The 72089-nt window shown below is 35.3% G+C and overlaps 5 protein-coding genes and 1 long non-coding RNA gene across 7 annotated transcripts in view; 5 read left to right on the top strand and 1 right to left on the bottom strand.

Moving 5' to 3' along the window:
- The window catches only part of LOC130648568 (uncharacterized), a 1390-nt gene extending 1082 nt beyond the window's left edge, over positions 1-308 (bottom strand). The window contains exon 1 of the mRNA XM_057454620.1: positions 1-308. This exon is cut by the window's left edge and continues 207 nt beyond it. Coding sequence (XP_057310603.1) covers positions 1-308 — 308 coding nt within the window.
- Positions 309-23885: 23577 nt separating this feature from the next.
- Positions 23886-24475, top strand: LOC130648977 (uncharacterized). The gene is made up of 3 exons (XR_008982990.1): positions 23886-24026; positions 24155-24243; positions 24394-24475. It is a non-coding gene; the product is annotated as an uncharacterized LOC130648977 (long non-coding RNA).
- A 6595-nt stretch (positions 24476-31070) lies between these two features.
- Positions 31071-38375, top strand: LOC130649312 (uncharacterized). Its single transcript, XM_057455571.1, has 2 exons — positions 31071-31658; positions 36105-38375. Exon 2 carries the CDS (start codon positions 36744-36746, stop codon positions 37866-37868), a length of 1125 nt encoding a protein of 374 aa, XP_057311554.1. The 5' UTR covers positions 31071-31658; positions 36105-36743; the 3' UTR covers positions 37869-38375.
- LOC130648567 (N-lysine methyltransferase SMYD2-like) lies at positions 35340-36694 on the top strand. The gene is made up of 3 exons (XM_057454619.1): positions 35340-35344; positions 36105-36532; positions 36681-36694. Exons 1-3 carry the CDS (start codon positions 35340-35342, stop codon positions 36692-36694), a joined length of 447 nt encoding a protein of 148 aa, XP_057310602.1.
- Positions 38376-42414: 4039 nt separating the features above from the next.
- On the top strand, positions 42415-46012 carry LOC130649143 (uncharacterized). The gene is made up of 2 exons (XM_057455369.1): positions 42415-42484; positions 42840-46012. The coding sequence occupies exon 2, from the start codon at positions 44308-44310 to the stop codon at positions 44944-44946; it is 639 nt and encodes a 212-aa protein (XP_057311352.1). The 5' UTR covers positions 42415-42484; positions 42840-44307; the 3' UTR covers positions 44947-46012.
- Positions 46013-58206: 12194 nt separating this feature from the next.
- On the top strand, positions 58207-59817 carry LOC130649238 (lens fiber membrane intrinsic protein-like). 2 transcript variants are annotated; one of them, XM_057455489.1, is made up of 2 exons: positions 58207-58405; positions 58975-59817. In XM_057455489.1, exon 2 carries the CDS (start codon positions 58994-58996, stop codon positions 59459-59461), a length of 468 nt encoding a protein of 155 aa, XP_057311472.1. In that variant the 5' UTR covers positions 58207-58405; positions 58975-58993; the 3' UTR covers positions 59462-59817. The 2 variants fall into 2 exon arrangements, with proteins under 2 accessions (XP_057311472.1, XP_057311473.1); XM_057455490.1 differs by having other exon boundaries at positions 58358-58499.
- The last annotated feature ends 12272 nt before the right edge of the window (positions 59818-72089 follow it).

Here is a 72089-nt window from a genome sequence, read left to right as displayed (position 1 = left end):
GTGGAACTATTATTGCAATGAAGTGACATTGCTGAAATACCAACACTGTTTAAAAACTGCACTTGGTCTTCTATAATTGAAGATAAAGGACACACCACAATAACGATATTCCTTGTACTTTTTTGTGGTATAACGTCAGGAAGAAGTTGAAAAATTAACGGCTTTCCATAACTCGTAGGAAGGACAGCTACAACATCCCTGCCCTTTAAAAGAGCTTTAAAACATTGAACTTGTTTAGGCTTAAGGCAGTGAGAAGGAAAACCTTCGTGCAAATTAAATACAAAATCCAAACGTTTCAACACATCCATCTTTTGGCTATCTCCTATCTCCCTTGTATTAATGCGTATCTGTTAAAGCTTGAGACGAGCGTCAAATTTGCATCTCATTATCTCTGGAATTTCAAAAATGCCCAGTATATCTTGGCATTTTTGTATCACATGACCAGCCTGTTCCAGGGTCATTGTTGGCCACTCCGAAATAACGGCTCAGGGGCCACAAGACCCTGGGGACGAGGATGGACTGCCAGGAAAGACTGGTTGACACTGGGAAAGACTAGTGACTGTGGGAAAGACCACTGACGGTGGGAAAGACCATAGATCTTGAAGGCTTATAGGTTTTGGTGACTGAAGAGTGTGTGTTCTTCATTGGTCAGGATGGGCCTTGTGGCGGAATTCGAAGCAGAAAAGTTGACTAGGTTGTGAGGTGAATTACTTGTTTAAGCTCGAGACGATATGTAATGGTTTTCTGGGTTGCCGCCACTGGATTCCAAGTCTACCTTTCTAAGGGGCAGTTTCTTGGTTAGGCCAAGCATTACGACACGATTTCTTCAGTGTTCCTGTCTAAGGTCCGCAAGCTTTTCGATTTCCAGGTGTGCTGCTTTTCAGTCTTTGTGACAACCTTTCTAAGGGCTGGGTTCCAAGTCTACTTCTCATAGCCCTGGGCTCTGTGTCAATAGGTAAAAGCAACAACGATACGATTTGCAACTGTCGACTGTTCTTTTTTCGAAGTTTAACAAAAGTTATTGATTTTGGCGGACGGTGTCAATGAATGTGACTGGTGTCTTGCGGGAGGCAGGGAAGGCTTACTCAAGGACCCGCACCAGATCCTAAGCATGAGTGAATTTCACCAATCGTCATGTTTATACATTTATAGGTTTTTGTTTTAGTACAGTCGAAATCTGTTGGCTTTCCGATTATCCCTGTAAAGGGGAGAGTGGAGAAGTTCTCTAGCGGCTTCTTATTCATTGGAGAGAATTTTTTTTCAATAAACTTTCCGTCTTAAAAGACTAGTTTTATCTGCATTGCGATGTAGTTACTCCTATTCTCTGTTGGTAAAGCTTCGTTGTGTCTGTTGTAGTAAAGCATTTTGGAATGAACAGTACGACTGACAAACCAACAGGAAGAAAAATAATTTAAATACTTTGTTTACAATCGTTTATCAGAAAATTGTGTTACGATGCGTGGTCTTTTTTTATTTACATTTCTTTGTTTTTTATGAACATGAATGATACTGAAAAAGAAGGGAACCGTGACCAGAATTTTGTCTCCGCAAGGTTATCAGAGCAAATTAAATGGAGTTATTATGTGAGTTGGGCAGGTGGACGAGGTAAAAATATAGAAGAGGATCTATTACCTGAAATATGCAATAAAATTGGGAAGACGATAGTTTGGAAAATCGGAGCAATCAGGTTTTCGACAACAAACATTAACACAATGCGGAAAATTGAGTTGCCTTCCACTTACTTCACATGAAATTTTTGATAGTCATGTTGTCAAAGTACATTTAAAAATACCAAATTTTGGATTTTCTAATTTTTAAATTAACAAAGTGAATTGAAATAAAAGAACAATCTATTTTAGCTAATTTGATGTCACTGAATCTATATTTCCGTTTAAAAAACCCACTAAACAACCTCTTAAAACAAACATACCAAGTGTCTATCAACAGTATGCTGTATGTGCTTAAACTGTTATAAAATAATTAGAATAGCATTCAAATTTAAAAGAATAATTTCTCCACAAGTATTGACTGGACATAAAAAATTAGATTAATTTATTTTATTTTATTCACAATGGGAATCTTGACTGTAAAATGACAAAATCTTCATCAGCTGATGTTTTTTATCTTTATTTTTCATTGTAATAAAATATGTTTTTAACAGATGTATTTACCAATATACGAAATCAGAAATTCTTGGTGAAGCAAGAAGTTAAAGTATGTTAAATCTTGATTACTTAACTTTTGAATTGCTTTTTAGTATACTAATAACTTTTATTACTATAACTTAATATTCCAATATACAGGTAAAAAAAAGCCTGCTTATATATACTTTAAAAATAATCTAGAAAGCCTATCACAGAAGTCCTAAAAGAATGTGGAAGCTGTACTTTTTGTGGTGAAAGCCATGTGGATTTAACTCCAAAATACATGTAATCAGCTGAACAGTACAACTGTTTGTCAAAAATATGAAACTTTGCAAGGATAAGATCTTTAGCAACAAGCTTTGATATCTTCATCTTTTCCCAATTATCATCAATGGACTGCAAAGAAAAATATTGGAGTGAAAAGAGAACAGCATTTTATTAAATATGGACCCTTTCCACGTAATTGGCTATCTCTGCACAATTCCACGTCAAATGTTTGCCTATATAGCTCCTGCTCGCCTTGTCCAATGCCAATTAAGAGCTTGACGTCATTGCTTATATGCTCTAAAATAAGTGCTCATTTACTTTTACGCGATTCCAAAGATCCTCTTGTGTCTAACAGTGCACCTACTTTGAAAGTTGGCATGTGGAAAGTGGACAACGCAGTAAGAACAGCAGAGGCAGAGGTGAAAATAAAGTCAGTCGTGGGAACTCCCCAGTATGGCAAAGCAGGCCTAGGGATCAACAAATCTTTCAAAATTCCGATTTCAAAACAGTGCTATGCGTATCGTAAATTAATATCGAACACAGCTAAAGATATCGATGGGGAAGGCAACATGGGTAGAGCATTGCAGTTGCAAGTGCAGGGTCAGTGGACGAGATGGGAAAATTACACAAAAAACGATCTATCTTGGAAGTCCATTTTTGCCATGTCCCCACACTTGCTTTCCTTCTGTCTTGCTTCTACTTACGATGTTCTTCCCTCACCTAGCAATTTAAAGCGCTGGAACGTTTGTACTGAATCTGCTTGTGCCTTATGTTCCAAACAAGTATGTACAACAGCGCATGTTTTAGGCGCTTGCAAGGTTGCTCTATCACAAGGAAGGTTCACTTTCCGACACGATGCTGTGCTTCTCGGGCTCCTGTTAAGTCTAGAGCGTTTTTCATCTGAAGTTGTCCCGGAAACGAAAAAGCACCTTAAAGTGTCATTTGTAAAAGCAGGTAGCTATTTCTCCGCTAAAAGATCAAAACCAACTGGTCTATTCCACCATGCTAGTGACTGGGTGATGTTAGCAGATCTGAATGAAGGATTTGTGTTTCCTGGCCATATTGCAATCACATCCCTCAGGCCAGACATTGTAATATACTCAAATTGTTCTAAGCGCATCATCATTATTGAACTTACTTGTCCTTGTGAGGAAAACATGGGATCCTGGCATTCCACCAAGCTTTCCAAATACTTCCCTTTGGTCGAGGTAATACGTAGCAACGGGTGGTTTCCGCATCTTTTTGCAGTAGAAGTGGGTGCTAGGGGCTACTCTTCAAGGTCTCTAACTTGCTGTCTAAAAAGCCTCCGTTTCGCTAGCAAATCTGCGTTTTTAACCGCCCGCAAGCTTGGCGATATAAGCATGAAAGCATCCTTTTGCATTTGGATTGCACGAGACTCACCACATTGGTCACAAGATCTTACGCACTGCAGTCCGCCAACATTGCCACGACCAAAGGATAGTATACCTCATGAAAAATCCTCGTCTGTTACCAAATCCATTAAAAGTCCATCTTCAGCCATCTCTGACATGCCAAAACCCACGGAACACCATAACATTAGCCAGGAACTTAAACAAAAGGTGAGCATCGTTCACGCTGGTTTGATAAACAAGGGGAACACATGCTACGCAAACTCCATTTTGCAAGCATTAACGGTTCTTCCAAGACTTTGGTTGTTTTTGACGAAATTATTGGATCTTCCCCTTTGGTTGACAATCTACTGTCTGTAACTGTGACCACAACAACGTCATGCAACTCCTGTTGTTTCTCCACTTCCAGGGAACAAAAGGATTCAATTTTAATTTTACCAACGTGTAAGTCAATAGCAGACTCTTTTAACAAATTTTTACAACCTCAAGAACTTCTAGGTGACAAAAAGTGGTTCTGCCCCCAGTGTTCATCGCATCAAGAGGCCACAATTGAAACTCAGATTTCTAATTGCGGCGACTTCCTTGTTGTACAAATGTTAAGATACACATCAGTAAATGGGTCTTCTTTTAAAGACAACAAGTTAGTCAATTGCTTGCCTAAAAAACATCATGTCTTAAAGGTAGCATCTCACCCAACTGACGATGTGTCTTTCAACAACAAGTATAACTTGGTTGCTACCATTAACCACTCAGGTACATTAAAAGCAGGTCATTACTGGGCCTTCATTAAGGACCAACAAAACACCTGGTTCAAATGCAACGATCGCTGTATTTCTCAAGTAGACACATTCCACTTGAATAATTCTTCGTCATACATACTTTTCTTTTCCAGAAGTTAGCTTATTTGTATGTCACACAACAAATGGGGGAGGGAATCCATGACCCTAGCGGTTTTATTTACCCCAGCTGATTTATGTTGGTCAGTGCACCGTGAAACCGGAGTTTGCTCACTCTTCTCTTTGTATAGAGACACTGTAAGAAGCACAGCAAGGGGGCTTGATATCATATCTTGTCTTTGGGCTTAACGATCCCACTTATTACCCCAGTCCAGTAGGGAGGCAGAGTTTGCTCACTTTGCTTTCAGGATTGACAATCCTGCTGCCCTTAGTCATTTTAGAAGAAGCTTTGCAAGGGGGTTAGATTTTCTTATCTGGTCTTCGTGGTGTTACGCCCACGCATATTACCCCAGTTATGACAGGCTGGTACTGTCATTAGGCAGGTCCACAGCAACAATTATCTGTGTAAGGCTTAGTGTTGGAGCTCCATAACACATGTGGAAAGCTACAGCCAGGGTCACAAGTCCTGGCGCGCAGATAGTTGTTTGCTTCTTAAACACATTCTCTAAAGAATAATTTTAAATTTATCCGTTTAAGGATATTCACGTTATGATAAGTTTTATTTATCTCATTTGTACCTATTCAATTCATTTTGAATTGCTTTAATATTTATTGTTTAGTGTTGTGTTCTGTCGCTGTTGTATTTTTCTGCCTTTTACGGTCAATGTTTTTAGGAAATCCTTGCAAAAAGGGGGATTTTTGCTTTTTTGAAAAATCAACCTCTAACTATAGTAGAACCAGCTGTCATTAGACAAGAAATATCATTACAGCTAGCTGTTTTGTCACCTCATCATCATCAATTGCCAAGAAAGGAATCTTTTTCATACGCAATTAGACACTCGGTAATATTTTACAGTTTTTTTTTCTCATGAGTGTTATTATATACTTTTTAGGATACGAGATTGGCTGGGTTTTTGTAGAGTTAGTTGAGAGAATGGGTTGCAATTTTTTCAGCTATTGCCACAGTATGAATGTCTTATACAAAACACAAGCATGCAGGGACAAACTTATGAGTCCTTCCACTTTTTGGAAATGTATTTTTTCTTGAACTTCTCATCAGATGAAAAGTGCGGGTAAAATCCGAAAATTCTCGCTTGTAATGTAACAAAAATTGGAATTGCATTCCGTAATTGCAACGTTAACCCAATTGAACTTCCAGGGAATAGTAATATCATTATACCAACAAAGCACAAAATCAATGACCGTTCCTTCCTCCGCTATCCAAGTGCCGAAGAAAAAGTTTCTATAACAAATGCTGATTGAGAGGACAGGTGTAAAACAAAACAGTTGCATGCATTGCAAAGATGATCCACTACCAACAGATGCAAAACCCATCGTGTCATCTTATAATCCTCCAAAATTAGGAAGGGCATACTACTTTAAAAAGGATGGTTTGAAAGTAAAGGAGGAAAAAGTTCAGCGTTGCAAAGGTGGCGAGGATTCCGGTAAAGTTACCTGTTCAAAGCACTACGCAATAGTAGCAATGCCCGGATCAGCGTGTTTGTTCTTGTGGTTGTGTCCTCTGCATCGACACTGCTACGGTTTTCACATTGTAAATAAGAGTGAAGGTAGAACAGATCCGTCGCACTCCCTATATACACACTTACCCGAAGCTCCGCATGCTATATGTTACGACTTTTCGTGTGGAGTAGAAAAGGGAAGCTAGTTACTACGCCAATACACGCTTTTTCCACGACATTTACCATGGGCTCAGTTATAAATGGTTTTCTATATACAATTCGGGAAGGACAGTAAAATAAGACGGCGTAAATTCATCACTTTGCGAGCAGTTTAATTCTTTCCTAAAATCTATGAAGGTGTCTGCCCGACGTATGTCTCAGGAGAATTTTATGTGGTATGTTCAGTTTATGATAAACATTGGAACGAACGAATGAACCTTATGAAAAACGATTAAAAATTGTTGCGATATTCTTTTTTCACTTATAAAATAGTGGTTACCTTGGTGGAGACACTTACTGTACACATTTTTGTTGGAAAAAAAATAAAGCAATATACATAAATAGAACAGTACCAACGACTCTTCATTTCTACAAAACTTTTATTCTCGATTATTTTAGTAAGTATCATGTTACATGCATAGACTTTAAAAGACTTAAGCTATTATCTCTACAATATAATCTGTATTTTTGCCGGCCACACCCGTTCATTTATGTCACGCACGCCAATGAGAGTGCGCGTATGAAGTAATTTCATAGACCAAGCCCAAATTCGGAGCTTTTTCTTCGTAAATTTTATTTTTAGACCAATATTCAACGAAACAAGAGAAATAGAGTGCGCATAAGAAGTAATTTCATAGATGTATGTATGGAGGAAAAATAGCGCAATGAAATATAGTTTAAGGGTTAAATCATAGAGGCTTTGTTTCTCCAAAAGGAGGTTTCTCTCCAACGAATAAGAAGCCACTGTAGAACTTCCGTATTCTTCCTTTTACAGGGATGATCGAAAAGTTAATTGATTTCATCTGTACTGAAACAAACACCTATGGATGTGGAAATATGAATTTAGGATGCACTCATAAATCTCGTTTTCTTCTCTTGTAAGATTTCTGCCATGTTTTCAACTAAGGATAAAATACCAAATGCTTTAAAACCTCGCGTTGTTTACAAATTTGTTTGTTCTGGCTGTAATGTAAGTTATATAGGTGAAACACGTAGACTCCTATCAACAAGGATTGCGGAGCATTTGGACACTGACAAACAGTCATATATTTTCTAACATTTATGTAACAATCAAACTGTTTGCAATGCATCTAATTTTAAGCTTATTCTGCAACTTCTGCATTTAGATTGAACATATTAAGGAAGCTATACATATTGACTCGCGAAACAAACAGGTAAAACCCTTTTTCGTACCTGAAGCATGTAACTACCAGGAAATATGTAAATGTGAGAGTGGATGGACTGCTTTAAGATGTCAGCAAAAACTTTGCTGTAATGAGACATTTCATTTGTATGGTAATCCTATGAAAAAGTGCATCAACTGCAAAAATGACACGTTGGCTGGTTTAAAATAGGTAACTTGTCAAAGCCTTTTTTGTCTTTAGTTAGTAGCTTGCAATGTGGAAGGTTGTGCATTTAATCCCTGTTCGAATTATACCAGAGATTAAGGCATAAGCATCAATATTTCTGGTAGAACGGTTTTGTAATCTTTATCCGTAAACTAAAAAAATTTGTTGCCTCAATGACGTCATTCTTTATCCCAATGATGTCATTAAAATTACTTTTTTATATGAAACACATTTTTTGGTATTCATTCCACAAATTTACCAAGAATCAAGGCCATAGCAATAGTAACACTCGAAAAATTAAAATGTACTAAAAAATTAGGGAAATTACCTTTTTGGGATCTGTGACGTCATTTTTGATCCCTATGACGACATCAAATTATTTTTTTCACCTGTAATGGGTTTTTACAACTGTGCCAATATGCCAAGTTTCAACACTTAAGCACAAGTGGTTCAGGATTTATAGCCCTTGGTCACTTTGCGCCCCCCCCGTCCTCCAGGGTTGGGCCAAAAAAACCCAGGTATAATAGGCTTAAGGTTATTGTGAAACATGATCTTCAAATCTGAAGTTCGACAAACGAGTGCGTGTCCTAAAAATAACAGATTTGTTTTGGTCTCTTTTTCCTTTTTAATTGGTTCATTTCCTTCAATAACGAAAATATGCCATACACTAGCCCGATTTTAGAAATATTTTTGGCCCGTTTTTGTGACACCAATTTTTTTTCTTTGAAATTTGTTTAGTTATTGATTCTATTGTTCAAACTTAAAACACTGATCAAAAAATGTATATATAGGATCATGTGATTTTAACGAAGAGTTATGAAAATATTAAGGGTTTGAATTTTTTTTGATGACGTCACCAACCCATTGATTCTGAAACAGTTTGGGAAACTTACCCAACTGGGTCCAAGATGGTTCCTAGTTACCCATGTGGTGAAAATAACTGATGTCATTACCTTGTTTCCAAGTCAGTTGACAATAATAATAATGTTTTTGATGACAAACTAACAAGAAGAATGAAAATTAAAAAGTGCACGCACAATGATAAACTCGACCAGTTAAGTCTTAAAATTTAAATTCTAGAGGTTTTGCTCCTCTAAAGAATATGCTCATATAAAAGAAAAAAATTCTTCCTTTTTCCAAGGAGATAATTGGCACAAAAATTGAACAAACAAACAGAGAGAGTAGGACAGGACTTCTGTAAAGGGTGCAAGGGTTTCGACTCATATTCCTCAACCAAGGTACCCAAAATGTCTAGCTGATTCTAAAAAATAAAAAATAAAATAATTTAAATTTAATTTATATGGTACACAGTCCAAAGGGATAAGTAGGCTTTTCACTGCAAACTATAAAACAATACTTAAATCCTGAGAAAGATGATCAATTTCCAGAGTTGTTTCTAACTCATTCCGTAATTTATATTCTTGATTTAATGTTGAAGCTAGGGTATATACTCAGATTAGGCTTGAGACAATGACCATGCACATACAAAGGAAAAATTTATAATTGGTGCCGTCAAGTAAGTCCCCTAAAATCTACGAATAAGCTCCTATGGGTAAAATTTAATTACTTTATATAAACAGACGATAAAAATCCAAGAAATAACGCCGGTGCGGAAAACGCCTAGGGTGGGTAATAATCTGAGGACCGGTAAACAAGTGGATTTTTTCACGGGCTAACGACTAGTCCCTATTATAATGAACGTGGCTAATGTCTGTCTGTAATATGGCTGACGGAATCGCCTTTCGCTAGAAATGCATGAAATAGTTGCTACACTGATCTGCACTGCTTCTGTGCTACTCCTTGTTAAACCAGGCCGCAAAAGAAGTCTTAAATCTTTATATTTATGGTTTATGTTTTATGCTCAACCTTTATTATTATTATTATTATTATTATTATTATTATTATTATTATTATTATTATTAAACAATATTTATACAGGATTTTTACACTTCAGTAAAATGAACTACTGCTATCATTGTGTGTCCTGTCAGTAAAAATATATAAAAGAAAGAAAAATATAAGCAAAAACTATTATCTACTAAATAACCACTCATGAGTTAGCTAAGAAATTAATATAAAAGGCATGTACGTACCAAGAAAAAAGAAAAAGGAAAAAAAAAATAACTAGAATGCGCAAAAGTTAGAAACAGAAGCTACTTAAATAATTACTAAAAACATATAAAACATATTTTAAAGGTAGTGTCTGCTACAAAATAAAAACTTTTATATTAACTGATATAGATATACAAATAAAGAAATGACATACCTTTTTTTTATTAATCTCTGGAAATACATATAAACAAAACTTTTTTACTTGGCCATGTCGAAGCACAGCTAGAGACGTTCTGAATAACATGCGCGAAAAAAGGCCTGGTAAAAATAATTATTATGCGTAATTATGCATTTGACGTCAGTGGTTGGTTGATTTGAAAGACCGAACATGCGAAAACGCGACAAACGCGACAAGCCCCCCTGAAAATAAAAACTTTTCCTTTTTTTTTTCTTTCAGGCGGGAAAAGGTATAAAAATATTCTTCAAATCATTTATAGGTCTTTAAAACTAGGCGGTTTTAATTTTAAATAATGGCGCAATCTAGACTATCCAATAAACCGAACGTTATAGGGTTTCAGTATGAGCCCCAGAGAGCGCCTGGCGCAAATGAAATGCCCGAATTTAATGACTCATCTGACGAGGATAAAGAAAGTGCGAAACCTCCAAGAAGTACCTTGAATAAGGACAAGTGGTGCTTATGTAAAAACTGCGAGGTTATGCCATCGCAGCAAGAATGCATTTGTTGTCATGAAATTGACGAGATAAAGTACGCCCATCTGAACGGATGATGAAGGTACAGCGGTGTTGCTGTACCTTCATCATCCACCTGATATTTCTGTGAACGAAACATAAAATTTAACACTCTATTAACATATCTTGTAGAGAAGATTTAAGTATTTTTTTACCTGTTCCCTTCTACAATTATTATTATGGTCGAGGATTGCTAATTGTGTTCCAGCGATCATTTTTTCCATTCCGAAGAACGAACTTTTTGGAAAATATCTAATCTTCAAGGAATGAAAAACTTCGAGCATGGTCGTGTGAATTTGTTCGTTCATTTGCTCTAGATCTTTGACGAGTGTTTTTTGCGTAACAATATGGATCAATGCATTGTGCGCAGGGGATCCCATTTGAACCCATTCTTTTTGCCGCTTATCCTCGTCCGTTAACTTCTCGTGTTCGCATTCTTTATAAATTGAATTTTGTGGAAATGTGTGTTTATTTGCAGTATGATGGACGACTGACACAAATCTTTCAGCCAATTCTTTCCCGTCCCCTTTACACGTAGCGATGGACCAAAATAAGTGGTTAACCACTGCTGGAGCCCATCGTGCAAGAAGCTTAAAATCTGAAACAACAACAAAAACATTAAAATATTCCAGTTCGCAGCTTGATGTGAATATAGGCAAGTGGTGTTACGTTTGTTACCTTTCTTTTTGGATGCCTTTATCATTTTTTTCAAAATTCCTTTACCAATGTGCCAAGGGTCAAACTGGTGGATGATGATGATGAACCTTGGATCAGTTCGCATCAATTTTTTAATGGAAACATGGCGGTCTGTCGATATAACGCGGATCTTAACTTCCAGATCGCTTTGGATGGTATTTATGCAACCCAGAAACCCTTCTTTTTCCATCGCTTGGAACTTGTTACCTCCTAGACAAATATTTCTATTTTAAATTAACACCGTTGCTAACTACTAAAAATATGTATTGAAAGACAAAGTATACCATACCGTTACATGAACTATGCTATAATTTAGTACTTTGTTGGTGAACGTGTCGATTGCAGATACGGTACTATACGATGCATTATGACCTGGTGTGTCGCATTGTCCATCAACCGCAAGCTCTAAACTTCGATTGGCTTCCGTAATTTCTGTTACTTGCTGTTGTTGTTCCTTTCGCCAAGCATGGTCAATTTCCGGAAAGATGTAATTGCCTCGATGTTCAAAATACATCTGTTTCGACAGGAATTGTACTTTTAAAAGCTTTGCAAACTTATGTAATTTTGGGTAGCTAACTCCTGCCAGTTCTGCCGCTGCAGCAATTAAAAGTTTTCCAGCTCCCTTTGTTCCATTAAGCATGGGTTGCGATGACCACTTATAGCTACATCCTAAATAGATTGAAAACCTTTCTCACATTTACGAACATTCAGCCGCACAGGTGATTTATACCTACCTTTAGCACATGTTAAGTTTAACATTAGTTGACTCCCCGTGTTTTTTGTTTCTCTTGTTAATGACGAATTGATTGTCGCTCCACATTTTAAACAGTATTTTACCAGTTGCAGTTACTGTGATTCGTACACTAGAAAAACCTTTTGTTTGTGAAGAGGTTTTGTTGCTGATAATGATGGTGTGCTTTCAGAATCATCATCATCGAATTCTGATTCTGTGTTGTCATCGGGCGAATCGATAGCTGCGAAATCGGGATCTTTTTTCGCAGTTCTAAATATGCAACGTTTAAAAAATAAATTTGCATAAAAAAGACTACTTTCATTACTTCTGGTTTATAAAATAACTTTTCACCTTTCAAGAGAGTTTTTCAGCCATTCGTCATCGTTCACATCAATTTCTTTGTTTTTTTCGAGAGGGTCTGAAACTGCTGATTCTTCAGCAATCTGCGTTTTTAAGTTAAAAGACAAAGAAACTCCAAGGACCTCCAAGAATCTTTCCAACTCTTCTATGTTGTTCAACTGAAACGTACCGTGAATACTATTTATCCTTTCTGTACTTTCAATATCTTCTTCATCCTCGTCTATTTCGTCATCGCTGCTTACCACGTCCATGCTTTGATCTTGGTTCTTTTCGGCTCTAAAAGTAAATCATATTTTAACGGTTTAACTAAATACTTACACGCTTCTTAAGTAAAACTTAAGTGAAACTGTTTACAAACCCTTGAGTTCTTATTACGAAAAAGTTGATATTAATTTTACCATCATTAACACTTGAGTACTGGTTCGTAATTTGCGTTGCTCTGTTACAGCGCCTCGTGGGCAGTGTTTGGGTTTGGGCGTGAATGTCTGACCTAAAATCCATTTGATTTCCATAGTCCCGAACTTTTGGTGACGGCACCTGTGTTCCAAAATCTCTTGTTTTCCTTTTTTCTGTTTGTATCCCAATCGAGTATGTCGAGGGTAAAGGTTCGCAGGACGCGCAAGGTTCATCATGTGGCAATTCATCCCTCGTTATAGCGTTTTCGATAACCTTGAATTGGATTACAAATAAAATAAAATATTTCTACAAAATACCGCTTAAAAATGAGCCTAGGAATTATTTTAAGAACCGTATGTACCTCTTTTAAACTTTTTTTTTCAGCTCTTTTCTTGGAAGTTTGCCTTTCCTTAGGTCGCGGTTTGTGTGGGAAAATTGTTGGCAAAGATCCCGGTACCAATTTCCTTTTTGCCGTTCTCTCGGTATAAAACAATTCATTTTGAAGGCTCCAGCTTTTATCGAAACAGTTCTCCGTAAAGTGATCAGAACATAAGAGAACTTTTTTCGGCAATTCTGTTCTGTTTATAGCTTTTACCCAGGCATTTCGTACATTTGGATCTCCTGGTAGACGAAAAAAACTTTTTTCTTTGTCGCGTTTACTATTATTGCTGCAACCGAACGCTGAGCACCAAGACATGTTCGTTCTTAAACTGATAATTTTGGGACATATCTTTGCTTATGATAAACTGTCTAGCAACTTCGTATCCACGTTTTTTTTAGTGTTTTTTATGCTTAAGTGTGTGTTCATACTAGCATAATCTTCAACGTTTCGCATTGTTTAAAACCCACGGCATTCAAAAATGTTTAAGAAAAAATAAAAATAAAATTATTCTATTGCTTGTTTATGTATGACATTACATATATACTTTTACAGATAAATTTACTTATTTCCGTTAAATAAATTTAAGGATTCATGTTATTAATTTGTGATTTCTATTTTTGCAGTCTGTCAATAGCCTTTCACGATCCAAAAATACTTATCGCAGACGATACATTTTTTATTCGAAAGCGTCTGGCTCGTAGCCGGGGGTTAATTTTTAAATCTTCGGCATTACAAATTAAATTTGTTCTTCATACATTCCCCATGTTTTCGGTCCCGATTTTGAACCTGGACACTGATGTATTAAATAAGCCTCGCATTCATGCGCGGTCGTGTTTACAATATGGCGAACTAATGTAGCTACACGAGGAGGAAACTCTCAAATTTAAAAGAACAACATTACACTGGTACTTTGTATTTATTAAATTTTAACCTGAAATTCGTTAATAATAACATGTTTTCTTTATGTAAACTAACTTTAAGTTTTGTAGCAGACACTACCTTTAAAGGCGAATATTTACATAAAATGTTGATAAACTAATTTTTTGAACTGAAATAAGTTATCGCAGCAACGTATTTTTAATGGTAAGTCATTGTATAATGCTGCACCAAGATATTTGAAGGATCTTTTTCCGAACTCCAATTTTATACGTGGTAATTTCACTAACATTTTCCGTGTGTTAATTGAATGCTCGTTGATAACAAAATAAAAAATATCAAAAATAGTATAGGACCGAGTATCGATCCTTGCGGCACTCCACTTACAACATTAAAACTTGCTGATGTTCGATTGCCAACTTCAACAACTTGTGATCGGTTAAAAAGATAATCTGTAAACCACAACAATTCTACATTGTCAACACCGTATGATGAAAGTTTTCTTAAGACTACATCGTGACTGATCGTATCGAACGCTTTACTTAAATCCAGAAACAGCGCTCCAACTAACTTTCCGTTCTCGGCAGCTTGTCTTACTTCGAGTCTGGTTTATTGGGAGAAGTACTGCGTAAGCACCGTTTGAGTCTTATCATATTACTATGTAACAAAGTTCACTCACTTGGCCTTCAGGATTGACGATCCTGCTGAACCGAGTTCCTTTTAAAAGAGCCAAATGGGGTTATAATTTTTTTTCTATTCGTGCTAATTTTTCGACCTTTGTAGCATAAAACCTGAATTACGACAAGCTGGTCCTGTTGTTATGCTGTGTAGGGCTGAGTGTTCGGCCCATTAACACGTGTAAAGCCACTGCCAGAGTCACAAGTTCTGGCGCACAGATCGTTGCCTGCTTTTTCTTATCTACGAATTCCTAATGAATTCATTTGAAATTTATCTGTTAAAGGATATTCAGTTTTATAAGTTTTATTTATTTTATGCACTGAATCACTTGTTTTTATTGTCTCTAAACTGTAGCTGTTTTTATCATTGCTTTGTTTAATGTTTTCTGTTGTATTCGAAAGTTGTTCTTCTTTGTTCCTGTGTACTGTGTTACTTTAATGTTACTCAAAGTGGTCATCGTATAATTTGCCAAATCCTTGCAACAAGGAATATTTTGGATTATTTCGTAATCTTTATAGGGTATAACCTCTACATAGCCATAACCACCTGTCTGTTTTGTCACCTCATTATCATAACAACATTATTGTGTTTAAGGATGAAGTTAGCTTTTACATTAATGTATTAACCTATTCTTGTGTCTAGGTATTGTACAGTCATCCTCCGGATATCGAGGTTGATTTCGTATACCTAATTTGGTGTACTGTTTTGATGTAAGTAGAGCCTTGATTTTGTTCCTTTAAAAAGCCTCGGCCCCCTTCTCCCTCTGGTGACTAAAATAATCAATAGGCTGAGAAACTGGAAACATCGGCAACTGTCCATAGTGCAGTTGTTATTTTGATAAGGAAAATTCATCTTATATGGTTAAGGAAAAAAAGATTTTAACGCACTTTTTCTACATGTTTTCTACATAAAAATTTCTTTTACGAGTTTTTAAATGTTTTAGTGTTTGCTTATCGCCTCCTTTTATTGCCAACCCATCACATTTGATATAATTTTGACAGATTACTTGCAGTGTTAATCTTATCCTTACTCTGAATGTATAATTTAGGACTTTTTAAGTTTCAGATGAAATGGATCCTAAATTGGTATTGGGTATAAAAATTCAAGTTTTACATCTCAGCATGTTTTTCTTCTTTTGACGTCCCTAAACATTGACAATAGTTTTGTGATTGTCACACTGCTAAAATACAAACATTTTGTGCCCCGCCAAGTGGTAAAAACGCCAGACCTTATTGCTAAAGTTATATCAGTAGTTTTGTCGATTTTTGATTACAATATAATTAATATTTTACAATTAACAATTATTGGCTGACAAATACTATACAATCAAAACGATCAAAAACTTTGTATCCGCTAAGCTTCAAATTTAACAAACTCTGTTGCAGCAAAAATCCAGCACTTAGGGGGGCACCGCAAAACATCCTTAAACAATGTTCTACACACTTAATTAGTAATATGCCTTAAAAAAAACTGTGATATCTGCGTCCCTAAGACAGATAACACAGGAAAACCTGGTGGAATGGAATGCCTGGAAACTCCATGCTCTTTTCGTATACCTCTTATTAAATATTTTTTATTTAGTATTGTAATGCGCCACGCGCGTAGGCTGTGTTTGTAACAATTATAAATAACGATTGATTTGATGAGTGTTATTTGTAGCGATGTAGTGTAGTAGTGTATTGTTCAAACTAAATATAAATTATAAATATAAATACAAATTACTTGATATAAAACATGAATTGAGTGTATAAAACTCTTACCAGCTTGCCTATAAAATATGAGTGATAGATTGAAATTAACAGCCAAGAACTTGAAGTTTATTATAAAGTATTATAAAATATTGATTTGATTGATATTACCACGCTGCCGAAATCACTTTCTTAATTGACAAAACTGTGCGAAAATCGTATAAACAAGTGTATGACAATGATTGCGCCTGTATATATAAGCACAAAACCTAATGAACTATAAAACACACGTTTGATAATTAAATTTTTACACATACATGAATTCACAATACGGGAGTACGAAGGGACGTATACAAATGAAACTAAGTGATTAAATACGCAACTATGGAGACATACATTTAACATGGTTACCAATTGAAGTACAACAAAATGGTAGGACACAAACAAACATATTTTTTTATTAGTAATGCATATGTACATTGAACACTTTACACTCCCCAGCGAAGAGAACATTCTATTGATCTAACGTCGTGTTAGATTGTTGAAAATGTCTATCGGCTTTAGATGCAATCTCGCCAATTTCGTTTAGAACATTAGATTCGTCTACGTGTTGAATTACCACCCGATATCGTGCAGATCGATAACTCCTCTGTAGCTATTCTCGTTACGATTTTGATACTTGATCTTTGCTTTCGGTACTACGTTGTCCTTGCTGATTTCAATTGACCTTACCAATCCATACTGATAAGTAGGGGTTAGATTTTCGTTCTTTAGAAACAAAACAACATCTCCAACGGAAAGTGATTGGGTTTTAAGCCAATTCTGTTGAGTCATTAGCTTTGGCACGTGTAATAAAAGCCAGTTTTCAAACCATGACGTAAATATTCTGTGGTTATCTTGAAGTAACTTTCTTGGGTTTTTTGTTAAGATCATGTTACCAGCAGGACTTCTATCATTGTTTCGCCCCAACCGTAGCATGTTAGGTGTCAGTAGATCCATGTTCTCCAGATCAGAAGTAACGTTACCTAAAGCTAAAGGAAGATCATTAATATTGTTAGCAATCTCAGCTACAATGGTTTCTCATTGTAGTATAGCTAGTCTCTCGTTGTGAGCTATCTTATTAATGGATGACTTGATTTCTCGTATCTTCCGTTCAACTTTTCCGTACATATTGTGACCATTGACTGGGCACACGTCAAATGCTACTTTAACTGATACTTGATGTCATGAAAGGTCAGTTTTATATTCTCGTATGCACTTACGAGCTGACTTCCTTCGTCAAACAGTAGACTTTTAAAATAGCCAACCTCAGCTGAAAATCGTAAGAACGCTTGTATAAATGAAGTTGTCATGTAGTCATCCAAGTTTTAATTGAAACGGTTGATGTCGTTGTGCAACAGAACACAGATTATCACACTTTGATTGTTGTGCGTGTTTGATTTGGCGAGTAAGCTTTAAATGGTCCAGCGAGATCAATTTGAGATGCGTAAAATGCTGGAGCAATCGTTAGATTGTAACTTGATACAGGTCCCATTATCATCATCATCATCATCATCATCATCATCATCATCATCATCATCATCATCATCATCATCATCATCATCATCATCATCATCATCATCATCATCATCATCATCATCATCATCATCATCATCATCATCATCATCATCATCATCATCATCATCATCATCATCATCATCATCATCATCATCATCATCATCATCATCATCATCATCATCATCATCATCATCATCATCATCATCATCATCATCATCATCATCATCATCATCATCATCATCATCATCATCATCATCATCATCATCATCATCATCATCATCATCATCATCATCATCATCATCATCATCATCATCATCATCATCATCATCATCATCATCATCATCATCATCATCATCATCATCATCATCATCATCATCATCATCATCATCATCATCATCATCATCATCATCATCATCATCATCATCATCATCATCATCATCATCATCATCATCATCATCATCATCATCATCATCATCATCATCATCATCATCATCATCATCATCATCATCATCATCATCATCATCATCATCATCATCATCATCATCATCATCATCATCATCATCATCATCATCATCATCATCATCATCATCATCATCATCATCATCATCATCATCATCATCATCATCATCATCATCATCATCATCATCATCATCATCATCATCATCATCATTGATAAAATATAAGATATAAAACTGCCAGATTGTGTGTGAGATGATAGAATAAACAGCAAATGTCTGTTTATGAAACTAACAGGCTACAAATAAAATATCACAACTGAAGAAAAGTCTTCGCAGGAAAAATAAGCACGTTAAATCAAAAAGACAACTCTGTACTATCAAATGGAGTATGGGACTATCGGATATAAATCAAATCAAAGATAAATCAAATCAAAGGTTGCCACATTAAATGCCTTCTTTGCCAAATAACGGCATCTTTGACACAACTTTTTAATGAGTTTGACAATCGATCGTGCTTCAATGATGTATGCTTTTCTTAAGATGTACCGTAGCGTTGTTCCAATACCTGAGTGTTGGACCATCTTGTCGTGCCAGTGAACTTCATTGACCATGCTGAACGCAATAGGAGAGTGTTTTTTAACAACCGGAACACAGAACGTGGTTGCGGTTAAATCTTTTATTGCATCTGTGAATTCGCCAACCACTGTGATCTTTTCAGTTGGCAAAATTCTTTCTGTATACATCAACACACCATTTTTCTCTGCTGTGAAACTTGAATATGCTATCACGGGCAGGAGATGTTTGATTTCTAGAGAACACTTTCTGAAGAGATACATGTCTGCAAGATTAATATCATGATCACATAAATAAACTTTATGGTGAAGTTTCTACAGCCACATATGACGAACGATTAGAACGACAATTTCTAATTCGCTGAATCAAATTGGTACAGAATTTTGATACAAAAGCTAGTGTTCTGACAACTTTTTTTGTAACGATAACGATTGGGATCAATCAAGTCCGAAGAAAATTCATACCTTTTGCATACTTTGTATGGAACTTTGAATTTTACAATGGAATTGTAACTCCTAAAATCAGCATCGGATTGTGTTTCTTTTGCAACTTCGTCGAATTCTTGGTATTAAAATTCATTTCTCCCATAGGTTTTATTGGAAAATCTGATGAATCTAGCTTCATCCATTTCATTCCTTGTATCCAATCTGAGTCTTGATTTACGTCATTTCAAGTAGCGCCTCTTCTCGTTCCCAGACCTGCTATCATGTCTTTAGAGTGTACGTAGAACCACTGATCCGGTGAGGTAAATCTTCGTATTTCGATAACCCTCTTTCGAGCACATTGTTTTAACGGTTTGTCTTCATTAGAGATCCAATGAAATGCAATCTGGCTATCTGTTACCTCGATTGCTGATTTATGCCAATTATACCAGGATCTATGCACAATTTCCCCGGTATTAGCATTTAATAAGGCGGCGTATAATTCTGCACGCGGTTGCGACATGTCTTTTGGGATGACTCTTGACATGGGTAGCACAAGGAATAGTCACCATTGCGACGCTTAAATCTGGCGTAAATGGCTACACAAGGTAAATGGCGACTTGCATCTCCAGTATTTATCGTATTAATTCTTAAATCGATTGCGTCACCTGGAACAATTGCCCGTTTGTATCTTAGGTATCTTCTAAATTCATTTGACAACAAATTTGTACACAAACAGACCAAAAAAAATTAAGCATTTTCTTTTGAAGTTAATTCGGCTGGAGAAATTAGGATTGAACAGGACACCAGCCAATTAGATAGATAGATATTTTTTTCATAAACAAAGTAAAGTGTTACAGCAGTAAATTCTATAAATTTAATTGTTACAAGATTAAAAATGTGTAATAATGCTATCTAATTAAACACTTGTGTTAGATAGGAAACTCACAGAAGACAAATAACTAGTCTTATTATTGAGAACCTGTTGAAGTGACATATCATGATCTTGCTACGAATACGCTTATATATAAAAATATGCATGAAAAAGAAAATTACAATAACCTACGTAAAAAATGCTAAATATTATATAACAAATGCCTGCAAAAATTAATGAAGATCCAAAAGTACAAGAGTTCATTGATCAATCTGCGTAATATAAATGTTTTTACTTAGGATCGCTCTTTTTCAAGTACAAATCTATCTATTTTGTTTATGCTATTCCAAATATATGGACTGCGATTTAAAGTTGAAAACTGACTGGCCTTAGTTTTTCTGTATCGTAGATAGTACTGACCAGATGACGTGGTTAAATATTTACTTTCTCCTACTTGAAATCTGTTAGAAATTATGGGGGTATAGATTTGTTTTTCATTTTATATATAAAACATAAGTTCTGAAAAATATTTTTCTGGAATACATTTAAAGCTTTTTATAGACTGCAGTAGTGGTAGTAGTGCAGTAGTAGTACAATTTTACGCATAGCAATGCGTAAAATTGTCTTGGAAAAGAATAGTTCTTACAGCGTGTTTTTGACGTTTATATATCGATTCAAGTTTAGATTTATTAGTGCTGCCCAAAACTAAATTTGCGTAATTTATATAACTATGTACGAATGAAAAATATAAATTTATTAGACAATGTTTAGATTTCAAAAGTTTTATACTTACAGTTTCAATGTGTTTTTTTTAAATGCAATATCAAATTTATTAACATAAACCAACCTATATTTACAGCATAAAACACAAATGACCAAAGACATTCTACGTGGAAAGATAACATTCTAAACATTGAAAGGGTGACATTGCAACGCGAAACGACATGTAACTAATATTGATTTAGCAGTTCATTTACATGCAATAATAAATGGAAGCTCTATTCGCCAACGCGAAGTCATTAAGATTAATGTCCCTATCTAGCGTCGATCTTAAACCCCGAACACATCGAATTGTCGATCGTAGCAACGAGAAACATATCTTTGTTCGCATGACATTCGTTGCTAGAGATACCGGAATGGACCGTTTTTTATTAATCATATCGACTAAACGTTTAAAGAAGGCTTTGCACTCATCGCCTATCGCATCATTTGTCGCAAATATAAGAGGTGTGAAGGAACCATTTTCCACTTGAAGTACGCGCTCGTTATACTGCTACTTCTTTTCCGTTTCGTTTTTCTGGAAGGTTCTGCTTATCTCCATATCCCTATACCTTTGAGCGTAGGCATTGAATACCCTTATGTCTAAAAATACTCTTTGGTCAGGAATCCAAAAACTGCGTGCACTCACATCCATTCTTGATTCATTTCCGTCGTTTGCCATGCGTTGTTGGAACCTTTCGCCATTGATTTCAATAGTCCAGGAGCTCATAACAGAACTTTAGGTCCCATTTTCTACAAAAGGTTTGACCCTCTAAATAGGTTGGTAGTATCACGGACAATAAAAATCACATGGTCAGCTGACCCAATTTGGGGGCGTTTGGGTCCCAGGCCCCTAAAATTACCCTAATTCGAGACTCCTATTTGGTCCCATAATTCTCAAAGCTTAAAAGTTAGTAACGTGTGTCATTATATGAGAGAATCTGAAAGATGATAAAGCTTACCGAAAAATTGGGTCTTAAGACTGGGTCAGACCCCCCTCAAAGACCATATTTAGGACCTTAATTTGTCCCCATAAGCTACAAACTCCAAATTTTGCACAAACATTCTCTAACATAGTGTAATGTCAGTGGTCATAAAGCTGACCAAAAATTTGGGTCTCTTGGCCTAGTCAGACCGCGTCTCGCCCCATATCTCTATTTTTAATGCGGAGGAGAAGCAATAGAAAAACATTTGTCTTATTTCCAATGTGTTCAGGGCCTTAACTTATTTTTAGAATTTTTTTAAATAGAATAGAACGTTTTCGTCCAAATACAACAGGAAACCGACATAACAAACCAGACAGTGAAAGAAAAAAGTTAAGAGAAGCAGTTATTTTGAAGCAAGTGAAGTAAAAACGTGAACAAATTACCGGGATATTTGCATATTAGACTATCAAATATAGAAAATTAGAAACTTTAGATAAAATGTGATAGATAGAAGATATGACAGGTAAAGATATATGTAATTATATCAAGTTTTTAGTTACTGCATGTTGTAGTCAGTTTCGGATGATAAGTCAAAAAAAGTTTTAATAGTCTGTTGTTGAACTGAATTTTTTAAACATATATTTTGTCAATTTTTACTTCATTGATTGAATTTCTCATTTCGTAGAATTTTCGAACAAAGAAATATTCAATAAGATCAATGAAAGCGATGGTAAGAGGAAAACATAATTAATTAGAATACATTAATTTAAGATAACCAATAACAAGTTATTATTGTGATATTTTGCAGATGTTGTAGCTACTGTAGATGACAATTTAAATGCAAATGGAAATACTGACAGTGATGGTAAGTTGAAGATGCTTTAATGTAAATGAGACCTTCTTTGATTTACATACTTGTTAGATTATGTTGAAGCCTTGTAAATATTAATTCCTTTGTACATTTTTACGTTCTAATTATATTAACTGATTTTTTACGCTATTTACAGAAGAATTACAATATATCTTCATATTAACGTTTTGTTGTTTTGTATATTATATTTAAGTGACATGGCGTATTGTATTTATACAATATATTTAATGTTTTTGAAATCACTGCTTAATCGGAACACCTAAATTTCCGTAAAACCTTCCAATCGACTTGACATTAGAGCAAACGATAAATGCAGATGCTGCATGTCAGCGAAAAGGTATATCAGCTTTAACAAATTCTATTTCTGCTCGTCAACGATGGGCACAAAGTCATTCTATTCGAACAAGTATTGTGTCATACGTGTTTGAAAATTTGGGGATGACAAAACAGGAAGACGTGTCTCAAGATTTAAAGGCCAGCAGAATGCGACAAAATTCTAAAGATTTACATCAAGTTATAAACATGGTCAAGGAAACCATGAATCCATTTAACGATGCTATTGAAAAACAATATCTTTTTAATATAGCATCAGGAAAAGCAGCCTCACCAGACACAACAAAGTTTTTGCTCAACATCGTTAGTGTTGGAAGCAAAGCACGTGATAAATTTATTGACGAATGTTCTAAAGATCCAGCAAGATTCGAAAAACCTATACGAAGACAAACATTACACACATTTGCAACTGGGGGAACGAAGTATAATATTAAAGCTGCTGACAACAAAGTGGTTGCTGTAACGATGATGAGAGATTTGTTTGGTAGCATCTTGTACCATTCGCTACAAAGGAAAATTGATATGGCAGAGGTACTGAAGTATCCTCTAACACCTGTCCCTTTATCTCTTGGACATGTTGATGGCAAAATGCAAAAGACCCCTAAAGTCAAATTATTGAACGAGTTAGAAGCAAAAGTAAAAACTGACGATCCAAATCGCGTCGATGTTAACATAATTGATGGAATGTTTTTCCTACATCTTTTTGTTGACCTTCCGCAACATTCGAAGCTCTGGCAACATTCATTTTGAAACGCGTTTGTGCTAGCAAGGGAAACATCATACATTTTGTTCTAGACAAATCACCTTCCTGAAGACATGGGTTGGCTGCTGAAAGATGGCAGCTATATCATTAAGTGGTACGAAGGCGAAATGTCTCCAAAAGCAGTAGATGTCACCAGCAATGAAAATTATTATGGATTCTCCAGAGAAGTAGAAGGTAAAATTTTGGATATTAAGTTTTACAATCTAGTCACTTAGTTTTTTAATTATTACTCGGAAGCAATTCTTTATTTCCGCTACTGCCGCCGCTATTTTAAATATTAAAAGTATTTCATTCTCCTTAAGATTTTGAAGGGTTTGATGAACTGTCAAGTGATGACGATTCAGACAGTGATGACGAAACTAGTGACGAAGACGTGTAATGATAATTTAAGGTTAGATTTTTTTGTGGGATATGACAAAAAATTTACAGAATAGGATTCAATGTCATATATTCTAGAACTGAGTAACCTTTTTAATATTTTTTAATGTTGTATTGTAGTTTAAACTAGATCTTATGACTGAATGACATTTCTCATCTTTAGATGCTGATGCAGAACAATATCAATCATGCTGCTATAACCTATTGTACATATTTATATTTTATTAAATGCTATCAGAGCATTTCTTTTTTAATTTGATATCGCTAACTATTGTCTGACCTGATCAAGAGACCGTAATTTTTGGTTTGCTTTTTGCCAAATCACAATAGTCTTACAAAATTTTAAGTTTGTACCTTATGAGGTCTAATTTGAGTCCCTGTTCAGATCTTTGTCTGACCTGCTGATAGGACCGCATTTTTTGGTAAGCTCGACCATTTATGTATTACATAGTTAGTATAGAACACAAATATTGAGTTTGGGCTTTGTAGTCATTGGTTTTTTTTACCCTCTAAAAGTTGTTTAAAATAGGGATTTGGGGCGAGACTTGGTCTGACTAGGCCAAGAGACCCAAATTTTTGGTCAGCTTTATGACCACTGACATTACACTATGTTAGAGAATGTTTGTGCAAAATTTGGAGTTTGTAGCTTATGGGGACAAATTAAGGTCCTAAATATGGTCTTTGAGGGGGGTCTGACCCAGTCTTAAGACCCAATTTTTCGGTAAGCTTTATCATCTTTCAGATTCTCTCATATAATGACACACGTTACTAACTTTTAAGCTTTGAGAATTATGGGACCAAATAGGAGTCTCGAATTAGGGTAATTTTAGGGGCCTGGGACCCAAACGCCCCCAAATTGGGTCAGCTGACCATGTGATTTTTATTGTCCGTGATACTACCAACCTATTTAGAGGGTCAAACCTTTTGTAGAAAATGGGACCTAAAGTTCTGTTATGAGACTCAGCTCTACTCTTACATCTTTACATACTACCTTGAGAAGGTCTGCAGTTATGTCACGAATCTCGTTGTGTCGAAGTGTGATTGGTCCACCCTTTTTACATGACAATGGATGGCTTAAATCGAACCGAACACCACATATGCAGTTGGAGGGCAATCGTTTCAGTTGCCAGTTGTATCTAATCCTGGTTGCATCCCAGAACTGTTGCCTTGTCAAATCGTACCCCCATTCTATAAGTGGAAGTATTGTCAACCAATTCGTTCGCATATTAGATTCATTGATTCGTTTCTTTACGTCTGTCATCTCAGCTCGAATTGCTTTAAGATCTTGTTGATAGCGTCTCTCATTGTTCACGATGATAATTTGATTTCTCAGCGAGGCTGTCATGTTTCTCGAGTTCGCATACTCCATCGTTGCATTTTTACAAAAGACACCAATTCCCAATCCACCAAGCCACGGAGGGAGTGCTAAAAGTTTCCTTTCGTTATCGCTAACGATGTGATCACCAGTTACCGCAGGGATCAACTTGTGTCGAATAACTTCATCGGGAGGTGTCAGGAACTCTTCTATTCCAAAGATCGTTCTTAGAAGGTATGTAAATTTGTTCTTTTAACCATCTACAAAGCACATGTATGCAGCTTGAGGTTCCGTCACTGCTATGTCTGACAGTAGATTGGTCACCATCACTTTTGCATACGTCTATTTGTATTCAACTCTTGTTAATACAGCACCTCCAATGACAAAAGGTCGTGCTGGTCGTGTATAGCAATTTGTTACAGAAGTGGATATTTCAGGACAGATAATTCCAATGTTGTGTAGTAATACCATCTATTCAAGCTGTTAAAAGCATTCGTTGCATCTACGAGTGAAACTGCATCTGAGTTATCATCTTCAAACATCATTTCATTGCGTGGATTCCTGTTTTACTGCCTGCTTTTTGTCCACACATTTAGATTTAGATGATGCAGCAACAACATCTTGTTTAACAACACTCATAACAATTTTTCCCGCAATTCGCCTCAAAACTTCTCCAACTCCAATTGGCCTTAGACCTGGGTTTTTGTCTGATGGTACAAGTCTTGACGCTATCAAAGCTTCCAATGTACCATCATCAATTTCTTCAATACACGTCTTCGTGATTACATTTGCAATTGCAGTTCGAAGATCTTTTCCACCTTCACCATAACTTTTGGATGTGAGGATCTTTCTCTAGCCATCGTCGTCCATACCATGGGGTCCTGCACTACCTTTCGTCAATAGTGCAGCTTTTAAAACCATGGCTTCATCTATTACGTCATATATAATCGACTCGACCGCTTTTCTTTGTCCTTGCGTTATCGTGTCTTCGTCAGCCTCTTTTTCTTCGGGATGTTTCATCCGTAGCATATCGATAGTCTGATTATTCAGTGGCAATACCCCACCTGTCATGTTGTTCGTCATCAGTTTTATCGCTCCATATATATATATATATATTATATATATATATATATATATATATATATATATATATATATATATATATATATATATATATATATATATATATATATATATATATATATATATATATATATATATATATATATATATATATATATATATATATATATATATATATATATATATATATATATATATATATATATATATATATATATATATATATATATATATATATATATATATATATATATATATATTTTTTATATATATATATATATATTTTAATGTTTACGTTTTTCACGGTAAGCCTTTTCGGCCTTAACGTCATTTTTGATCTGGTATCATTACGACTTTGTATAAATATATTTCAATCAGAAGTTATCCATCTAACTCGATAATAGTTTAAGGCCTCAAAAATGTTTTTGTAGAAAGAAATTGGCTGAGAAAGACCTTTCGTCAGCAAGCTTCCGAATCTTTCCGCCAACCACGTTAGAGCCAGAAGGGCTTACCGCAGAAAATGTAAACGTTCAAAAAGGTCTACAGCGGCAGTATCGTCCAAACTTTTCAAATCAATATCAAATTTTTTTTTATTTTGTCAGCTGTACCAATACCACTGAAGGAAAAGAAAGTACCAAAATCTTTAAACCAATTAAAAACTATGCGTACACTACCACCACTTGCTATATCCATCACTTAGCTAGCTGTATATATTGTATATGGTAAGGGTAATAGTATTTACCCTTTTTTGATATTCAAAGAGATTTTTAAATGGTGGCTATTTTTGTCGTCTATAAACCGACAAAAACTGCTTTTACTCTTTAGCAAGGCTGTTCAAAGCTTGCGGTACTATATCTGTGTACAAAGTAGTAGTAATGATATTATCCAATCATATTTATGATGATGCCATTATTTTTAGTGTTGCTGTTTTAAAGCTTGCCTTATGTGCTTAGGATGAATTTGAAATAAATGCTTTTTCAATTAAATTTCATATCATAAAATACAAAGTTACATGTTCGCTATAAAATAATTCTTTTTTTCTACCTCAAATTGTATTATACATAGCGATTGCAATTCAAGTCTCTAATCAGTTATACCGTATATAAAAAACATTTGAATATCGTAAGTGGACATTACAATGAGTTCTAATTGTATTTCAGTAGTAAACAGAATAATGCGAAAGTTGCAGGCAGATTTTTTTGAATTCGAAACACCGCTTTCATCCGTAACCACCTGCCCGATTTTTGAACAATGAAAAAGCATGTACCCTTCTATTACAATGCTTCAAACGTAGAAAAGCCCAGAAATTTGCAATTTATGTTGTAAGATAAAGTCTTGTAAATTGTCTTTTTAAAAAGATTCGTTGTAAAAGTTCATCCAGACCGATATCTTGGGAGCCGGGGCCATTTTTGTTTCATGTTAAGGAGATAATTAAAAAAAAAATTTTAGTCCATCATGAACATTAGGTGAGTAAATTTAGGCGTTAAGGAGGCAATTATGCAGTAACTAACATTTTTACAAACCACATATGTTCGATCATGACCAACGACCAGTTGTTATTTCCACCCCTGGCGTTTGGGATAGCGAAGCATCCAAAACGACTTTTTCGAGGCAAGAAAACTGTTCTGTGATGGCGCTGGACCTTTCTGACGACCATGGATTTGAGAGTTTTTCCATATTTGTTTGATGAATTTTCAGTTTTTTACTTGTCAACCGACTGATCAATTCTATTTCATGTCCCAAATGACTGTAACACGACACATATTTGTGACGTCCGCCATACCTTCTATAACCTGAAAAAGAAACAATGAGTTGATTGCGCACCCTTCTCATTCACGTAGTTTCGACAATTGACATACATTTAATACTAAAGGTCTTTTCTACCTCATTCAAGATGTGTATATAGTGAATAACTCTTGAATATTAAGCAGAGTTGTTCGCTGTCCATTTTTCCTTTCCGGTCAGATTAGAAACTGTAAATTTATCCAGCATACCATTACTCTAGTGATGTTACAATTCAAAGTGTTATAGCATTCATAAACTTTTACAAAAATAATTAGGATATTGCTAGCATAAATACAAGTATTTGCAAATCTTTCATGAAGTTTAAAAGTGAAATCGCGAGATGGAAAAGTAAATCCAATTCAAACTAAATCAACAAACCTTTCGGTTCAATCCAACAAAAACATTGTGTATAACACATTGCTTATTTTTTTTCCTCCTGAAGTGCATTCATGCGTGAGTAGGCGGACTTTCCGAATACGTCCAACCAAATACCCCTGTGCTTTTTCTATGTTGGGTATTGTCTTCTTCCTCCATAGAATGATCCAACATTTACATGCATGAATTAATTGATATGTTAATGATATACTTTGATCAATAACATCAAATATTCTTTAGCATAGTGCGCGCCTTACTTATAGCTGTATTGGCATCCCAACGAATGCGCTTATGATCACATATCATTTTCTTTTTTTTCATATTTAGTTTTTCGAAATAATTGACAATCATAGACATAATAGACTTTTTACAGGTCTTTTTTCCAGGATCAAATGTAGAATGATCTGTTTTCCTAATATCTTTCTGTTGCTCGCCACCCTGATGTATTGGACACTCGAATAAAGTAAACTGCGACGTACATATACTACTAGCAACCTTACAAAAACAAAGACGGAGTCGGCTACGAAAGATAAAATAATAATATCTTATCAATGCGCGTGTGGGCTTACAAAAGCATTTGAAGGTTGTGGGTAGAAAGACATATCTTTATGAAAATGTCTTAATAAAGGTGCACAACAAAAGTTAAGTTTTTTTCTAAATTTTGTGCGTTCAACAGCTTGTTGACAGTTATCTTTGTCATTTTCTTTGCATTTTCTTAGCCTAAAAATAGCCTTTTTGCGGAAAAAAGCAGAGTGCGCGCCAGCGCACGGAGCGCAGCGTGGCCCATTTCCTTATTAAATAAGCCAAATATAAGGGACGGAGGAGAGTGTATAGGATTTTCGCTCCTATACATCAAAATTTTCAATTTTCGTTGTAAATTTTTTTTTTTTGACTGGGTTGCCCAGTTGTTTAATCTGGTCATTCTCCTGCATAAATGCATAATCAAGCGAGAAGCGAGACAAGATGTTTTTTTTAAAATGCCGCGATGGAGTGCTTCTGTTGTTTTTAAAGATGGCTTAGTGGGAAATCATACTGTTTCAGAAGGTTATTTTCAAGAAAGGAGAAAGGGTATGTTTACCTTATAAGTATATAACTATTTTTTCACATGTAATGAACCCCTTCCTAGGCTCACTCGCACCTAAAGCTAGCTAGCATAAGACTGCCGACTTAGCTGGAATAATATTAGAACTTAGATAGCATATAGCTAGCTCTAACGATTATTTAAGAAGATTTAGGCTAGCTAGCTAGCATAAAAAAGAACGAACAGTGCCATATAGCTGGCATAAAACTATCAATGTTGCTAGCATAAAATTAGCTATTTTTGCTGGCATAAAATCAGCAAAATAGCTAGCACAGAAGAATTCTTTGAGACAGATTTTCTAGCTATAGCTAGCTAGCTTTACATATACTACACAGTGAGTGAGTTCATTCTACTCTGTCGGAATCTCCCATCATATAACTTGTTCTAGCTACAATCGTCCACAAAATGTGTTGTCTCTGGCAATTTTATTACCAAAAACGAAGAACCAATAAGTTTAGCAAAGTCAGCAAAAGAACATAGCCAGCTAGATATTTTGCAGATATGTTCTGTTCTCACTCGTGATCAATGTTTATATACAGGTATATCACGTGTAATTGTTTACGTTGCATAGCAACAAAAGGGCATTTTTTAACATTAAAGGGGAATAGAGAGCCATATTTTCGTGGACGATTGTAGCTAGCTATATATTGTACAAACGTCAGGCAATAAACCTTTTTAACCCTGCTGCTGAGCATACATCAGCACGGCTCAAGTTACAGAAGCGAAACTTATTTCAAATATATATATAAATTAGGAAATTTTTACAACATCGACATTTGTTATCACTGAGGCTTTTTAAATTCTGAATAGTGGTTCTCGTTCAATTGTCAAAATGTATTAAAAATCTCCAAATGTATTCATTATTTCTTACTAATTTCACAATATGTATACAAATAATGTCCCAATAATTTCTGTTTCTGTAACTTGACCTGATCTTTACACCAATGCGGCTCTAATGACGTTTTTGTTCAGTTTGGAACTATTTGTAAGAACATATAATAAGAACTATTTATCCTACTGTCATGAAAACTTGTTTGCAAAATAAACGTAACTGGTTTCTGATTTTTAGCTAGCCAGGGTAACAACGGGCTGTTTCCGCTGTGTTTTTTTAAAGCGAAGTTGCAATAAAGGTTTTTTGGAAAATGTGTTACGCCTATCAGATGTCACGATTAATTTTTGATCTCTCACAGAAACTTTTCCCATAAAATATAAAATTGCAGTGCCCTTTCCTTGCCGTGCTTAATGCCTTTGCCTTGGCAACCTCTCCGCAACATTTTCTATATTGATTTGTGTTTGTTACGTTGTACCTATCTTAAAATACGAAAATGTATTTTTCTTGCTTGTAGTTTTTTTATTGTCTCGCCTACCTTTAGATAACGTTGTTTATTTAGGAGCAAAAATTCTCAGAATTGATGAAAAAAAAACAAAGTAAATATACAGTTAAAATATCGAGAATCTTTTCACTGATAATCTTGTTTATCCAATGTCAGTGGCAATAAAAAAAAATGTTGAGATTTTAATTAAACTTTCTTTTTCCAAATAAAATGGCTACCAATATGCAGTTATGTATAAATTGTCAAATCAGAGAGGGCTTCAAACGTTGTGCACGATGCAAGTTAGCATGTTACTGCAGCCGTGAGTGTCAAAAGAAAAATTGGAGAGCTGGACACAAGACAAATTGTGTCGATGTAAAAGAGCAAGGAAAAAGTTTGAAAGAGAAAACACACATCGAAATTAAGCAAGTTAAAGTTTGATTTAGCTTCTTTACATACAACTTCTTATATAAAAGGTACTACTTAATAAACTCTTGTATAAAATAATAAGAAAGCCTTAGTCACTGATATCTTCGAGGAAAAGCCGGGGGAAATCGGATCACATTTGGACCACCATAACTCAAGGGGCGACTAAACAGGATAGTCTAGGCTATCCAAGTGTGCCAACATGAACCATCTAATTCTCCTCCATAGTATCCAAATGTGACTAAGTTTCGAAGAGTAAATTTTTTTCTAACCAGAAAATAGATCTTCTTAAAGCGGGTACGTACTCTAAGAGATAGTCTTACGTGATCCTATATTTTAATTGTATTTCAGTTCTTAATTTGTTCTTACAATTTAAGAATTTTGTATTGATTGTACAACACATTAAATATTTTCGATGTAGCGTATGTCTGTTGATATTGCATGCCTATTCTTGTTGAATATCAAATTTGCTAAAACAATATTATTGTTGTAATGTAATAGGTTGTGTACATTAATTTTTAAGATTATAATTAAAACATTAGTCGACTTTTTCAACAATTGTTATAGAAATACGTTAAGCCTTACGTTATTGGCGAAAAGTGAACAATTTAAAGGTCAATTTCCATTAACATAAAAGTTTCGGAAAGCTTATTGTTTTTTGCACACAAAAAAGTTCTTTTTAAAGAGGTCACGTACTTTGAAGGTTAGTCATACGCGTTCTTATGTTGTTTACCTGTTCAGCCTACATTTCTTGTTTTGTTCTTACATTTTAAGAATTTTGTTTTGATTTGATCAACACATTAAATATTTGCGATGTAGCGTATATATGGTGATACTGCATGCCCATTCTTGTTGAATATCAATTTCGCTTACTCTAGGTAAAACAATATTATTACTAGATGTATGCCCGTGGAAGAATTTACTTTATTTCTCACACATACATCAAAAGGTAAACACACGGCAGTGCGAATTTTACAATCTGTTTTATTTAATTATGTACATAGTAAAAAGGTAAATTGCAAAAGTACATCAGGAAAAAAGTATGCTACAGGCAATCAAACACCCCAACATATTTCGTTAAGGCGGTAGTCCTTGCAAAATTTCTAAATTTTTCGAAATTTTTTCATGAATATACAGTTTGCAACACATACCAAAATCAGCTAATTAATATATTGCGTACAGTAAAATGTAAGAAATCAACAGTTAACGACACAGAAAAAAAATATAAGAACATTAAATTATTCCGGTATATTTTGCGCTGTTTTCTTACCAATATTTTAACACAAATCAAATCAAAGTCCAAAATTAACAAAAATCAATTATTTTGTTTATATGTAAAATGGCAAGAAAAACCGCTCATTTCGGTCTCATCTCAATCTCTCCCATAAACGTTTATACAAAATATCTAACCTAATCGTACGAAAAAATAGTTTTTTGGTAACACTGCATATCCCCCCCCCCCCCCTAACAAAAGTTGATCACAAAATTTTGAATTACAAACTTCAATTACTTCTATCTTTTATCCAAAAATTTTAAACCTCAAATTTTGTAACACATAAATTGTAAGACACCTAATCTCTGTGCTTTCCACGAAGTGTTTTTGATGGTGTCACCAGACCTTTTGCATACATCAGATTTTTATTACTCTACTATGATAAGCTAAAAGCATTTCGCGAAACTCTTGCGAAATTTAGCGGGTATAAGCACACATTCCAGGATGTAAAAAGCAAGTTTGAAACGTTGCAACGATTTCATGCGATTGCGCAGAAAATCTTTCGGATATTTTTATACGGCACTGAGATACGGTTAAACTTAGCAAGGTAATATAGTCACATGTTAGACCATAACAGGTCAGATCATTGTCTTTTTACCCTATTAAAAAAATAGCGCAAATGCAAACGCGCGTAATAACAATGCAACGTTTTCAATTTTAAGATTCGAATACTGAATACTTGAAAGGATCGTGCAAACATTAACTTAAGTTTGTTTAAACTTTGTTAAGTTTAAATTATCACCCCACCTTGTAGTGTTAAAAACAGTAACAACGGAAAATTTGGTTTACTAAGCAGTAAGAAAGTAAACTTTTATAATCAGATTTTGTGCATCAAATAAATTTTTATATTTGGAACAAACCATCGAGCTTGGACATTTTCTAAGAATATTTATAAATTCTGACCATATTTAGAATATATTCTTATACAATGTGCGTAAAGAAAAGACACAATAAGGAACTAAATATTCAAGGAAAAGCTGAGTTTTGAAAATTAAAACGGCTAAAAAATCGTTCCAACCTAAATTTATCTCTTTACCAGTTAATCTAAACAACACACCTGCTTTCTTTGGCTTTCTCAGCTAGCTAGCGTCTCTGGATAAAAGCTCAATCAGTTTTTTACTCCGATAAGAAAATTTCGCTTTGCCCGATAGAGAACGGATTGAAAATGTATGCTATTGTCTGGTACATTTCCAATCAGTTCTCTTTCTGACGCTATATCATCGTACGTTTTTTTTCTTTATAAATATATTTCTAACTAATACCAACTATTTATGCTCGACAGCAACTGTTTGTTTTCTTGTTACATTTAATATTCGAATGCGATAGTAGCAACCTTGGTTCCAGAACACAAAAATGGAAGATAAATAAGAACAAACAAACTTTGATTTTGTTAATTTTTCTTTCTTATACTTCTATTTGTATTGTAACAAGATTGGAGTTTCTTTTACTTTCGGGTATTTTTTTTATTTGTTTACATGTTTATTCACCTATACTTTATAGTTAGCTAGCTAGCTACTAGCTAAGCTACCTATTCAGCCACCTAAGATTTGTATTAGTTTTATTTGCCTCTTACTGTCACGTTCTCTAGCCATATTTTAATCTTAAACAAAACCAATTTTAAGATTCTGGCTACCAACGTAGATGTTAGCTAACACTTCTGATTATTGTGTTAACTTTGCCAATTTAATTTTTACTTGGTTGTGAACTGGGGTTAGCTACCTCTAGCTAAAATATAAAAGTAACCAAATACAGTTGGCTGCAACAGAATTTTTAAGTAATCTTTTTTATACTAAATGCAATTAAGTAGTTAGCTACCACTTTACTGTAATATAAAATTTAGCAAAAGTTTAGTCAAAAGTTTATTAATGAGACACAGAGTACCTGTGCTATGTGCCTATCCCGTGTTGTTAAACGACGTTCTGTTTCCTGTGTTTTTATTTAAACTGAAGTATTTTGGAAAAGGCTATTAAGCTTATAGGCATGTGCGACACATTTTACCTGTACCAAGTGCTAAGGTCAGTGTTAACAATGGACTGTTTTTTTGGAAAAGCTGTTACGCCTAGAGCATGTGCGATGTGATTTACCTGTACTAAGGGGTGACAATTACTTTTAAACTTTCTCGAGAATCACGTCTGTACGGGTGTGCAACACTGTTTACCTGAACTAACCGCTCAACCCCGTGTTGGTAATGGACTGTCTCTTGTGTTTTTATTTAAACAGAGTCTGCAAGAAAGTTTTTTCACAAGGGTATTGTCCCTACACGCCTCTTCAACGCTTAGCCCGATGTCACGATTAATTTTTTAACGTTTACTGAAACTTATTCCGCAAAATAAAATAATATTGACTAATTGTTTTTGCTATGACGGAGTAACAACGGTGTGTAAACTCCGTTTTTATTTGAGCTTTTTTTGTGGGAAAGTTACTTTTTGAAAAAATATGTGACAGTTGCAACACTATAATGATGTATGCGCTTTACTTAATTTACGGCATACTGCATACCTGTGCTAAAGCACCCACCTGACCGTGTGGAACAGTTTAAGACTCTTATCAAGCACTCCTCAGGGCGTTCATGGTCACACCTTGACTGGTGGCTTACCCCGGCGTTTCGACGCCGGGTTTCCCGGCTAGTATAAAATATTAGTCAATTTATTTAAAGTATTAATTTTCCCTCTTCGATACGTTGTGCCTGTTGAGTGGAATTCCTCATTAAGTCTGCAATAAACATTGACAAGTTCAGAGTTCGCGTTGTTTTTTTTGCTGCTTGCGGTTAGTATTTCTCGAATTTGGCCCGCGTTTCTGTTTTATTATGTCGGGGCTGTAGCTACTCACAGTAAACCTCCGCTACTTTTCGCGTGCCTTCAATTTAAACATCTGCTCTTTTGAATAAATTTCTTTCCACCTGGCTATTATTAAACTCGTCTATTTAATGCTGCTTAATTCTAACATTGGTTTGTTCGAGCATATTTTCCGATTTCTTGCGTGTTCCACTTAGCGGATGTGTACAGTTACTTACTTGATTTGTAATTTAAAATGACCTCTCCTTTAAATACTTTATTTGAATAAATTCTGGCGGCTTACCACTACTTAAATTTTTAAGGATTCAAAAGCAAATAAAACCCATAAAAGAATGAAGGATTTGCTATTATAAAAACTTTGGCGGAAATTTATAACAACAATTTAGCCATCAGCTTTAGATAAACTTTAAATTTCAATCTTTTTTTAGATCAGCAGGATCGAAAATGTCTACATGTCTCAGATGCAAATCAAAAGAAGCAAAATATCACTGCGGTCGCTGTAAAGAGCGATTGTATTGTGGTAAGGAATGCCAGGTTACTGACTGGAAACAACATAAAATAAAATGTAGCAAAATGGGTGAAAATAAAGTTAATACAAGTGCAGAAAAAATATTGCATGAACTTAACAACCCAAGTCAAGCCACTCGACTTGAAAAAGGAATAGTAGAATTGTTGGAATACATGCCTTCATGCGTTAGAAAACGTGTACATCTTGATATCCCAAACTTCCAGGAGGAATATCAACAAAATTATCCACAGGAAAAAGAACATGTTGGCATATTAAAAGACGCATTTAATGACCAAAAGCTGTATCCTTTGCAAGAGCTTGTTTTGGATAATGTGCCATGGAACGTCGGTATGTTTATAAAAAGGTATGGTGACCATTCGTCTCAGTTAATGAAATTCCTACAAAGTGACCCAAAGCCGGCGATATATATAAAAGTCGTGCCCAGAGAAATTACCCTAAACAACGCTATCAAATATTTCGAAATGCACCTATCAAGGAAACATCTTTTAAGTTTGGAAAGACATATGTTTTCATTGGCTATGTGGATCTCCTTCAAATTATGATGGGGAATGTGATAGGAAATGGTGGCAAATTGATATTCCATGGATTTGACCAATCAGAAATTTGTGTGGCACGTTCACTTGTGATTTACGAGATGATAAAAACGCCAGCGAGTCTGGATTCAATTTTAGAAGTTTGGTTCTCAACTGGCTGGAGCGAAAGAACGTTGGAGGAATTTAAAGCTGCATGCTGTAACGTGAAGAAATCGACCCAAGAGACACGCTTGAAAGAGTTGATACAACTCTGGATGAAGACGAAGTTGTCATTGGCGGATGCAAAAAGAAGATGGTTTGAGGGATATGTACAGAACGATTGGTTCTTAGCTGCAGGTAATCTGCAGTATAAAAAAGATCGTGTGGAATTTTGCCGTTATCAGTTGACAGGTCAAATATTTGGTGAATTGCAGTCACAATGTCTTGGTAACGTCACGATGTTTACCAGAACGCCTCCATTTGAACACTACCAACTGTCCGCAGAGCATTTTTTAGCTACTTTCAGTATGAGCAACTCTTTGGAACACGCTGGCAGCTTTCTTGAAAGTATCAAAAGATACTACAAAACCAAACTGACATCGTTTATCCAACTCATTGCAGAAGGTAAAGTGGAATGTAGTTTGAATGTTATGACAGTAGAGTTAAACAACCAAAAAGCAATTCAAAAAATTTGCTCGCTGCAACCAGATCATATTGACTGGAACAACGTTGCTGACTATATGAAGAAGGAAACTTTCTTTACACTGGCAGAGGCTTGTTCTAATGAAGAAACAATCCATTCTATGCATTTTATGAATTGGTCACAGATTGTGTACGGCACGTTTATTCTTGAGTATGAAAATCGGTCCGAAGTTCACGCAAAGCAAAAGGAAAAATTAATGGAACTTTTCAAAGGCTGTCATGATGCCAGTATGATGCAATTTTTTAGAAAGGATACACACATTGTTTATCCATGGAATGCAAGTACAGATATGTTGGCGTTGCAATATCGCGAGAAGTTTTTAGAATATTATTTTGACGTGCATGGTTTTGCTATTAATATCATTGATATTTCTGAGCCGGAATTATTCAATTGTTTACTTCGAAGCAACCAAGTATTTGATTTAACATTTCAGATCAGCAAAGTTTGAGTCTGGCGTTCAAGCAATGTCTAAAATACCTATTTGGACATTAGGTACAAATTGTCTTGATCTATTTTTTTGGTATATTTGGTATGAAAATTGTAAACAGTTCTATAAACATGTTCGTTTAACAAAATGTCATTACGAATTTTTACCTGAGTCTATTATTGTCACTGGCAAAGTCGATTATATTTTTTACAGTTTCCCTTAAAAGCGCCTATAAAGCATTCCCCAAAAATGATATTCTGTATTATAAGACTTTTGTTTACATTTTTAATTGGCTGGAAACACATCATGTAATAAAATGAAGCAATTTCGTTAGTTACTGTGAGAGGTTTTTAAACCACAGGGAATTTGCATGCTTTGTTATGAATGATTAATGTACGGTAAATGGCAATTACCATTGTTATTTTTGTTGTCTATTTTGTTCAAAGTTCGTATCTTTTTTAAGAAATTGCTAACAAATTGTTTTGTGATCAGAAGCATACAATAGGTTTTGAAACGTTTTTAAGTGGATTCTTCCACAGTTTAACTATAAATTAATTTCCATAAACAATTTTAAAAAAAGCTTAAATACAGTTAAAGTTAGCAGGGAACTAATAAAGGTTTTATACCATTAATTTTGGTATTCAATCAAAAGCGTGATATTGACAGAATAAAGAAAGTTTTATCAACATATATACAATTTTTTATTTTTCGACTTTTAATTGTTATCTACAATGATGTCTGTTCCTGTGAAATTCTAAGTAGCCTTGTTACTCCGTCATAGCAAAAACAATCAGTCAATATTATTTTATTTTGCGGAATAAGTTTCAGTAAACGTTAAAAAATTAATCGTGACATCGGGCTAAGCGTTTAGTACAGTTAAACAGAGTTGAAGAGGCGTGTAGGGACAATACCCTTTTGAAAGAACTTTCTCGCAGACTCTGTTTAAATAAAAACACAAGAAACAGTCCATTACCAACACGGAGTTGAGTGGTTAGTCCAGGTAAACAGTGTTGCACACCCGTACAGACGTGATTCCCGAGAAAGTTTAAAAAGTAATTGTCACAGTGGGCTGACCCCTTAGTACAGGTAAACCACATCGCACATGCTCTAGGCGTATCAGCCTTTTCTAAAACAACAGTCCATTGTTAACACTGAGCTTAGCACTTAGTACAAGTAAAATGTGTCGCACATGCCTATAAGCTTAATAGCCTTTTCCAAAATACTTCATTTTAAAAAAAAACACAGGAAACAGACCGTCGTTTAACAACACGGGATAGGCACATAGCGCAGGTACTTTGTGTCTCATTATTAAACTTTTGGCTTTTGCTAAATTTTAGCTAATTACTTAAATGCATTTAGTATGAAAAAGATTACTTAAAAATTCTGTTGCAGCCAACTGTATTTGGTTACTTTTACATTTTAACTAGAGGTAGCTAACCCCAGTTCACAACCAAGTAAAAATCGGATTGGCAAAGTTAACACAAAAATCAGAAATGTTAGCTAACATCTACGTTCGTAGCCAGAATCTTAAAATTGGTTTTGTTTAAGATTAATATATGGCTAGAGAACATGACAGTAAGGGGCAAATAAAACTAATACAAATCTTTAGGTGGCTGAATAGGTAGCTTAGCTACTAGCTAGCTAGCTAACTATATAGTATAGGTAAATAAACATGTAAACAAATAAAAAAAAATACCCAAAAGTAAAAGAAACTGCAATCTTGTTAGAATACAAATAGAAGTATCAGAAAGAAAAATTAAAGCAAACAGTTAAGAAACTTTTCTTTCTCAAACAATGAGCTGGTTCAATCTGCTTGCCAAATTTCGGACCGATAACGTAAAAATCGTTGCTAAGAAATATAAAGAGCTTTAGTTTCTGATTGGTCAATTATATAAAACTCTCGTATTTTGTATTTCGTGCGTTGTTGAAAAAAGTCGCTTTTGACGCACTAACAAACGAACGGATTACGGCTATTATTATAGAGACTAGCCGGGAAACCCGGCGTCGACTCGCCGGGATGAGCCACAAGTAACTGTTGCTGAACGCCCTAGGGGCGCTTAAAAAGGAATGCAAACTGTTCGACACAGACAGGTGGAGCAGGTATGCAGTATGTCGTAAATTACGTGAAGCGCACACACCATTATAGCGTTGCGACTGTAACATATTTTTCAAAAAATAACTTTCCCGCAACAAAGGCTGAAATAGAAACACAGTTTACAACCGTTGTGACTCCGTCATAGCAAAATCAATCGGTAAATATTATTTTATTTTGTGGAATAAGTTTTTGTAAGTTAAAAACTTAATCGTGACACCGGACTGAGCGCTTAGTACAGTTAAACGGTGTTACACAGGTGTATAGGGATAATACCCTTTTCAAAAAAACTTTCTTGTAGGCTCTTTTTAAATGAAAACACAAGAAACAGTCCTTCGCTTCCTGCACAGGGCTAAGCGGTTAGTCCAGGTAAACATTGTTGCACATTTGTACAGGCGTGATTCCCAAGAAAGTTTAAAAATTAATTGCCACGGTGGGCTGACCTACATAGACGTAACAACCTGTTCCAAAAAACAGGCTATTGTTAACACTGACCTAACCGCTTAAGAGCAGTTAAACAGACTTGAACAGTACCCTTCTCCAAAAAAACTTTATCAACTTCGGTTAAAATGACAACACAGGAAACAGCCTGTCGTTACCCCTCCAACTAAAGCAATTGCTCAGCTATTTTACTTGCAAAAAAAGTTTTAAGGAAAATAATTAAAGATGTAGCTACCTAGCTAAACTGCATTTGGCATAAGTTTTATTGCTGAGAATATTGCCATATTGATAGCCAAACTGAATTTTTATACACTCACTTTTTTAGGTAAATATATGAGCTAGCTAAGTAGCTACATCCTCGACATAAAAATAAATGATGGGTCGGAGAAAAACCTCCTATACCAAACAAAGTTAGTAAAAAGTTAGGTTATTAGCTAATAGAATATTCGTTCCTAGCCAAAAACTCCTAAAACTGGTGCGTTTAAGATCTGTACGTAGCTAAAAAACGTGACAATATATTTATCTTAACATTTTAGAACATACAAAAAACCAATGTTACAAAAGTAAAAAGCTTATAGAAGACAAAAAGGTGAAACAGACTTACAAACAGCACTGACCACCATTACTTTAAAAACTAAAATGGCCATCATGTTTCGGTCCTCATGTTTCTTCGTTTGCCCAGGCCGCGAAAGTCTTGATTGGTTTTTCAAAGAATCAGGCGTTTTGATTGGTATATACGTGCGAGCGGTCAAAACAAAGCCAGGTAAACTGTCAGTAAAACCATCCTATTTGTTTTCTGTGGCTCCTGAGCGAAATCGGCGATTAAGGTCAAGGGGGTAAATTATTATTAAAAATGGCGCATTTAAATAATGAATTCATTTTAATCACTTAATTTGTTTTTTAAATTAGAGGTTTATCAATAAAATTAATTAAATTATGTAAGGAAATAAATTAATTTTTGTAATTTATTTTGATAAATCATAAGATTTCCAATTAAACAACCCCCTGGTTTCTAAAAATTCGAATAAAGATCAAAGGAATATCGGTAACCCTTTTGAACACACAAAATACGGCTATTATTAAAGATATTACGTGTGTCTAGTTTTATTGACACGTTAGTATGTTGAAAATATACCGGAATATATTTCTTTTTAGGGAGCGCCTCGTGTTTTTATATGCTTAATCCTTAGAGTCAACCTGTCAACCAAGTGTCTACCGTATCCTTAAATACTCACCTAAAATTTAGGATGTAAATAGTTTCGTTAATAAAACTATTTGGTTGCCAACTTGGGATACGGAAATACCTATACCCGGAATGCCTGTAAACTTTACAACCCTTTGTTATCTCGTTATAGCAAAAACCAGTTGCCAACATTTTTTTTTGCGAATATGTTGCCGAGAAAGTTCAAAAATTATTTGTGAAACCATGTAAACCGTGTTGCACATGCACTTAGCTGTAATAGCCTTTTTCATTAAAGCTTCATCGCAACGGTTTAAATAGAAAAACAGAAAATAGTCGGTAATTAAAACCAGGCTGAGCGCTAAGTACAGAAAACCGTGTCGCACGTAAGTATAGGCGTAACAAACATTTCAAGAAAAAGTTTATTGCAATTTTTGTTTCACTAAATACATAGGAAACAGCTCATTGTAATAAGTTGCAATAAGTTCTCGTAAACTTTGAATAAAAGTCTTATAAAAACACATCCTAAGACCTTAAAATATTGCCAGGTTTGCAATTTCTTTATTTATTAAATGTTATTCAATAATAAATATTTGGTTTTATAGCAGATGCTGCTTTAAAGTAAAAACAAAAAAATTCTTAGCAGTAATAATTACATTCTATTCAAACGCAAACAGTATAAAAACTAAAGATTTTACATTATTGATTGTTTCTATTAAATTTCATAAGAAATCAGAAAATCTTTTAGCTTTGACAAAACTTTCTTTTCCACATAAAATGGCCACCAATATAAACTGGTGTATAAATTGTCTATTTGAAAAAGAAGGTTTCAAACGTTGTGCACGATGCAAGTTAGTTTACCAATGCAGTGAAGAGTGTCAAAAGAATCATTGGAAAGCTGAACACAAAATGAATTGTGTCGATGTGAGCGAACAAAAACGTATAAAAGAAAAAACAAATGATAACATTCATTAAGTCAATTAAAATGATTTAGCTTTTTCAACTTTTTTTATTGAAGAAGGATCAGGCTACATAAACTTTCACAAAAACTCCACCGAAGCTAAAAAAGCATGTTTACTTTAAAAAAAGACAATTTACAAGTTGAATTTTTCATTTAAAAATAATTGTTTAGAAAAAATATATTTCTGTAAAATTTTCTGACGATAGTATTTGTGAAAAAATCTTTGTGTACACACAATACCAGGAACCATAGATTGCTTAGATGGTAACTTCCGGATTAAGGGGCCGTAATAACTCCGACTTGCAACGTTCCTTTTAGATCATCAATGTCTGAAATGTTTTTCGGTAAAAACACGTTGCACGAACACAACCCAATTCGAACCAGTAGACTTAAAACAATTGAAATGAAAGAAAAGTTATTAAAAAACATCTTTTTAATCATTACTCTTGGTATTCCAAACTTCCATAAGGAATATCAACATGTACATCCTCAGGAGAAAGAGCATATTGGCATATTAGAAGACGCATTCATTCACCAGAAGTTATTTGGTTTACGAGAACTTGAATTGGATAATTTCCAATGGGACAAACGTCAGGCACCGAACAATCAGTCGACCCTTCTCGCCGAAATCTCGCAATTGAATTAGGACTATTGAGCACAACCTTTCAAGAAATAAACAACATAGCGCCTACACCCATGCTGCATAGTCACTATCGAGTTATCATACTCAAGCCGAGCATTGTCAGATGCAGAATCTCGTTATAGCCAATTAGAAAAGGTATGTTTAGCAATTGTCCATGGATGTGAAAAGTTTTCCTTGTATGTACTCGGCTCAGTCTTTAGAATTCTACAAACCATTGGTATTATTACTCAGCAATCCTAAGTCAACTTTACCTTTACGTATAAAACGATGGTGTTTACGTCTGCAAGGATTTAACTGCAATATTCGTCACATTAATGGCTCTTTCAACCCGGCAGACTATTATTCCTGACGCACCGTTCCTGACAATCATACAAACTCTACTAAAATCAGCGAAGAATACGTAAATTTTACAAAAAAGCATGCAGAACGGATAGCCATTACCTTAGACGAGATAAAATTGCACACGAAAAATGGCCCGACCCTGCAATGTCTGAAAGAACTAATTCGCTCTACTAAATGGTATTCAATAAATACGATATCGACCAAATATCCCAACTGTAACGGTAACGAGCTTCACCTTTATAACAAAATACGCAACGAGTTCGCTTGCAACAACGACGAATCCTTTATACTTAGAGGAAATCCGATTGTAGCATCGACCAGTTTACGCCACAGAATGCTTAAACTAGCTCAAGAAACACACCTTTAAATGACACAAACGAAGTCCATATTGCGTGATAAAATTTATTTTCCGGATATTACCCAACAAGTCGAAACACTCTGCAAGAACTGTTCACTGTGTATTGCGAACTCAAGAATGAACACACCGCCACCACTAAAACCATCTGCCCTGCCACCATCGCCATGGCACACATTAAACATAGACCGTTACCAAATCGCTTGCATTTACTGGTAGAAATAGACCAACGTACACGCTTTCCCGAAGTAGAGACCAGCTGCTGTACCGACTTTGGGAGCTCTACGTAAAATTTTTGCAGCGCATGGACTCCCTCATAAAATCATTTTTGACAACGGTACATTCCACAGCAAAGAAACGCTACATGCTAAAGAAACGCTAAAGGAATAGATCATCACAAAATCACACCGTTACATCCGAAAGCAAATTCAACTGCCGAGAATTTCATGCGCAACTTTAACAAAGCTCTACAAATTGCTACAATAGAAAGGAAAGTCTGGAAAATTTCACTGTTTAATTTCCTGTTAAATTATCGCATATCGACGCATTCAACAATCGGAGTAAGTTCAGCTGAAGCGCTAATTCAACGACAAGTTAGATGGAAATTGCCCAGTCTTAACAACCTACCGAACAGGGACGCCATCAAGGAAGCACCACACCGAGATGCACAACAAAAACTTAAAATGAAAACGTATGTTGACGCCCGTTTCCATGCTCGGCAAACAGCTATAAACAAAGGCGACCACGTGCTGGTAAAACAACCGAAACGCAACAAGCTTTCAAGCCTTTTTGATCCAAAAACATACTGTATCACAGGAATTCAAAGTACAAAATTGACGGCAAGCCAACCGGGACACACTATCACACGCAAAGTTCGACACTTTAAGTTCTTATCCAAGCTTAAAGCAACCAACTTTGACCAAGAGGGGGAGCAGGAGGACGATAGTGACACTCCAGGAGAATACGAAACTACCACCAGACCTACTGAGTTATATGTACGAAAACATCCTCGAAGAATTAGAAGAAGACCAGAAAACTTTTATGAAAATGTATATACCCGAACAACAGTAACGGATTCATCGTAAATTTATATAAAAAAAGACAATGTGCGAACTTGTTATGTTTAGTAAAGTGACAATGGACACATTGAGCTAAAGAGGGGGAAAATGTTGTGTTTGACGTTATTGAGACACTAATTTCAGATGAAAATATATAGAGTAGTGTACTGATGTGTTTTTCCTGCTTTTAAATACAACAAAATATACCATATTTCGGGCCTTTCCAATTTGCGGCGCATCTTGTTCTATAATGCGGATAACCAATCTGCCTACACATCCACACAATTCGTTTTGTCTAACTTTCCAATGTTTCTCCTTACTCTCACGACCACCCTAGCTAAGGTAATACTCCTGCATCCCACTGGCTACAGAAGAGTTCCCTATTAGTTCTGTTGTTAACCCATTTATAAACAAAACAGAAAAACAGACAATTTGTTAAATTGTTTAAGTCAGGGTGAACCCAGGGCTATGGTGACATTTACCCGCTCATATTAAATCCCCCTCAAGGGTAATCTAGTCCCAGTGTGAGCACCAGCGTCACAAAGCAGACGTGTTAGAGAGCTTCAGTAGTGCAAGTTCACCCAACGTACGCATACAAAAAGTACCAGCTTCGGAAGCATTTACAAAGTGAAGGTTTTTTGCCAACTCTGTGGCTGAAAGGGTGCCTTTGTCTTAGTATATTGGAAATAAGGTTTTTGTAGCTTGAAAACTAAACAGATGCACCTGAACTAAAGCCTAAAAATATATAATAGAAAGAAGTAAGAAAAAGTGGAAAAAGTGTTGAAATACAAGGTGGTCATTTGTTTACACAGCGAAAAAACTACACATGTCTCATTTTAATGAACTAGTATTTTTATACACTTTGGTACAAGATGTGTATTTAATGTGAAAATTCCTCTCCCAATGTCGCGAATATTGGCCAGCTTTTTTCACATGAATACATGCCTAGCCTAGTCTAGGTCTAGTCTGATCTATGTCATTTTTCAGTGCTCTAGTTGTTCTTAGTGCTGTCATTGTAAAAAAAACATCACGTCTAACAGATTTTGCACCAAGTTAGGTCAAAACTTTTTATATTCTACATCAGTTATCCAATGTCAAATTCTCCTAAAATCTCCTAAATATGTATGTGTTTTCCCCACCTATTTAAAAAATCTCCTACAAAAGGAGCTAAAATCTAAATTCTCCTAAATATTCTAAATAAGTTACTTGCAAAATGAGTGAAAACCCTGGCTAAATTTCGTACACAGTTATTTTAGCAGTGAATTTTTAGACCCAGGACTGTGTTAAATATATATACCCGAACTGGAAAGAAGACTGCGTTTATGGCATGGAGGGGAGATTAATGCGTTGGTGAATGAGGCAGAAACACTACAATCAAGACTGCCAAAAATTATGGAGAAGAAAACAATTGAAACAATCTCAAAACAGTTTAAGGAGAAAATGGAAAGAGGTGATGTGCATGGCGCAATCAAATTGCTTACAAACAATATGAGTGGAGGAGTGCTTCCATTAGACGATGCGACAATTGCAACACTGAAGGAGAAGCATCCCAAAAGACAAAATACTAATGATTACAATCTACTGCATGGCCCTGTTCAACGCATCAATCCGATAATATTTGATGCTATTGATGAGCAAATGGTACTAAAATCTGCATTGGCAACACAAGGTGGTTCGGGTCCTTCTGGTTTTGATGCTGATGGATGGAGAAGGCCGCTGACATCGAAAATGTATGGAGAGTGTGGCAAGGATTTACGATCATCCATTGCAAATGTCACAAAGAAAATTTGCACCCAACAAATAAATGATCAATCGTTGCAGGGTTTTCTAGCTGCAAGGTTAGTACCACTTGACAAGCAACCAGGAGTCCGACCCATTGGGGTCGGGGAAGTGCTAAGGCGGATCTGTGGAAAGTTGGTTATGTCAATTGTTAAAGGAGATGTTATCATATCGGGGAGCAGGGTGCAGATGTGTTCTGGTCAAAAAGGAGGAAGTGAGGCTGCAATCCACTCGATGAGGAAAGCATTTGAAAGTGAAGGAGCTGAGGCGGTGATACTAGTAGATGCCGCTAATGCTTTCAATAACATTAATCGGAAAGCTCTACTTCACAATGTGCAAATATTGTGTCCAGAGTTCTCAAATTATGTCGTCAATTGTTATCGTGTGCCTGCCAGATTGTTTGTCATTGGTGGAATTGAACTTCGCTCTAATGAAGGGACCACTCAAGGAGACCAAATTGGCATGGCAGTTTATGCTATGGGAATTACACCACTCCTTAACATCATGTTGTCAACAATTGCTGATGTTCCAGATCAAATGGCAGCATTTGCCGGCGATATTACATCAACAGGAAAATTGCAATCATTGAAGCAATGGTGGACCAATATTACAACAATCGGTCCACACTTTGGATACTTTCCCCAGCCAATGAAATCATGGCTAATTGTAAAAGAGGAACACTTTGATCTTGCCAAAACAGTGTTTGAAGGCACAAATATACAAATATCCAAAGATGGTGAGAGACATCTTGGCGCCGTTATTGGAAGTAAAACAGCCAAAGATCAATACTGCAAAAAGAGGGTCAAACACTGGTCTGATGAATTGACCTTGCTGACACAGATTGCAGTCACCCAGCCACAGGCGGCATATGCATGTTATGTGAGTGGCTTTCAGCATCGCTACTCATACTTCATTCGAACGATACCTCAAATGGAAGATTACCTCCAACCAATTGAAGATATTTTGAGACATCAATTTATACCAGCCATCACTGGTGGGAAAGTCATAAAGGACACAGAAAGAGATCTTCTGTCCCTCCCGCCTCGGATGGGCGGACTTGGTCTTAAAAATGTCTGTGAAATTGCACCGATCGAGCACGAGAATTCAAAGCAATTTACATTTAAACTTCAGAATCAGATACTTGGCACCACTGAAAATGGGGAAATAAAATCAATTGCAATGATTAAAAGTGAGAAGAACCAACGAAATAAAGAGAAACTGGTGCGAGTCAGAGCCGAGTTGAATGAAGATCAAAAGAAAAAGAACGACTCCAATTGCCTAGTCGGTTCTTCAATCTGGTTAACAAATCTTCCAATCAAAGAGCTTGCGTACGATCTCAACAAAGACCAGTTCCAGGATGCACTGCGTATTCGATATAACTGGACCCTACCTCGATTACCCACTGAATGTATCTGTGGAAGCAGTTTTGATGTTTCACATGCGCTGTCCTGTAAGAAAGGAGGGTTTGTGGCATTAAGACATAATGAGATTCGCGACATAACAGCAAAGCTAATTGATGAGGTATGTGTCAATGTTCTAAGCGAACCAAGCTTGATGGCTCTAGATGGCGAGCAGTTTCAATATCGTACTGCCAATCGCAGCAGAGAAGCACGTTTGGACATCAGTGCTACTGGGTTCTGGACTCCTGGGCAAAGAGCATTTTTCGATATAAGGGTCTTTGACCTAAGTGCTCGAAGATACAGGGGTCTGGAGCTCAGCAAGTGCTTCAAAAGGAATGAAGATGAAAAGAAACGCCATTATAACGAGCGAGTAAACACCGTAGAATATGGGACCTTCAGTCCCCTTGTCTTCTCAACAAATGGAGGAATGGGTCGTGAGTGTGGAGCGTTTTACAAACGACTATCAGAGATGATTGCTGAAAAGCGGGATGTCACAGTTCAACAATCGACCAAATTCATAAGGTCGAAGATCTCATTCAGTTTGTTAAGATCAACTTTACTATGCATCAGAGGCGCACGCTCATTGTGGGGTAGGGAACCTGCAACAATCAATGACATTGCACTCTCCAATTCTCTTTCAAGGATTGTAGGCAGCGATTAATCAATAATCTATTCTGTGAAGAGATTTTAAAATTCAAAAACAATCAAAACACTCGAACAATCAGATTAAATAGACAGTAGTACAGTATTAAAAATAAATAAATTGTTGCCATAATTGTAAAGTATTATTAGTCATTACCTAAAATAACAATTTTCTTAAGTAAATAAAAAAAAAAAAAAAAAAAAAGTTAAATTGTGATTGTGAATGCTCTCACCAAACTCTTTCCTTGAAATTTATTCAAAAACAATAGTATTTGAGTAATTTTATACAAGGAACTATTAGACCAGTGCAAGTAAATTTTGCTTTATTACATCAATTTTACATGCCATCACCTTTAGATAAAATTCACATTTCAACTTTCTCTTTAGGTCATGTGTAACAAAAATCTCTACATGTCTCAGCTGCACAGAAGAAGCAAAATATCACTGCGGTCGCTGTAAAGAGCGATTGTATTGCAGTAAGAAATGCCAAGCCATTGACTGGAAACAACATAAAATAAAATGTAGCAAAACGGGTGAAGAAAAAGTTGATACAAATTCAAAAAAAATGTTGCATGAACTTAGCAAATTAAATCCACCAAGTCCACTTAAACCGAAAGAAATGGTAAAAATGATAGAAAACGATCCTTCACTCGCTCATATACGTCTTGATATTCCAAACTTCCATAAGGAATATCAACATGTATATCCTCAGGAGAAAGAGCATGTTGGCACATTATAAGAGGCATTTCATCACCAAAAGCTATATGGTGTACAAGAGCTTGAATTGGATTGTGTCCAATGGGACAAACGTTTGTTCATAGAGTGGTATCTAGATCTTTCCTCCCAGTTATTTGATTTCTTACTAAGTAACCCCAAGCCTGGTGATATATACAAGCAGTTTCCATATCAAAGCTATTCACAATCTCTATATCAAATATTTCGAAATGCACCTGTAAAAGAAACATCTTTTGAGTTCGGGAAGACATATGTTTTTATTGGCTATGTCGATCTCTTTCAAATTATGATGGGGAAATTTACAGGGAATGGTGTTAAATTGAAATTTCATGGATTTGACCAATCACAGATCAGTGTGGCACGTTCACTTGTGATTTACGAGATGATGAAAACGCAGTCGAGTCAGGATTCAATTTTAGAAGTTTGGTTTTCAACAGGTTGGAACGAAACAACACTGGAAGAGTTTAGAGCTGCGTGTCATAGCGTAATGGAGACAACTCAAGAAATACATATCAGAGAGTTGATACAATTCTGGATAAAGACTAAACTCTCCTTGGAGGAAGCAAAGAGAAGGTGGTATAAGGGCTATGTAGAGTATAGATCGTTCAAGGCCTGTGGTAATCTACTAAATAAGCAAGATCGCGTGGAATTTTGCCGTTACCAGTTGACAGGTCAAATATTTGGTGATTTGAAGTCACAATGCCATGGTAACGTCACTATGTTTACCAGAACGTCTTCGCTTCAAAATCACATACTGTCCGCAGAGCATTTTTTAGCTACTTTCAGTATGAGCAACTCCCTTGAAGACGCTGGCAGCTTTCTTGAAAGTGTCAAAAGATACTACAAATCCAAGCTGACATCGCTTATCCAACTCATTGCAAAAGGTAAAGTGGAATGTAGTTTGAATGTTATGACAGTAGAGTTAAACGACCAAACAGCAATTCAAAAAATTTGCTCGCTGCAACCTCATCATATTGACTGGAACAACGTTGCTGACTATATGAAGAAGGAAACTTTCTTTACACTGGTAGAGGCTTGTTTTAATGAAGAAACGATCCATTCTATGCATTTTATGAATTGGTCACAGATTGTGTATGGCACTTTTATTCTTCAGTATGAAAATCGCTCCGAAGTTCATGCAAAAGAAAAGAAAACATTAATGGAACTTTTCAAAAGCTGTCATGATGCCAACATGATGCAATTTTTTAGAAAGGATACATACATTGTTCATCCACGAAATGCAAGTACAGATATGCTGGCGTTGAAATATCGCGAGAAGTTTTTAGAGTATTATTTCGACGTGGATGGCTTCAATATTGATATTCTTGAAATTTCCGAGCCGGAATTATTCAATTGTTTACTTCGAGTGAATCGGGTATTTGATTTAACATTTCAAATTAAAAAAATATCTACCTAAACAATGCAAAGGAAGTGACATAACGTCTACTAACGTTTAATGATCGTTTAAATTACCTGGTTAATAAGTGGGTACAATTTTTTTGTTTCTTTGGTTATATAATTTGTATAAGAATGGTAACAATTCGTATAATGTAATAAGATTTTACACTAATTTTTAACGATATTTTTGATCTGAATTGTAAATAAGCTTGCACGTAGGATATGTTATGCAAAGTTGATGCAAATCTTTACGAAATGTCACACATGTCTTAATTAAAAATCAATCAATTAATGTCTTAATTAACAATCTACACACAATCATACAAACCTTTCAACAAAATTAGCAAAACTGGACTGTAAACTTGAACAATATTTCGTATTTTGTTCTAAAACTAATGTCATCTTATCATAAATGACTCCGCTTGTAACCTTTTTTAAAAGAACGTACAACCATACGAAAGATAATTTAGAACATTCTAGACAATTCCTTATACCAATTTTCATGCACCAATTTTTAAACTCGTGTGAATTAACTTTAAGAGCTAAACGAATATAGAAGACTTTTATTAATTTGATTCCTGTATTTCATAGCAGAATTTGTGTAGCATAACGAATATTAATTCAAATGTTTACTCAGTTTATTAATTTATTTTAATAGTAACAAAGGTATGAACTTTAATCTATTATTACTATTACTAATCGATAAAGCCCGTGGAAAAATCCACTTGTGCAGACTAAAAACGAAAAAGAAGCATCATTTAGATTTTAATGACGTCAGCAACCCATACATTAAAAAAATAATTTAGAACCTTGTTTTCACGTTGCCTCTATTGTGTAGAGCTTAAAATGTTGATCAAGAAAATGTATATGATCATGCGCTTTTGATGAGCGGTTAGTGAGATATAAGGGTTTAAATATTTTGCTTACGTCAGCAAAAATTTTTCCAGAACTTTATATATCTAATGCCTTCATCGCGTAGATCTTGAAACGCTGATCAAAAAAATGCATAGGATCATGTATCTTTGACAAACGGTTGCAGAGATATTGGGATTTGAAGGTTTTTGATGACGTCATCAACCCGTCCATTCCGAAACGGATTTGGGGACCCAGGTTTGGAAAACTTACCCAAATTGGTCCCAGGTGGTCCCTAGTTACCCACGCGGTGAAAAATCATTGACGTCACCACCTCGTTTCCAAGTTATTTGGCCTTAAAGTTATAAGTGCACTGCAATGGTTTCATTAATTTAATATGCTTTCCTTTGACGTCAATACTATTATAACAGTAAAGTTTGGTAAATTACAGAACAATTTTATAGGCGATGTTTTATAGAATTTGTTAAAGAAAATTGTGAAGAATATAATTTACTTTGCAAAGTGAAGTGAACAAATATCAGTATTACATCTCAATGAGTGTTTCTGTTTTTTTATGTAGTTTGCATAAAAACATGCTAAAAATCGTCCAAAAATCCAATATTCGTGCATAACATTAATTTTTAATGATACAACAATGCAATGACTTCGAACATGGCGGACGTTTTTCCCTAACGGTTAATTGGAAATGTGAAACAAAGCAGTAAATGTGAAGTTTTTGTTCGTGACTAAACGTATTAAGCAGATTAACTTTGCCGCGAAATTACTGGTACTTGTTATGGCCCCTTTAAATCGACCGCTGGTGAATAACGAATCGAATCGAAATTCAAACGCAAATGGCAGTTCCGCGCAACCAATTCAATTGGCGACATCTTTTACATCATTCAGATGCAACTCCTGTAATACGAGAACTTTTACCACATATAAAGGTTTGAATATTCATCTTAGAACATGTTTACGAAAAACAAATGAAGCGACAATTACAAACTCTTCAAGCCAACCAGCTGCCGAACGAATTATTCCAACAACTGTAGTAAATGAAAATTTATATTGGAAGAGTATTCCAGGATCAAAATTCACGCATGATTTAGACTATACATATGAAAGAATAGTTTATTGGAAAAAGAATTTGTTTTTACTACCTTCTGGTGCGGCTGGAAAATCGTTTATTCGAGAAATGACACGTCTTATAAATCTTTGGATCGACGATTCGCCGATGAAACCTATTTCGTTAAAAGCACTTCATGTAATGCCTTCACTGTTGTTACAAAAACCCAGCAAGAAGTCGAAATCAAAAGACCATACAAAAGCTTTAGTACGACCCTTGACACTATGGGAGAACGGCGAATTGTTAGAACTTTTTGATGAAGCTGTTGCTATTCAAAAAAGACTTCAACCACCAAATCCGAAAAGTGATATTTCATCTATTTCGAAAAAGTTTCGATTGTTCATGCAGAAGGGAAATATCGACAGTGCTTTGCAATTATTAACTGACAACATGACGCAAGGTATCCTTCCACTTAACGACGAGACATTATTATTATTGGAACAAAAACATCCAGATCAGGGGAATCTTAGCGAAGATACGTTAATAGATCAACCGTCACAGCGAATCCATGATATTGTTTTTGATATCATTGATGAAGACATGGTATTGAAAGCTGCCACGTATACCAAAGGTGGTTCTAGTCCGTCAGGTTTGGATGCTGACGGATGGAGACGTATACTTTGCTCGTCCACATTTGGTACAACCAATACTGATCTACGTAAAGCCATAGCCGAGTTAACAAAGAAGCTGTGTATTGAATATATTCCAGAATCTGATAGATCTCCGCTTGAAGCTTTTGTTGCTTGCCGTTTAATACCGTTAAACAAAAATCCTGGTTTACGACAAATTGGTGTTAGTGAGGTGCTTCGTAGAATAGTTGGGAAGATTGTGATAAATATATCTAAAAATGACGTAATTAAAGCAGCAGGTTCGTTACAAGTTTGTGCTGGTCAAAATGCTGGTGTTCAAGCAGCCGTCTATGCGATGCATGACATTTTCTACAACGATGATACTGAGGCTGTTCTTCTAATCGATGCTGAGAATGCCTTTAACTCAATTAATAGAAAGGTAATGCTGCATAACATTTCGAAGTTATGCCCAATGATTGCTACGTTCATTAACAACTGTTATGCTGTACCTGCACGTTTATTCGTGATAGGCGGAAAGGAGATTCTTTCGAGGGAAGGCACCACACAGGGCGATCCGACGTCGATGGTTTCGTATGTTATTGGAATCATACCATTGTTGAAAGCACTTTTCAACAATACGCGTTCGAATGACCACACCCTTAAAGAGGTTGCATACGCTGATGATTTTACTGTTGCTGGAAAACTTTACGAAATTAAAGAATTTTGGTCGAAAATCGTTGACATCGGTCCGAAATACGGCTACTTCCCGAAAGCGACTAAATCCCATCTAATTGTGAAACAAGAGTATCTACTTAGTGCTGAGCAAATCTTTGCAGATTCTAATATTTTGGTAACATCGACTGGTCAACGTCATCTCGGTGCAGTCATTGGTAGTCAGTCTTACAAGATTGAATATGTTAATAGCAAAGTTACAAGTTTAGTTGAACAGCTAAAACTTCTATCAAAGATTGCTGAACCTCAATCATCTTATTGTGCGTTTGTAACCGGTTTTAAAGCTAAATTGACATTTCTTCTACGGACCATTCCTGACATAAAAAAATTACTTCAACCGATAGAGACAGTCGTCAGAAACGAATTCATACCGGCGATAACTGGTGGTCATCTATGCTTCGAAAACGAAAGGCTTTTGCTATTATTTCCCACACGACTTGGAGGATTGAATCTCACTATTTTTCCTGACGACGCACAAGTACAATTTAATAATTCGAGAATGATCACAAAATGTCTTGTCAACTCTATCAAAAAGCAAGACATTGACGGTATCTACGATGTTGGAAAAACAAAAACAGCTAAAGCACAAGTTAGAACTTTAAAATTGGATATCCAGAAAAAGAATCTGGCCCTATGCAGAAATAACATGACGGTGAAGCAAGTTAAGGTAAACGACATCAACCAACAAAAAAGAGTCTCCAATTGGCTCAATGTTATGCCAATAACTGAGCAAGGTTTTTATCTCAACAAGCAAGAGTTTTGGGATGCTATGCGTCTACGCTACACTTGGAGCATTCCCAACTTACCCAGCAGTTGCGTTTGTGGAGCTCGATTTGACGTTGAACACAGCATGAAGTGTAAGATGGGTGGCTTTGTTACGAGACGTCACAACGACATTCGTAACCTCACATCAAAGTTACTCAAGGATGTTTATCATGACGTACAGTTAGAACCAAATTTGCTACTGCTGACTGGAGAACGTTTCGATTTAAAGAGTGTAAAAACCGGTGATGATTGTAGACCGGACATTCGTGCTCGTTATTTTTGGATAAACGGCCAACAGGCATTTTTTGACGTAAGGGTTTTTGACCCCACTGCCTCGAGGTACAACAACCAAACTTTACAACAATCTTTCATTTCAAACGAGAACGAGAAGAAATTACAATCGTAGAATTTTGAGTGTTGATAATGGCAGTTTCACGCCGCTTATATTTTCAATTCACGGAAGCATGGGTCGCGAATGCATCACTTTCTACAGTCGACTTTTGGAAATGACAGCGGATAAGAAGAACATACCCATTTCAACTGCAGTCACACATATACGCACAAAACTTTGTTTTGCTCTGTTGAGATCTGGTTTAATATGTTTAAGAGGTTCGAGGAGTTTATATAAAAAGTTCGATGTAGGAGATGATATTGTGGTTGATCATGAAATTTCAAAGTTGAACTGTTAAATCGTTAGCTAGGAATATGTTGTGTTATGTAGTAAATTAGTCCCCCGTAATCATATAATGTTCTAGTTATTGTTGTAAAATTGAAAATAGTTATTTTAATTAATTGTGTTGAGGTTCAAGTTCTAATAAAATCCTAACGAAAGTTAATATATTTTTACCAATTATCAAGGGTTTCAAAAAGAACTATTAGATAGCCCGTGAAAAATTCCACTTAACATAAAGAACAGTAGGAAAGATCTGTCATTTGATTTTTATAAACGTTAGAACGTAACCAAAAATCTGATATTATTGTAACCGTTCGTCGAAAATATATGATGCTACAAATTTTCTAGATCAACATTTCAACCTTTACACAATGGAGGGAAATGTGTACAAATGTTTTTTTAAAATAAGATTCGTCGAAACCACATGATTTTATACGCTTCCTTCATCATCTTTTCAAACTCACATTAAAGGCAACGGGTAAACGAATTTCTGAAAAAATATCTTTTGTAGCACAGACGGGTCATTGCTGACATCAACATTATTATTACGGATCCCTTCCATTGTTCTTCTGCCTAAGTGGATGTTCAACGAACTAGATTAATACTACAATAGATTTCAGAGGTAGTTTTAAGTAATAGCTGAGATCTAACGATCTGAGAGGTGGAAACGAAATATTTGGCATATAGGAATCTGATTGATAAATACTATTTCATGTAACAAACAAAAAGTTTGCGACACTAGTTTCGTAACACCTTTTTTACAAAAAATTAATTATAAAATTAAAAATCACCAATAATCACTATATTGGCATTGTTGTGGGGAAGAAAAATGGGTTGAGTTAACGAATGTTTGAGTTATGCAAGGTTCAATTTAACCGGAGTTTTTATAAAAAAGTCTCAACAAAAATTACAGTAGTAGTGATCGCACAGTCCTGAGAAAATTTTCGGAGATATATTCGTGTAAATACATCACGAGCCCGTAGGCGAGTGTATTATATATATGATATTTTTCGAGACTATGTGCGATAACTTGTTTATCATATAAACAGAGCATAAATTATTGTATACTCTGTAGATTATTGTTCAATTTTAGTCATGGTTCCTGAACTTTTTGTTTACAACAGCGATTACATAATATTACAATAGATTACATAATAATCGAAGGAAACGCAACACTCCTTCAATGTATCCTATTACGTATAAAAAGCTCAAGGCTACACCTCGACGTTATGACTTTTCATAAGGTCTCATAATAGAACATCTCGCTTAGCGCGCAGAAAACGGATTAAATTAGTAGTAGTCAAAATAGCGTACCGGCCAGGGCCTTGTCCAGGCCGTCCAAATATAAAAGGCCTAAGAGCAGATTTTCACGAAGTGAATTTGACGACGAATTCGCCGGCAAAATGTATCTGAGCATGCACAGTTTTATTATTTCTGATTTTGCCTCAGAACATTCGCTTCGCTAAAATGCAGGATCAGTTTCTACTTTATAGCGGCGAAATATTTCGCTGTGAACTTCATCCTAACGCAATATTCAGTGTTAATTCTTTGAAAAAACTCATTACTGGACAAAATTCAAAATAACTGAGTGCTTACATTCAGTATTTTAAAATTGCCGCATGTTTATCATTTCACGGGAAAATCAAAAATATATTTTGAAGTTAATTCACCGCCAAATTCGCCATTCTCAATTCGGTTCGTGATATTCCCCTTACAAAGGACTGGGACGAAGTTGAATATCTTAGGGGTGTGTATTTGAGTACATGCTATGCTTGCACGTCCTAAATCCTAAATCATATTTGTCAAGTTCCATACGTGAGTCAGAAGATCATAAAAAGAAAGAGACCTTCGAGCGAAGTTGTTATACTTTGCTCAACACGGAAAAAAGCGAGTGAAGGAATGTTTTTTACTTTTTGTGTAGGGCTTTTCATAATACTAAATTATTAATTTTTATATTCTTGTTTTATATAATAAATTGGGACAAACATGTCGGCATGGCTTTTATGCTTTTGGGAAAAAATAATAAGAAAAAAGACGAAAGAAAAAGTAAAAAAGTAAATAAACAATAGTTTAAAAATTTATTTTTTAGATGCTAATAAAGCCTTTTGTACAAAACAAGGAAAAAATAAGATCTAATATACAGCCAATATTTTTTAAGACTTGCCTAAAGTTATATTTCCATGGTCCGTTTTTTTACTTTAAATTGCTACAACAGATGTAATATTGTTATTTGATTGGTGCTTTATCATTTCATTCAATGAACGCTGTTTGTCCTGTATTTTAAGTTGGGGAAATCGAGGTCAGGCGTTGCTTAAGCATATCTACAAACAGTTTTTTCAGCTTTTAAATAAAATGTATAGCATATTAGAAGTACTTTTAGGACTAAGACTATTATAACGCTTTTTCATCTTCAGTTTCTGGACGAGAATGGTATGGAATGGAATATTTTCATTATTCTAGATTAAAGCAACGCCCGGTTTTAATTCCGATATGTATCGGATTTAACCGATTTAAAAATATATAACCTTACTCGATAAAATGTGAATTCTAAACTTAAAGAAAGCATTGAGGATAGAATGAATGAGTAATAAATAAGTTAATAATTAGGCGGTACAATAATATTTAATGACAAATTAGAGTCTTGTATGATTTCATTGTTATGTAGTTTAAATATTTTAGTGCGCACTCTTTACACTGCTTGTCCTATTCAAAGGAAAGCAGATCGACTTTAAGTAGGACGGTTTCTTTCGTTGAAATAAAGTTGTAAAAAAGTGGGAGTTGGTTCATTCAGTTTAGTTCTGCAAGAAGATAGAAGGTACGTCGTTTTTCTCTACAATTATTTTTATTTGGAATCAGAAATTAATATTCTGATCAATTTTCTTGGATATTTTGTTATCAAAGTAAAAAAGGTAGGGCATTTTCTTTTGCGAAATCAATGCCGAAGTCATTGACTATGCATCTGCTTCTTTCTAAAGAAAGCAATAACTTGGCGATTAAATTCTATTTTGACATTTTGCAAGTAAGACAAAACGACATGTTCTTAAATTAAAATCAGCTTTGTATGATCTGATTGGAAATAAAAGTTGAAGGTTGAATTCACAGTGACGAGCTAAATTAGTAATAAGTTAATAAAAACAAAAACAAACGTTTTCCTACCCAACTCGTTTTAAACTTAAAGCAATTTTCCGATCGATTTTTAAATCAAAAATGTACTTTGAAGTTTTTACATTTTAATGTAACTTAACTGGCGAAAACTGTGATTCTCTCTGCATGTGGTGTGTGTAAAAGTTAGTTGTTGTACACATGGTAAAAACGATTCGTTATTGGTTTAGTGTGCTTTTGACATGATAACATCTAACGTTTGATCCTTTATATTGCTTTCAGACTTTCATCCGCAGAAGAGATGGCTGTTGGTAAAATCTTATTCTTAATTGCCTCCATTGGAGCATTCATTTTTCTAGCTGCTGGAACTGGTGGCAATTCATGGAGAAAAGGTACACAGGTGGATTCTAAAACTGGTTTATGGAAAACTTGTATCCTTGATACATGCAATGACGTCAGCGAATTCTTATCAGAAAAAGACTGGTTCCGTGCAACTCGAGCTTTTTCAGTCATCGCCTGTTTGCTGTCAGTACCGGCTGTTTTAGTCGCTATTATAGGTTTGTTTTCAGATAAGATTAAAGCACTTATTGGAGCCATCCTCTTGTTCTGTGCAGCAGCTTGCATGGTCATCGCATTAGCCATCTACACAGACAAACATCCGTACAACAAGGACGTTACAAAGTATGGCTGGAGCTATATATTGGGTTGGATTGGGGCATTGGCTTCTGTGGGAGCTGGCATTGTTGGTGTGTTGGTTGAAAGATGTTGATGTTTTGATGGAAAGTAAAAACGCTATACCACAGGAACGGGATCCTATAAACTAATTTGCGAAACAGTATCGCTTATTTTTGTCAGGTTTACATTTATTTATTAGATAGAATAGACACATGTTTTTATTATGCATATTATAGATTTAGGTTCGTATTTCCAGTGCTCTCTTTTGCAATGTGTTTTAGAAAAATATGCTTTGACCGAAAAGGATGTTAATCTAATCATTGACTCTCCACCGCAGATAATATAATTGTACAATTCAACACCATTGCTAAGGTTTTCACGATGATATGATAAGCGTATTTGCGTAGAAGTGTAAATATCTTCATTGGTTACAATACAATTTGCTATAAACACGCTGTCTTTTATGTACTGGTGTATTGAAATGTTAATTATTAGTCAAATTTAGTTTCCTATGAAAAAAGAAGTGTTGCGGCCATACACAAAAGCTTGAAAAGTTGCCCATGAGTTTTTTTAATTAGTTTTTGAAAAATCTTTATTGAATTCCGTGATCCGTAACTCTCTTCTACAAGTTTATATGAGTTAACAACTAATAAAAATCCCTAAGTTCACAATCATGCAAGCAAAATTTCAAGATAAGCTTTTATTTTGAATATTCTTATAGAGTGTGTCAAATGTGTATCTATATTATTCTTAATTTCATATAAAAAGTAATATCACCGACGTCATTGAAAACGAAGATAACGTCACATCTGCACACGAAAGTATTTTGCCATGCAATATTGATAGCCATTCATTGAACTTGATACATGTTTAGAATATTATATTTAACTAGTCGTTGCCCGTGGAAAAATCTACGGGTTTGCCCGTCCTTTATATTTACCCGTCGCAACAAAGTGAATAAAAATATATCACATTTGACATTCGTGTTTCCGTAACATCATTTTCTAACTCAGCGGGGGGTACGCGCAGAGACAGACAGACGGAATACGGCTATTATAATAGAGACTAGTCGTTGCCCGTGGAAAAATCCACGGGTTCGCCCGTCCTTTATATTTACCCGTCGCAACAAAGTGGATAAAAATATATCGCATTTGATATTCGTGTTTCCGTAACATCATTTTCTAACTCAGCGGGGGTCCGAGCAGAGACAGACAGACGGAATACGGCTATTATAATAGAGAAGATGGTAGGGATACGCAAAACAATATAATGACGTCAATGGGAGTAAATACGTCATTTCTCTAGAAAGACATTTCTTTCATATCTAACCTGTGTTTTATCCGCAGTACCCACGTATATTTCTTAAGCAGCATCTCGTTAATCTGATGGCCAACACGCATTTACGAAATCCTACAACATTCTACATTTTACATAGATGCAAATAATTACAAAAAAGTTACTCCCTATTCAAAAAAAGCAATACCTTTTGCAAGTTACATAACTTTAACCGGATAGACCGCAGGTATTTTATGCTCCCTGCATTTTATTTCACCTTACTCCTGTGCTAATAGTGAGTTTAATCAACGAAACGTTATGGAGAGGTAGTGATAGAAAAACAATTGACTTCTCATACGTAATTAATTAGGCACGCAAGACACTCCCATCTTACGGCGTCTAAATATAAATTAACGTTAAAAATGTAAATTCTTATTGCTACTTGCAAAACCTGCCAAATATGAATAATTTATTAAATGAAACTTTTAAATATAAATTAAGTTGCATCAGGGCGCTAAGCGTCCTGTAATGTAATTTAGATTTTATGAACAATATTGAAGAAAGATTTGTTCTGAATTCTTACAACCTTATCGCCGAGGCAAGGAGCTGTTTATTATTTTCTTATTATAATAGACATTATTACTACTTTGGCCAGGATTTGAATCTGGATTATTTTTTTATAACATAACCACATCTGCTCTTTCATAAGAATCTTAGTCGATTAAAACTGGACTCTTATAACCTAATCGCCTCCACACTGTGGAGACTGCAATTTCGTATCAATGTCTTATCAAAATCTTTTTTATAAAACGTTTGTCATTTTTTTCCCAAGTTCCCCTTGTAGGAATATCCCTCTCAAATAGACGTGTTCTGCTTGCCTTTGAAGTGAAAGCAGACCTCGTAGAATGCGCCTTAAAAATTGTAGTGTTTATACCACTAAGTGATAATAGCTCTTTCATCCATCTTGCTATTAAGGAACTTGCATCAGGATTGTGACTTAACAAAAGTTCAGATTGACAGTCACTCTTCCTCCATCATATAGTTCTAGCTAAATATTCGTTAACCCTATTCGGTCCGGGGAGAGCGGGGGCGGATTCCCCCCCCCCCCCTCTCTCCTTATTGCTATGTTGCAGGGCTATGATACTTACTGAGTTTCAATATTTATCTTTTAGACACCTGCATGCCAAATTTTTAGGTCCTATACCTTTCAGAGGCTTTGATATTGACTATTACTCGAAACTACCCCTAAAAAGTTTTATGAAATCCTTATAATGGGGAAAATATAATAACTCTTGTTAGAATTAACCTTAGAACTTGAAACTTACAACACATCTTTGTTTCATTTCCCGATTTTTTAGGGTTTTACCCGAAAATCGAAAAAAACTGAATTTTCGGGCAATTTTTGGCAACTTTTTTCCGCTCTATGTTATAACCGGAACATCTGTTAAATAATTTTTATTTAACTTTTAGAAACTTCAAACAGAATGTAAATATTCGATTAAGAACTAAAGTAATTAAATTTAAAGCAGATACTAGCATTATTAACAAATTTCAAGCCTCTGATGACGTCACAGGAAATGTGCTAACGCAAGCAAAATTTTATTGCTCCGTTTTGTTCCTTTTGGGACATCCATAAGTGTGCCAAGTTTGATTCAATTTGAACAACCCTATAAAAAGTTAGGGAGGGTTTCTATAGTTGTTGATCACGAGCGTGATATTGATGAGGAGTTGTTCGATGAAATTAAGGTCAAGAAGATTATTGCTGATAACCCAACTCCTTTGAATAGTGGATGTGTGTTGAAGATTATTGCTGGTAACCCACCAAGCCCTAGTATTAATCTTGTCGTGAATAGCGTAAAAAAGATATGTTAGTCCTGAGATTATTCGTGCAGCTGTTAAAGATTATATGATAAATAAGGAAGATGCTAGGTTTTTGGTTACGTCTATCGTTTCTCAGTATATTGATGACATTGGTTTGTGGGTGCATTGTGGACATGGCTCAAGTATAGTTACGAAGGGTAATAGTAAGTCTATAAGTTATGTAAGCTATATAAGCAAAAATATAAAATTTGAAGCTAAGGGTGATTTGTCTAACTATACTGGGAAGGAGTATGACATGGAGTATGACATGGAGTATGACATGGAGTATGACATGGAGTATGACATGGTATATTTTGGTATTCCCAAGCCTACCTTTGCTTTCGATGGAATTACCCGAGTAGATATAAATGTATCACGTAATGAAGTTCGTCTTGAGTCATCGTTGTTTGATTTGGGCAAAGATGATTTTACGATAATAATAATAATAATAATAATAATAATAAATATTTAAAGTGGCTAGCCCAGAAAATCACAAAAACCTATAGTTAGTGGATTGTTTCCACTGGGGGCCACTAGAACAAAAAAGAAACAAAAAATGATAAACCTTAGACTGCCTCAGCTCAATCAAACATAGTAACATTTATAATCTGTGAAAATTGAAAAGAAAAAGAATAAAAAACAAAAATTAAAAAATTAAAAAGTGATCTCCATTAGAATTTGCCAAATACATTAGAGATGGAAGTCTTAAACGAAAGCAGACTTCCATCACAGGTCACTTGGTCTGGAAGATTATTCCACACTTTTGCAGCTCTAAATGGGAAGGCTTTTTTGCCAAATTCCGTGTTGACCAAGGGAAGTGTGAACCTGTTTTTTGAAGCTCCTCTTGTTTGATGATTATGACAGTTTTTTGTCAAAAGGAATTTTGAGCGCATGTAATCAGGAGCAATGTGATTCATGGCTTTGAAAACTAATATGGCATCGTTTTTGATGAGTAAATTATTCATTGAATATTCCCTCTCTTTCCCAAGAAAGGTACGGACACATTTTAATCGTTTTTCTAGTTTTCCCAATCTACCTTGGGTGGCACAAGCCCATGCCGAGGAGCAGTAGTTGAAATATGGCATGACAAGTGCATTAATTAAAAGGTTTTTTGTGTGAGGTGTTAAACAGGATGCAATGGTTCTAATTTTAGAATATTTAATTAGTATTTTTCTATTTATGTCATTAATGTGCTTTTCCCATTGCATTTTTTGATCAAATGTTACCCCAAGATATTTAACTTTTTCGCTCCTCTTCAAAGGAATACCCATATAGTTGATAGTTTTGTTCTCAACTTTTTTTAACTGGCTGTGGTTGCCGAAAAAGATTGTTTCAGTTTTGTCCGTATTAATAGTCATTTTGTTATTATTCAGCCAGAGGTCGACTTGCGAAAGTTCTAACTCGACCTGGGAGACAAGGGTATCCAAGTTTTTATGAGACGAAATAATTATTGTATCATCCGCATATAGATGGTGGTAGTTTGAATTGATGACAGATTTTAAGTCATCAATATACAAAAGAAAGAGCAGGGGCCCCAACACAGATTCCTGCGGCACCCCAAAAGCGTCTTCATGAAGCAGATCTGATCCTGTGTCGTTTACAAGAGTCAGCTGCATTCGGTCCGTTAAGTAGGACTCTAACCAGTCAAAGGCAGCATCTCTGATGCCAAAACACCATAGTTTTTTTAACAAAATTTTATGATCAACAGTGTCAAAAGCTTTTTTAAGGTCAATGAGCACAGCACAAACAAAGTTATGTTGGTCGAGCTCAGTAAGAATAAAATCAGAGACATCGACTACTGCAGTTTCTGTGGAAAAGAGTTTTCGAAATCCGGACTGTCTGTCATTCAGGAAGTTGTGCTCAGAAATAAAATGAGACATTTGCTCATGCACTAACTTTTCAAAAATTTTCATAGGAATTGGCAAAATGGAGATAGGCCGATAATTAGTAGGATCTGTTTTATTGCCACTTTTAAAAATAGGCGAGACCCTTTTAGTCTTCCAACATTTAGGTACATAACCAGTAAATAAAGATTTGTTGAAAAGACTTGATAAATAAATACTTAAAACTGACGAACCTGCTTTTAGCAGTCGTGAACCAATTCCGTCCAAGCCTGTAGCTTTATTAAGTTTTAGTGATCTAAATATTTTTTCGACACTTTTGGTCTCAATACGAGCCCACCGAAAATCGTGTCCGCTAACAGGTGGATTAACATTAGTAGTGTCAGAAGAAAATTTAGAGGCTAGTTTGGCACCAACACTGACAAAAAATGAATTGAATGTGTTGGAAATTTCTTTTGGGTGAGAAGTTTCTGTACCATCGTTTTGGACTACTCGTTTTATTGAGGTAGTATTGCCTGACTTATCAGGAACCAGTTTTTTAGGGTTTTCCAAAGTTGTTTTGGCCGTTTTTGAAAGTCCTGCAAAACGTCATTATAGTACTCGTTTTTGAGTCGATTTTTGAGACCTATTACCTGGTTCCTTTTTTGTTTGAAAGCTTCCCAGTCTATGATGGATTTTGTTTTTGATGCTTTCTGTTTCAAGAAGTCTCTTTCTTTGATGGCTATTATTAATTCATCAGTGACCCATGCCTCAACACGGCCAGAAAATCTATGTGTTTTGAAAGGGGCATGTTTGTCAGCCACTGTTTTAACATTTTTATTCAGTTTCTCACATGCTTTATCATAATTATTAAAATATGACCAGTCTAAATTCCTGAGGTCCTTCAGAAAAGCCTCTTCACTGAAGTTCTTGTAGCTACGAACCTTGCATGTTTTAGGTTCAAATTTTGGCCTTTTGAATTTTCTGATCACATAAACTAAATTGTGATCACTGATGCCTAAATCCATGACACCAGTTTTAGAAATACAAGAACTGTTAGAAAGTATCAAGTCTATAAGAGTGCTACTATTTTCAGTAACACGAGTTGGCTCCGTAATATGTTGTTTAAGGAAAAGAGTGGAGCATAATTCCTTTATTTTGGAGGAAAGAGCATATTTTGAAAGCATGTTACAGTTTAAATCTCCCAAGATAAAAACTTCTTTTTCTTTTGGGAGCTTGTTAAAACACTGTTTAAAATGAGTACACAGGTTTTCGGTACTCTGCAAATCACTACCTCCAGGTGGCCTGTAAACTCCACACACGTAAATAGGTTTAGTTTTTTTCAGGCACACTTTCACCCATAGTGATTCAACATTTTCGAAGTAAAGGTGTTTCAAAAGGTGGCTATCCAAGTTTTCATTAACAAAAATTAGAACACCCCCACCTCGTCTATTCCGATCATTCCTATAACAAACATAGCCATCAATTTTAACGTCATTGTCAGTGATGGTGTCATCAATTTTGGTTTCACAGATGGAGAATACATCAAGTTTTGTTTGATGTAGCAGAAGTTTAACATAGTCTAGTTTGGATGACAGACCATTAATGTTGAGATGGGCCATTTTTAAGCCCTTCCCATTTCTGATTGCCTCAAAATCAAAGTTTTCATCAATAGTAATATTGATGTTGTCCGAAATTTTGTCACCAAATGACTCCTCATTAGCAAAGGGCAAATTACGAGAAAGACAGGGACTGCAAACGAAAAACAGTTTATCTTCAGGAGTCTTCATAAATTGTTGATATTTTTTATCAGAAATACGCTCACATTTTTTATGAGCCCATAATCCACACTTGTCACAAGAAAGTGCTTTGTGTGTTTTTGCCACAAATTTTAAGCATGAAGAACAGGGATACTTAACAGGACCTGGGTTGAGGCAGATGTCCCCTGACAAGAGGATTAAAAAATAGAAATACTTGTGCCTGCTTGGCTTAAGTTTTGATAAAGCCATTAATTTTAATTGGAGAGTGAGCTGGCTTTCAGAAACTCTATTCCAGGCATCAAGGGAAGAGATAGAAAAGAAACTCCTATCTAGTCGACTCATTTCGTTGTTGTTGGGTGAGCTACTTTTGAACGAAGGTTTTGTATTGCTCAAAAATACAACGAACACAAAAATCAGTTTTAGCGTAAATGTGGGGTTTCCTACCTGAGTAAAGTTATTTTTAAGTCGTAGAGAGATCATTCCAGGGGCGGATCCAAACCCCGTCAATTGGGTCAAAGGACGAGGTTTAAAAATAACAAGTATAGTTTATCTAATTTTCAAATATTTAGTACTAACCAGTAATATTTGGGGCGTGTAATAATGTATTCATTTGAGCGCTCATCAATATAAAAATTAATAATATTGCCGCCGCTGTTGCTGCCGTGATGGCGGATAGAAAAATATGGACCCCGCCCTGCAGGTTTTTGCCGGAGCAATGAGGTTATTCTTAACTCTTATTGGTCTAGAGTGCCGGGTTTGCAGGAGAAGAACACCGGCAGGATTTGATTGGTCATTACAGAAGTTTTCTTAAGTTGTGATTGGCTAAAAATCAATACCCTGCAAAAGCAAAAATGCTCACGCTAGTCTTCAACTTCATATCTTCCTCAACATCATTGCTCAACATGGCGTTTAGTTCAGTGAGAGAAGATGTTTTGAAATTATTTCAAGACGAAGATTTGCAGAAATTGATTGAAATATTTAGTATTTATTCTGAGAAATGGATAAATTCAAATAAAAATGTGTTTTTAAACACAGAACAGCTTTATGCTGTACTTTCTTGTGGAGAAATTGGTGTGAATGAAGATGCTTTGAATTATCTTCCTGCATCAGTTTCTTCCAAGAATTGTGTTGCATTGAGGTAAGATTTTATTTTCTGTAATTTCCATTTCTGATTTTTGCTGACCATTTGTTACCATAGTAATTAAGTGTACATCACTATGTCATCACCATGAACTACTTATGGCTAGCTAGCTAGCTACATGTATTCGTGGTTTTTGTTTTGATTATTACTCTTGGAGAGCTAGCAACCGTATCTATGGTAGATAGATAGATAGATAGATGTGCATATTTTACATGGCTAGCCTCACAAATATCGAGGGATATACCCTGTATATTATTTCCAGGAGGGGCCATGGCGTAGATGGAGAGTCGAGTATTTAATGCTCATTTTGAGCTACGCAGACCCAATTAGAGCCCGCGCTCTACTAGACAACTCCCGGCAACATCCACCGGCCCAACTGTCGGCAACTGTCAAGAAATAGTAGAACATAGTTGCAGGGACTATGGGGTTACTCAGTTGTCATTTTATCCTGCATTCATTTTAATTTATATAAAACCATTTCATTCCAATATTCATTATCATTTAATTGAAAACTGTCAAGAAATAGTAGAACATAGTTGCAGTTGTCAAGTTATCCTGTATTTTTTAAATATAAATATGCCACTGACAACTAAATTTTTCTCTATTTTTTCCTCATCATTGTATCTTGTTATCTTAATTCTTTACTTCTTTTTTATTTGGCTTTCCATGTCTGGATGACATTTTTTGTTATCCTAGGCATGCTGATGAGCTCTGATATTGAGCGAAACGGCCTATTAACATCTATAAATTATATGAGATAATCTTGTTTCTTTAGTTCATAGGCTTCATATATAACAATAGAAACTCAGCAAGAAAGAGAAGCAACCAAACAACATTGTTGAAAAGATGACACGGTAACGATTTTCGTTTTATGCTGTATGAATGACAAATAGCCTTTTTATTTTCAAAATAATTTACAATTTAGATACGGGAATGTTGTTTTCAGACAATCTAGGATCCTATAATGTTTAAAAATTTTCTTGCCCCACAGGCCCAACCATGGTGGGCCTTCGCGTGTCACTAATATAAGTACATTTTATGACGGGGTACATCAGAAATCCTAGATCCGCCCCTGCATTCTACGGTTATGTGCTCTTCCAAAACTATGTTTAAAGGATCTGAGGCAAGCCCATTTCCTTACGATGTTACACAGAAGGAGCAGCAGGAACCCACAACACAGCAAAGCTACCATATTAGATGATAGATGGATAAAAAACTGACTGGGATAAAAACAATTTATTAACAAAAACAATAATTTAAAAAACTTACAAAACAACAAATTAAAGAAATGAAAAGATATAAATGAAGTAAAGAAGGCAGTACAGTATATAATAAATCAAAAAGGACTTAGCTGTCAAAGCAGGAGCTCTTCAAGCTTTAGTCTTCTTTTTTCTTTCTTCGACTTAGCGCGCCAAGACCGGAGCGTTTTAGATACGTCCGACCTCAACGAGAGCTAAGCACGGAATGAGAGCTAAGCACGGAATAAGTTATGAGAAATACACCTTTCCCGAGACCATGAGTCATACTTTTTTTAAACTCGTAAAATATGAATACCATATTTGAATTCAGCATAGTTTGTTTAATTTATGTGCAAAAGTTTAACTTGATGCGCTAACAGAAAGTGCTATTTTGAGGAGATATATATCACAGTTAAAGTCTTCTTAATGCTCAAGTTACTATGTCCCGCCTCATTTTCAAAAGGAGGTTGGACATGCCACAAATCTTTAAATTAGAATAGCAGGTTGTTTACTTGCTGCATTGTTTCGAAATTTTCTTTGTTTATCACATTTTTGATAAGGAATTCAAATCTGTTGTCCGTTTTTCATAAAACTCAACAGAAAAAGTTGCGGTACATCAAAAGAATAAGTCTCGGGAAAGGTGTGTTAAAAATAGAATATATCAAAGTAAAATTTAAGAACGGTCCTACTCTGTTTGATCGAATTGTCAGACCGGGACTTACACACCATGTGTGCTCGGGACTTATATCATTGTGCTGCCGGAACACATAGCACACCAGAGAAAATTAAAAATAAAGCATATGCTCATAATTGTAAAAAAAATGTTTTGACTGTCGGGAGGGTAAAAAGTCCATTTTTTACCTGTCTGATGAAAACGTATCAAGTTACATACCATTACTTACGTCGTATGGGTTTAGTAAGAGATATATAGGTCAGAGATAAAGCATATGCTCATAATTGGAAAAAAAATGTTTTGACTGTTAGTGGTGAGGGTAAAAAGTCCATTTTTTACCTGTCTGATGAAAACGTATCAAGTTACATACCATTACTTACGTCGTATGGGTTTAGTAAGAGATCAGGGGTCAGGGAGGGTTAAAGCTTGACGAAGGTTATGATCCGTATGTACCATTTACTGATGACTCGAATAAACAGGGATATTATACACCATTTCGTGGGGCTACTTACGAGGTACTTATCCATCACAACGCTCTTCCTGGTCATGATGTTGCGATATTACATCAAGAGTTAATGAAGAGATGGCTTATTTGTGATCAGGAGGCATCATGACCATAGGCGTATATTTCTATTTTGTTGTATTACAGCTTATTCATCGTTTCTGTGAATATTTCATGTCTGTAGCTCCAGATGATACTCATTTCCTGTCGGGTTTCTATTTCTTTGAACAGACAATCCTCATACGCATCACATGTTAGTCGGTCTTTGACAGTTTTTTTATCCCCATTGCCTTTTTATTTTCATTTTCATCCACCTCAAATGCATATAACTTTGATCTTAAACCTATAAACCTTTTCATGAATTTTCCACCACACTTATTCTTAAACTTTCCTAACACCTTCTTGTTTGTGCTATCATGGTTAGGATGGTCTTTGTCGCAATTGGAGAGGTCGTGAAGATGATTGTATTCCTTGTTATCTTGATATACGTCTTCCGTTTGTATTTTACAGCATAGGGAATCGGTGTCCATGAATAACAGTTTTGCTTTATCGTTGTATTTATTCTTCATCACGTTGTAGTGAAGTTGCTCATTAAGATTGGGATATGTCAAGAATACAGAACGCGACATCTATCGGTTGATTAAAGTTTAATTTGGTTTGGAGTAGGTGGAGGGCAACTAGGTTATCGCTGAATATTGTCCGTTTGATGTAGTTGTGTTTTGAACATAGTTTTAATGTTTTATCGTTGTTGTTTGATATGACTTTTTTTGTCCGGTTTCTGATGTTTTCCATTGTTTTGCTGAATATCGAGTTATTCATTATTTTGTAGTGGAGTATGTAGTTTGTTTTGAATCGTCGGTTCGGTATTAGTTTCTCTACATTATTTACTTTTAGTCCTTGTGAGGCAAATGGATAATCGTTGTGGTCATCGTATAATTCTTGTGAGTATTCTAAATCTACCTCAAGCATATACCCCTTGTTCCTGCGGTTTATGTTTTCTAATTCCTATTCGCTCATCAATATAAATTATTTGCATCTAGGTACATTAGGTGTTTTGAGAGATTCTTGGCGTCGTAGTTTCGAGGTATTTATTGTTTGCTTTTCAGCACCTATCATAGAGACACCACCACGTATTGAATTCTCGAAAAACATCAACGCATCAATATTTGTTAGTAATGATAGTTCAATAGATGTTGATTTTAGAAGGCATTCCATGATAAGCCGGGTACCGTGATCCAGCCTGCCACTACCGTGTAGTGCCAGGCTGGATCTAATTTTTAGTTTTTCATGCATAATTTTCGGAAGTTTTCCTGCTAATAATAATACATCTGATTTTAAAGATAGGTTATGATATTCGCCCATGTTATTGATGTTGAACGTTCTCATAATTTCTTGCATGTTGATAGCTCACTTCGGTTATGTCTTTTTCGTATAATTTACTGTAGAATTCTTTTAACTGTTAGTTTTAACTATTATTTTAGAATACTATCTAGATATATGTGAATTTTCATTTTTTTTTTTTTTTTAATTTATTATACAAGTTCTATTTTAGCATTGCAGGTTAGTTACAATTAATATTTGAGAATAGGATACTTACTGGTTTTGTTATTTCATAATTCTTTGTTTTCAAGGTTTACTTCAAATTTTAGAATCTTCCAGGCAATTGACGAAAATTTTTAAGCCACAGGTCTTCTTGTTGGCTTATATTTTGTTACTTATCCTAATTTTTATTTGACTCTATTTCTCGGATATTTCGCTAAATTATTTTTTATTTTTCACATTAGTGTAACTATGTACAAATAGAATCTCTTTAATAATAGCCGTCGTCTGTCTGTGTGTCTGCAAAAGCCGTGTCCCGTGGCGGAAACACGAATTTTTTTAAAATGCGCACCAATACCAAATGCGATATATTTTTGTCGACTTTGTTTTCACCGCTAGCGCGTAGTATACTGATCACGACGCCTGATTCTTTAAAACAACAATCCACGATTTTCGCGACCAGAAAGAATCCAAGATTTTCGTTTATAAAAAACAATTCAATATATTTTCGCGGCTGAATGAACGAAGGCCATTTTGATTTTGAAAATGGTCATGTGCAATGTGTGGTCAGTTTGTGGGAGGTTTGTAGGCCTGTATGACTTTTTTTATCTTCTAAAATTATCCTACCCAACATTTATTTTTATGTTGATACTGTAGCCATTTGGCTATCTCCTATCTTTGGCTACAAAGTGAAAATATAAAATTCAGTTTGGCTACAACAATATTCTGAAGCAATAATTTTTATGCTAAATGCAGTTAGCTAGGTAGTTTAACCTTTTTTTTATTTTCCTAAGAACTTTTTCTGCAAATAAGATGGCTGAGTAATCGCTTTAGCTGGAGGAGGTTTTCATTTAAACCGAAGTTGCGATAAAGTTTTTTTGGAAAAGGGTATTACGCCTGTTCAACTCTGTTTA

This window comes from Hydractinia symbiolongicarpus, chromosome 7 (assembly GCF_029227915.1).
Source record: "Hydractinia symbiolongicarpus strain clone_291-10 chromosome 7, HSymV2.1, whole genome shotgun sequence".
In the NCBI taxonomy this organism is placed as follows: Eukaryota; Metazoa; Cnidaria; class Hydrozoa; order Anthoathecata; family Hydractiniidae; genus Hydractinia; species Hydractinia symbiolongicarpus.
The sequence above is the reverse complement of the archived record's forward strand: the minus strand, read 5'-3'. Positions and strand labels throughout refer to the sequence as shown.

Bases quoted from the DNA above. Each gene is read 5' to 3' on its own strand.
- LOC130649238 (XM_057455489.1), top strand. From the start codon at position 58,994: ATGGCTGTTGGTAAAATCTTATTCTTAATTGCCTCCATTGGAGCATTC.
- LOC130649143 (XM_057455369.1), top strand. From the start codon at position 44,308: ATGCGCAACTTTAACAAAGCTCTACAAATTGCTACAATAGAAAGGAAA.
- LOC130649312 (XM_057455571.1), top strand. From the start codon at position 36,744: ATGATGGGGAATGTGATAGGAAATGGTGGCAAATTGATATTCCATGGA.